Source organism: Micromys minutus (genome assembly GCF_963924665.1).
Source record: "Micromys minutus genome assembly, chromosome: 7".
Taxonomy (NCBI): Eukaryota; Metazoa; Chordata; class Mammalia; order Rodentia; family Muridae; genus Micromys; species Micromys minutus.
The window spans coordinates 47,970,142-48,042,230 of NC_137976.1; the positions used below are offsets into that span (position 1 = coordinate 47,970,142).

The 72,089-nt window shown below is 42.5% G+C and overlaps 1 protein-coding gene across 1 annotated transcript; it reads left to right on the forward strand.

Moving 5' to 3' along the window:
• Nucleotides 1–5,769: 5,769 nt before the first annotated feature.
• On the forward strand, nucleotides 5,770–49,448 carry PLCXD2 (phosphatidylinositol specific phospholipase C X domain containing 2; the record flags this gene model as incomplete). The annotated part of the gene is made up of 4 exons (XM_080919603.1): nucleotides 5,770–5,932; nucleotides 34,391–34,851; nucleotides 42,096–42,337; nucleotides 49,292–49,448. The coding sequence occupies 4 exons, from the start codon at nucleotides 5,770–5,772 to the stop codon at nucleotides 49,446–49,448; spliced, it is 1,023 nt and encodes a 340-aa protein (XP_080775729.1).
• Nucleotides 49,449–72,089: the final 22,641 nt, after the last annotated feature.

The following is a 72,089-nucleotide window of genomic DNA, read 5'->3' on the forward strand; positions in this document are numbered from 1 at the left end:
TGAAGAGCAACCAAAGAGGACACCAGTGCTAACATCAGGTCTACACGTCACTTGGACCTGTATACACAACTGGGCCTATATACACTCAAATCCCTATACACACGCAAAACAAACAAAAAAGAGGAAACATAAAGGTAAAAATAAGGACACATATTCTGGACAGTTTTATGTCAACTTGACACCAACTTGAATTGGGTTTTAGGTAAGCCTGTAGGGGAAGGTCCAGACCTTTATGGGTGGTGCCATCCCTGGATTGGTGGTTCTGGGTTCTATATGAAAGTAGACTGAGCAAGCCATGGGGATTAAGCTATTAAGTAGAACCCTTGATGTGCCCCCCTGCATCTGCTCCTGCCTCCAGGTTCCAGGCATACTTGAGTTACTGTCCTGATTTCCTTCAGTGATGGACTGTGATGAGAAAGGATAAGCCAAATAATTCCTTTCCTTCCCAACTTGCTTTTGGGTTGTAGGGTTTCATCATAGCTATTGAAATCCTAACAAAGACAATACCAAACAAAGTTTTCTTGATCTTTAAAACATTTTGAGAAGTATAACTTCAAAAGCCACCAAAAGTCAGTAGATGTACTGACTCATCTATTTATTTTAGTCAGGAGGTTGAGTCAAGAAAAGTGCCAAAAGTTGAAGGCTACTTAACTACATAATGGGGCCCTTGTCTTAAAAAAGATTTCATTGTTTAAAAACCCACAATCAGTTTTGGGTACAGACAACTGTCTTTCCTAAGTGTTTCCATCTCTTTCCTCCTCACTTTGTTTTTAGACTGGATTCCAATATCGTATCATCTTTTCTCAGTCACCAAATGCTTAGATGACAGGAATGAGCTACCATGTCCATGCACCATGTCTTGCTCTTTTAAACGTTGGTGTTTAAATCTATACTGAGAGAGAGAGAGAGAGAGAGAGAGAGAGACTCATGTACCCCAGTGTATCCTCAGTGTATCCTCAAATTTGTTATATACCTTAAGGCACATGTTGAGGTTATCTGGCATGTTCATAAGGTCATCATGAGGTCATAAGCAAGCTCATCTTTCTTCCTCCTCTGGAGTGCTAGGATCATAGACATGCACCACCATGTTTGATTTATGAATTACTATGATTGGAACTCAAGACCTTGTTTATGCTAAGCAAGCATTCTTCCAACTGAGTTATATGTCAGTCCTATTCAAATTTTCTTATTAAATTCCAGTTTTGCTACAGAATGACCTATTCTGAAGTTCTTTCTGCAGTGTAAGTCAAGGATCCCTGCCTATAAAGAGGGTTTCTGAACAGAACCCCTCAACTCTTTGTTAATACTGTCATTTCATTAACAAAAAACTACAGAAGAAAAAGTGTGTCAAAGGACATTCCACAGCTGAATTTTGTTTGCTTTAGTTTATATCTGGGAATTAAATATATACACATATATTCAAAGGAAGACAAGAAAGGTGAACGGAACTTTTGTCTTATGGGAAGATTTTTGTTGAATCAAACAGCTAGTTGATATTTTGCTAATATCTTGCGGTATCATTATAAGAACAGAATATACTTCAATGTTCCTTAAACACCAGAACACACAAGATAAATATTGTATACTTCCATTTAATGAGCTGTCAAACAACACTCCTCTGTGGAAAGTTAGTAATTTTATGCAGTGAAGCTGTTTTAAATGAATAATAAGAATAGCCAAAAACCTGAGATGTGAATGCCAAAAGGCAGGAGTGTGCATCTGGAGTTACAGCTGTGGAAAGGTAGTGTGGTGGTTTGAATATGCTTGGCCCGGGGGGGTGACACTATTAGGAAGTGTGGCTTTGTTGGAGGAAGTCTGTCACCGTGGGAGTGGGTTTTGCCAGGCTTCTCCTGATTGCCTTCAGAGCAAGATGTAGAACTCTCATCTCAACCCCTCCAGGACCTTGCGTGCCTGGATACTCCTATGCTTTCCACTATTAGGATAATGGACTGAACCTCAGAACCACTAAGCCACCCCCAATTAAATGTTGTCCTTTATAAGAGTTGCCTTGGTCTTGGTGTCTCTTAATAGCATTGAAACCTCTGAGACAGTAATCGGTACCGAAGACTGGGGTATTGCTGTGATACGCCTCACCACGTTTTGTTTGGAGGAATGTGGAATTGGGGTCTTTGGAAAGCAGTAGCATGCTAAGTGAGACCTAATGGCCATTCTTATAGGAATATAGATGAAATTGTTGCTGAGGGTGATTTGAACTGTGGCAGCCTGGCTCAAAAAGTTTCAAAAGAGAAGAATATTAGTATGTGGCCTAGAGACTAGTTTTGTGAAGAATTTTGTGAAGATATTTTGGTGAAGAATCTGAATGCTTTTTGCTCTTGTCTGAAGAGTCTGCATGAGGCTAATGTAATCTAGATTAATTGCATTAATGAAAGAAATCTCCAAACAGCCTAGGATATATTCTGTTGTGTGTTATTAAAGTTCACTGTTATGAGGAACATTTTGATGAAAAGGAGCAAGCTGAGAAAGGAAAAAACATACAAACTGTATGGTTCGAGTATTGAAGGAGCATCAGGAAGTAGGATGGAGCTGAGTGCTGTGTTCAGAGAGATAAACAGATTAGGGGAATGATGACTTTTAGCATGATCCCACCCAGCTAAGCTTATTGTTTATTCATTTACCATTAATCAAGGAATAGTTATGTCATGTTAGGCTGTATTATTACTTGGATATTTTTCCCATTTGGACTTTTAATCTGGAATGAACTACAGTCCAGAACTGGAAAACAAAAGCTTTTGACCCGGAACTTGAGGCATTGTAGTCGTGAAAAGCTTAGGCCCAGGCATGCTGGTACTGATCTTTAATATCAGGAGACAGAGGCAAGGAGATCTCTGAGCTCAGGGACAGCCTGGTACAGAGCAAGTTCCAGGTAAAGAAAATCTTTTGTCCTAGGATGGTGGTACATGCCTTTTCCAGCATTCGGGAGACAGAGAAACATCTCCTAGTTTAAGGTTAATCTACATAGCAAGTTCCAGGACAGCCAAGTTTAAGCAGTGAAGGAGTTGGAAAACAGAAAGCTGGTAATAATGTAAGAGAACAAGCTGTGTGCTATCTGCTGAGGAAAGCTACTAAGAGGAAGTGGAACCAGCCCAGGAGAAAGAAGTTTGTTGAAGTCAACAAAGATAAAAAAAAGGAGTTGGAGACCTGAAGACCGCTTTGACATCAGACATGGAAATGCAGAGGTTGGAGTTTACCCAGCCAGCTTTTGTCTTGCTTTGGGGTTACAGTTAAGTGATTAGTTAAATCTCAGAAGACCTCAAGGTGTTAGAGGTCCCTGCGCTGTGAGATACTTGTCAATGCATGTTGAGGAAAGCTGCTAACAGGGAGAAGAAGAGGCCCAGACAAAAGAATCGCTGCAGTCAACAAAGATGAAAGGAGTTGGAGATCTGGAGAAGGCTTTGACATCAGATATGGAGATGCTGAATTTGGTCCAGCTGGTTTTGGTCTTGCTTTGGTCCAGTATTTCCTCACTATAAGGAATACTAATACTAATGTTTTGGAATACAAATGTATCTCCTTTGAAGTCAAAAGCGTATGGTCTGCTTTTTTTACTTTGATTTTATAGGAGATTACATTTAATTGATTGGATGAATCTCAGAAGAGACTTTGGACTTGGGACTTTTAGCATTGTTGAAACTGCTATAGATTATGGGGACTTTTGAAGTTGAACTAATTGTATTTTTCATTATACTATGGCCAGCTGTGGCCCCTAGATGAATGCGTTTGAACAAGCCTGTGGGGGCCAGGGTATGGAATGTGGTGGCTGGAATATGCTTGACCCAGGGAGCAGCACTATTAGGAGGTGTGGTTCTTTTGGAGTAAGTGTGACCTTGTTAGAGGAAGTGTGTCACTATGGAGGTGGGTTTTGCTAGTCTTCACCTGTTTGCATTTAGAACAACATGTAGAACTCTCAGCTCCTCTAGGACCATCCCTGCCTGGACCCTGCCATACTCCTGCTATGAGGATACTGGACTCAACCTCAGAAACAATAAGCCAGCCCTGATGAAATGCTTTTTTATGAGAGTTGCCTTGGTTTTGGTGTCTTCTCAAACTAATGGAAACCCTAAGACAGGTAGCCTAGGGAATCAGTAATAAAATGGAGGCCATCTGGTGATTAAATGACGGCTGTCCTAGGATTCTGTCTATGAGCCTCAGGTGTTCTGCTTGTCTGAGTTCTGACCTCCGTTTTCTTTTTTTCTAAGTCCCCCCCGCCCCCCCCCCGCGAGTCTCTAGGGTCCTTCTTGCCTTGGAGGTGGCTCAGTGGGCAGAGGTGCTTGCTGTCAAACTTGAAGATCTGAGCCCTGAGATCTGCCTCACGGAAGGAGAGAACCGTGGCAATCTTTCCTCTGAGCTCTACACATGCGTGTTCTCACAGATAAACGCATACAAGAAACATATAAATCTAATACAAAACGTTAACTAATTATATCGGATTATAAAACTCGGTACTATATTTGAATACTATTTGAAGTGGAAACAATTCAGAAAACAGAGAAGTGGTTCTGTGTTCTACAGACCAAGTTAGGGAACCTCTTTTTAAAATGGAGTTTGCAAAGGCTGCCACCATGTGACCTCGTTGCTTGTTTCATCCTTTAGGAAAACGTGTGTATCAGCGACCCTCTTTGCCTTGTGGTAATCCTATAATAAAGAGCACATGAGACAAATAATTCAAAAGCTTTCAAACAGCAGCAACATGAATGTAAAGCACCATCTCCTCCTGTGTGACGTGGGAATAATGACACGGACTACCTGCAGCGGGGCTGTGCAGGAGAACTGTCATTTCGCAATGTTTCAAACACAAACCGGCTTCGACACTGCCATCCAATGAGCTGCAGCGCCCTGTTTCTGCTGCTTCCGTGGTTTGCAGAAAGTGTGGCTGCTTTCTGGGTAATTGTCACCACGGTGAGTGTTAAGCGGAGGAATGGAGGGGAAATATTTGTCAAAGATCTAGGTGAGAAGATCAATCTGAAGACAGCTGGCTACCGAGCACATTCCCCCTTCGCGAGCTTTAGGCCACACGCGTTCTGTCCGCTCGTTACAAGGCTGGAGTGGAGTGGGGAGGAGCTAAGAAGCAGGGCAGGTGTGGGAGAGTGCTGTAGGGGCGGGCCCTCAGGGCGTCGTCCAATCAGAGCGAGCTCTGCCACTGACCAATCACAGCTCGCCTTGTCTGGCAAATCTGCCCGGCAGTGCGGGGCGGGGCCGCCAGAGTCCCGGGGCCGCCGGTTACTCTTCTGAGAGCCCTTCAGGAAAGCACAGGGCAGTGGGCAGAGAAGCCAGGGGGCGGGGGTGCAGGCAGGCCCAGCCTGTGTAGCAGCCCGGGGACACCCACGGAAGCACCCATGAACAAGAGATGGTGCAACCCAGGCGCGCACGTGTGTGCAGCCCTCTGGCACGTCTCTATGCCCTGTGGGCACCTGTCGAGTGAGTAGCTCCGGGTGTGGCTGTTCCTGGGTGCTGTGGGTTTCAGTAAGGTATCTTCGGGCCTGCCTCCCCCTACTCCAGGGGGGAACTAAGAAGTTTAACTGAGCAGGGACTGAGGAGATTAGAGTGGATCTCAGAGGCAAGGTTGAGAGGGTGGGGACTCCGGGCTCAGTGGGCAGGGAAGCACCTATTTGACCCATCTCCCAGCTAGAAAAGAATCTTGAAAAGACTAGCGTGACCCATGTGCTCCGAAATGTTTAGAGAACCCCGAGCGGTGATGACCACAGAGTGAGTGGCACTAGGCTGAGCCTGTCTAATTCGTGGACAACAGGGATGCTTGCATTTAGAAAGGCCAGGAGGAAGCTCAGGATGGGCACCATCTGCTCTCCCAATCCCAGCGGGACAAAGACAGCCTCGGAGGTCTGCAATGCCTACTGGATGGCCTCGCTCCCCCCTCACCTCCACAACGTCCCCCTTTCCAATCTGGCAATCCCAGGTATTCATCTATAACTACTTGTTCGCACTGTTTAATTCTGCCATTTTAGTGTCTGCTAATGGGTTGGGTTGTTTTCTGTTGTGTTGGGAAAACATTGTCAGTGATCATTTTATCTCCAAATTAGAAAAAGAAAAAAAAAAAAAAAACTTAACAGGGGGGTAGCTGCTTTCAAGAGAGCCAAGCAGACTGCATCACTGGCAAAAGGGACGTTTCGGAAGAGTGGAGCCTCTGCGTTGTTGTTTTTATTTTGTTTACACCGAAAAAACCTCAGTCTAAGAATGTTAACCGTCTTGATATTGAGGTCTGGGTATATGAAGCCTCGCTGACATGAATCCTTTAAGGAAAACGGGGAGAGATCAAGGAAAGATAATGGGTAGAAAGTAGCTAACAATCTTAGCTCTCGATCAAAATTAAAAGCTAATAAAATATTTTCTCATTTATCTGACCTTGTTTGAAAACAAAAGTCAGATCAATGTTAGAAAAAAAAAAAAAGAAAAGAAAAAAAAAAAAAGCTCAGATCCGGGCTGAATACAGAGACATAGTTTTGTTGTTGGAAAAACCAGAAATAGAGGATGCAATCTGTCTTCACAGGCAGTCATTAGGTGTGATGAAGTGAAAGTGTTTGGTGTTTGAAGCTTTGTCTATATATACACAGGTGTCTGCCTGGGTGATCCAGAACTCTGCTCCTGCTGCATTCCCCTGCCAAAGGCTTCAAAGGCTGACAGTGCTCTCAGGCAATTAGTGCATCTTTCCACTGAAAGGGTTGCTAAAACATAGTTATCTTGGGAAGGATGTTTAGACCACCCTGAGCTCAGCTTGGTGAGGTGGGTGAAGTCTTGCGATACTGGTACTTAGAAGCAAGCACTTGGGGAATAAGTAAGTGGTGGACCAGTTTTTTCTCTTGCTTGGAGACGCAGCCATGAAAGTTTAGACTATCAGATGAACTCACAAGCATTCTCTGGACCTACCTGCCTTTTCTTCTTCTTCTGCCTTAAAAAAATGACCTCACATTGCCTCCATCTGCCCATCTGCTTTCTATGCATGGGAAAAAGAAGTGATTTTTTTTTCTTGGCTTGTTCACCTCTTGGAGCTCTTCCAGGTTCACTGTCCTCATAGGCCCTAACTGCTGTTGAACAAGGGAAATGATGCAAAATTTTGTTACATCCACAACTCCCTTCTGTTTTACTGGCCCTTAACTACAGTTCCTTGGGAAATGCCAGATGGTCAGGCTTTAGAACAGGTCTTTTCCATGTTTAATTGATGCCTTCGGAGTCATTGCCAAAAGATGCATGGGACACTTCTAACATGAGTCATTTGTCCCCGGGCTCTTTGATGGAACTATTTTGCTTAGTGATATGGCAGGTAGTTCATGTTTGCAAACAGAATGGCATCTTAGGCAGGTCCTAAATGACCCTGTCATTCTCAGCATGTCCGGGTAGGCTGAGCTTCCTCCTTCCTGGTACTTTGGACAGTTCAAACTGTAGCTCGACTGGACTTTGAACTCTGACTTGGGCTCTACAAAGGATCCATGTGTTTGGTTTTGTCCTACAGTATATCTCAAGTACAAGGATTACTAGAGGAAGCAAATTCTTGAAACCCATTGCCATACTAGGAACTCAGTATCAGAGCCACAAGGCACTCGGGTTCATTGACCTTGTTTTGCAAAGCAGAAATATTCCTAATAAGCAGAAAGAGAAAATGGTGGCCCCATCTCCCCAATACATGCCGTGTTTACTATTGCGAAATGTCTTTTCCCCAGGAAAGAGAGAGACGTAGGTAGGTATGTCAGCTCAGAACAGGAAGCACACATTGAGGTACTATCCATTTACACCCTTCCATCCCCCATTGTACTGCAACCTGGCTTTTAATACTTCCCAGAGAAAGGCTTACAGTCAGGTTCAGCCTAACCTTGATGAGAAATTACAATTTATGGATGAGTTCAGGAAGTGGGGTTCATCCTCTGTCCATCCCTCTGCATTAATGTGCACATGTGCTTGGACACACACACACACACACACACACTATTGTTCTAGCCTTTCTTCAAGACACATTTCTACTGTCTACCCTAGCCTGACTTCAACCTTGAGAACCTCCTGCTCATCCTTCCATATTGTAGCCATAGGCCACCATGCCTGGTAGCAAATATTCGTCACTGACCTCCAGCCTGACGTACTCACTGGCACTGGCATACATTACATTCCCATGAAATCAACAGGGGTCTGGGATGTAGCTCTCCTGGTAGAGTACTTGGCTGGCACTTGGGTGTGGTCCTCACTCTGATCCCCAGAAGCACATAAATGTGGCCTATAAGCAAGAAGATTGGGAGTTCAAGGTCACCCTCTGCTGCATAGTGAACTTGAAATCTCTCCCCTCAGAAAAGAAATAAGGAAATTGTCATCCAGAAAATTTACATTGTTTTCTCAAGATTACATATAACGCTGTGTTGCAGAGCTAGTGTTTAAACCCTTACATAATGAAAACACTCACTTACTGCCTCTGTGCCCTTGAGGGGCCTTGAGCAGTACTGAGGAGCCGAGATAGTTCCTGGCTGAGAACCAGGCTTCAGAGCCCTTACTCAGCAGCATGTGAAAGATGTTGTAAAAACTGGGTGGGTTTTGTTGTTGCTGTTGTTCTTTTGTTTGCTTGTGACAGGGTCTCAAACAGCCTTGGCTGTCCTGGGAGTCCTGGTTCTTTTGCCTCTATCACTGAGTGCCCAGGATTGCAGGCCAACTCCAGAGCGCGTAGCCTGAATTCGGTTTCATCTGAGCACTTATATTTCAGTGTACACATTGATACATACAGAGGGAACGCTGTCTCTCGATGGATGTATACATGTTATACATGTGAATGATATCAGGTACATAGATATAGAGATATGATTGGTAAATAGATGGTGGGTAGGTAGATAAATAGAGCGATAGATACATAGACATAGAAGTAGAGGTAGATTTGTTTTGAATTGAAGCCCAATAAGACTGAAATTCAGCATTATGCTTTGAAACCACGTGCTGAGCCAGATCCATGGGGGCGGGGGGGGGGGCGACGCTATGGAAGCAGTGACAAGGGAAAGGTCAGAGAAAGGGTGAGGGAGGGATCATAGATCTCGATGAAGTTAATCGTGTCAGATGTGGGTGCACCTGCTGCGTGTGCCTAGGCGTTGATGGGAGACGACACGTGTGCTCTCCACAGGGCCCTGGTGGATTACTTTACTTCCGGAAGCATTACCACCACCTGTTAAGCTCCACTATCACTTAAACACATTGAAATATCTTGGAGGGGAACCTCAAAGCTGTTCTCATTCCCATGTCTAGGCGTTTGATCTCTAAAAGGTAACAGTTCTTGACCTCGTGTAGGCCGTTAAAGTATTGAATTATTGACATTTTCTGAGAGGGAAAAGTTTCGTGTGTGTGTGTGTGTGTGTGTGTGTGTGTGTGTGTGTGTGTGTGTGTGTGGTTTATACTACTGTTTTTCTTCCTCTTTCTCTCTCTTTTTTAAACCGGGGTCTTACTCTGTAGCCCAGGCTGGCGAGGAATTCACGAAAATCCTTCATACTCTGCCACCCGAGTAGCTGGCTGAGACTACAATGTAAGCCATGATACTTGGCTGTATAATACTGCTTTGAGCAAATTCTTTATGTATGTATATGCTATAGCTCTGCCATTTTCTTCTTTTCCTTTTGTTTTAGTTTTTGGGTATTTTTAAAATGTTCTTTTTTTTCTCTCTTCTATTAAAGGTAAGTTATTTAGTTTATACAGAAGAGCCTTCTTGAGTTTAAGGATCTTAGATCATGCTATTGTTTTTGCCTGTGTGGTGTGGTATTTCTACTTGTGGTTAAGACACTGAGTAAGAGCTGAGCATGGTACGTCATGTTTATAATCCCAGCACCTGGGATGTTGAAACAGGAGGATTACTGTGAGTTCTAAGCAAGTCTGGGCTACATAAGTAAGTTTGAGGCCAGCCTAGGCTACACAATGCTGAGTTCCAAGAACTCCATAATCACTTTCAGATTTAAAAAAAATGATTTGGTTGATTTAGGCTTTAAAAAAAAAAAACTGTTCCTTGTTAAAATACAGAAGTATAGGGAACGTTTGCTGAGTCCTTTTGTTGTTGTTGTTGTTTTGTGGTTTTTGGTTTTTTTTGTTTTTTGTTTTTTTTTTTTAATGTTCCTTTAAAACAAGAAATGAATAATCGGTTCCAACAAGTTTTGTAAAGTGAAACAAGATCCTCTCCTGCCTCCTAATTTTCACTTCACCATCTCCTGAGTGCATTTTAAGAAAGCCCCATGCTTGGATCTATAGAAAATCAATCCCTGCTGTTAAAGAAGCTTATAGCCCGTCAATGTGTAGCAGCTCTGCAGATCTTCCCACCATACAGTTAAGAGCAATCTGTGACACACGCCAAAAAATATAGATAATGCGTCACAGAGGCTTACAGATTAGGAAGAGCAATTCCGGCTTTTTATTCTCAACTTTGTTGAGAAAATGGCACTCAGCCTAGTTTACAAGTGGAGGTGGTGTATCTTCAGCCTCCAATTCCAGCCCTTGAGAGGCTGAGGCACCAAATGAGGTTTCTATGGGTGTGAGGCAAGCCTGGGTTATGGAGTGAATTCTAAGTAAATCTGGGCTACATGACAACCTACAAAGCAGGGGAAGGGAAGAAGGGAAGAAGGAGAGAGAGTTCTAAGTAAGTCTGGGCTGTATGAGAACCTACAAGGGAGTGAGGAAGGGAGAAAGGGGGGAAGAAAGGGGGTAAGGGAGAAAGGGGAGGGAGGGAGGGAGGGAGGGAGGGATGTGGGTGGACCACCCTTTTTCTTACCCTGTCTTGACCCTTCTCAGTCCTTTCATTGTGGCATTTCTCATTTCTCAACATACTGCTTTTAGTCACTTAGTTGCCGAAGGTCTCTCTCTATCTCTTATGACCTAGATCCTGCTGAGTAGCTGGTGGCAGCTCAGACACCAGCCACTGTTACGTGACTAGCACAGAAAACAGCAGAGTAAAAATGCCCACGTCCTACTGCCATCATTTTCTGTGTGTTAAGCTGTTTTTACTTTTAGTGTTCCAGCACAAGGGCTACTCACACTGTAGCTCATGCTAGCCCCCAAGTCACTAAATAGCCACGTCTAATGTCCATTTGAAGTTCTCCTCCTGCCCCAGTCTCCTGAGGCCAGGTCATCCTCCAGTGTGGTCAGAGCTAAACTGAATAGACTGCCTTGGTTCCTCTTAGGTAAAAAGCCACAGGGGGCCATGTGACAACTTCCCAACCCATTCCTTATTGCTATACATTGTACTGCTGAAGTACTATACAGATCTCATCACAGGCACCTTAGGAAATGAGAAGTCTAGGCCAAAGAGATGGGTGCGAGAGTTAGAAAAGAAACAGGCTTTTGGTCCAACATCCTTCCTGACCTTTTTCTCCACTGGCTGCTTGGAGCATCTCATCTTCCCTGCTGCTGTCTCTCCCTGCCCTGGTTTCTCCTTCCAAGTTTCGTCTTTCTCCCACTGCCCTGCCCTGCCCTTGCCTTACCCACCTTCTTCAGGGCCATCCTGTCTTGGGTGACTGGCACTTCTCCAGTTCCCAGGCAGCTCTGTCTTCTCATGTTGTGTGCATTTATTCCCTTTTCCTTCTCCCTACCCTTCTGGCATCCTTTGGTTTCCTATGAAGTTAAACTCATGACCCCTTGGTGATTTCTGTAACTCTCTCCCCTGTGGGCATACACTTTCTCTCACCTGGGTGATGTGGAGACAAAATCACTGGGGGAGAGGGGGACCAGAATAGAGGCCATTGCTCAGATTGGGGAGGCAGACCAAGTGTGCCCCATCTAAAAGGTGGTCATTGGTTCAGGGGTAATTTCAAAGGTGGACACGGTAGACTGTCTAACTGTGTTGGGTTGGATCATACATAGCTCTTGAGTTGGACCTGGAACCAAGCCATTCTTTTGGTGGACTTGAGGAAGAGCAAGAACACAGCAACCAAAACCTGCTAACTCCATAATGATTAAAACTTATCGCAGGGTACCAAGTGATCACTCAAGCTGGAATGCCTTGTTATTGTTGTTGTTTGTTTCTTTGTTTTGTTTCTGCAGTGCTGGAGAATGAACTCAGGGCCTCATTCAGGCTAAATAGGCACTTTACCTCATGTTTTATTTTGAGAATGGGTCTTATTAGATTGCCCAGGCACACTTCAGACTTGCTGTCTTGTTGCTCAGCCTCTTGAGTAGCTAGTGACAGGAAGCTGTGCCACCAGCCCACTCTGGATGGACATGGTGAAGAATAGTGGGTCACAACATTGTCATTCCCACGGACACTTTCTTCTCCTTATTTCCTGCACACCTCACCATCACACAAAAAGAGCAAGAACTCAGGAATCATCTGTTTCTGTTAGAAGTGATATCATGGCTGCGGAGGGGAAGGCCTATAATCTCAGAGGCTGAGACAAAAAGATCTCAAATTCAAGGCTAGTCTGGGCTAGGTAGCAAGACACTGACTCAAAGCACCAAAGGCTGAAAGGATGTAACTCTGGTAGAGCATTTGTCTACCACGCACATGGCCTTCAGTCTCATTCCCAATAGCACCACAAAATATAAGAATAAATGAATAAACAAATAATAAATAAATAAATAAAGCAGGGTTGTGAATTAGTTGAGAGTGTAACTACTCTGTCACACTGCCTGGATTTTCTCCTCCCATGTATTAAAACCCTGGGCTTCATGTGAGAACTAATTCTACAATTCATAATAGTATGCTTAAGCTTTATACAATTATTATTATTGTTATGTGTCTTTTTAAAACCCATCAGACACTTCAAAGCTTGAGCCTAGATGGAACAAGAGGCCTGAGATTCAATCTAAACTCTCAGGTAATTTATAGTCTAGTTAAGGAGCCCACTATCCAATTAAGCCCTGAGAGTCCCTCTGATCAGATTACCATAACTTGACTCGGCACACCCCTAGGAGGGTTAGAGTTAGAGACAGTATAGGAGCCTATGGCTGCCTAGCTGTGAGCACCGAGGAAGTGTAAAATGCAATACTGACAGCTGATCAAGAGAGCTGGACAAACACCTATAGTTATTGACTACGTCTTGTCCACTTACCCCAAATTCAGCTGCGAGACCTTGTGAACTGCAGACTTTCAAAACTTCCGGGAAAGACTCAGCTCTCTGTCACATGACAGGCCATGCTGTTAGTGGTGTTTCTGTTCTCATTCCCCTTAGCAATCACCCTCCTAAATGGGCATTTTGCTTCTTGTTCTGGAATGAAGCATTACAGACTGCTTTTCTGTAAGTGTGTGTGTGTGTGTGTGTATGTGTGTGTGTGTGTGTGTGTGTGTGTGTGTGTGTGTGTTGTGTCAAATAGATACTTCAAACTCCACACATAGGCACTTCCCCCACACTTGCTACTCAATTGCTATGATCTTAGCCTCCCCTTAAAAGGGTCCAAATTCTAAAGTCTCTTATTGCTCACTCTTCTAAACACCCTGCAACCTTTCCCACAGTTTGAGGGTTCTTTCCTGCATGTTTCTCTGCTAGACACCCTTCTGAAGCCAGAGATTTGGTTTCTAACACGTGGTTGACCAGTTCTACAGCAGGTATGACAGATCACCTTCTACCTCTCTCATCTCTCTCTCTCCCTCCCCCCCTCCCTCCCCTGTCACTCTGTTTTACAAAGGTGTGTGCACCTCTAGGACAGAGATTCTCTGTGTGTCCAGACTCCTTGGGGTTGCATATCAGATATTTACATTATGATACTTAAAGGAAGCAAAATTAGTTACGAAGTAGCACTGACATAATTTTGTTGTTGAGGGTCATCACAACATGAGGAACTTTATTAAAGGGTGGCAGAACTGGGAAGGTTGAGCACAGGCCTACTAGAGATAATGTGGATGAAGTTTCCATAACTTTGCTTTTCGGAAAAATCTCAAACCACTCTACAGATGCTGACTAATCCCAATTACAGTTCCAAACCAGGCCCCCAGAGCAGAGATTGTTTATAGACATTATAATAAATGATGTGTTTGTGTGAAAAGAATTTGAATGTGCATCAGGGAACAAATTTAGGTGGTGGTATTAGATCTCTGTGTTTACGCATATGGCTAAGGAGGAGGCCCTCCATGTTCCAGTTGTGACGTTTAAAGTTGCAAGGTTTTAGATTATGTTGCTGAACAACCCTGAGAAGCAAATAGTGTAGGAGGAGTACATTTGCAGATCTCCAAGTGACTCTAAGAGAAAAGGTCTTGGGTTAAAGAGTATTCTCTAAGGCTGACACCTTAGTCCTGTCAACTCTGAGATGGAGTCCCTCCTGTGTGGCAGACAAATGTGTCCACCAGTCTGAAAAATTTCTACAAGAGTAACTATTTGCTATTTCTTGGGTTGTCCCCTGTGTGTGTGTGTGTGTGTGTGTGTGTGTGTGTGTGTGTGTGTATGTGTGTGTACTCTGTATTCTATCACTATTGTTTTCTGAACAGATCACACAATATTAACTTTAAAAATAGAGTCAAATATGGAAATCCAAGGCAGGTGAATTGCTGCAGATTGTTAGACAGGCTTGGCTACAGAGTGAGTTCCAAGGCAGCAAGGATGAAAGAGAGAGAGAAGAAGCCATTTGTACCTCATCAGTGTTTTGGAGTACAGCTATAGTCTGCAGTAATGGATGAACTCAAATATTCAAGACTCTGTCAGACCAAGATGAATATTTTATGGACATGTATTATTTGAAGTCTTATATTCTAAAAGCAATATTCTTGAAGAGCAGCTGAACAGATGGGGGAAATACCCGACAGAAACCGGTGAGAGTGGAAACGTGTTTCAATGTTGAGTTAGATCAAGAGCAAGGAATCCATGTAGAGCCCCCTGGGAATTGATATGCATGCTTATTAATTATGCTTTAGTTGTTGGTGTTTAACCCCTGCTGCCCCTTCTGGTTTTCATTGCCTATGTAGAAAAATACACCCTTGTAAAGATTAGGAATTCAAAAGATGCTTATTTTTGTGCAACGTACTGTATCAGATCAGGTGAAACATTATTTCCCTACTCTTCATGAAATGGTTATCTTAGAAAAAAACTAAAATTAAAAAAGGATGGAGAAGAGTCCACAGCATCTGTAATTCCCAGGAAACCTGTTCCCAGTTCTGACTCAGAAGGAAAGCAAGACAAGAAATTGTCCATGGCAGTGGGCCAGGGGTCAGAAACTGCAAACACTGCTGAGGATTCCTTCTAGGAAACCCTACTCACATGAAGCTAGGATTCTTGGCTCTGCTGCAGAGCGTCAGGCCCGGTCAGTATGAAATAGAGTTGTGGTGCGTTTGTTTGTTTTTACTTTCTTATTTGGGGCGGTCATTGAGAATGTCCATGAAATGAATATATAGCTGAGGCTAGTCAGAAATTCCTGATTTTCTTGCTTCTATATTCCAAGGGCTGTTATTAAAGAAATGAGCCAGGAGTGTGCCAGCAATGCCGAGCTGGAGCTTCTAGATTTTCAAACATAGATTAACAGACAGAGAAATACTCAGGAAAGGAGTGACTGTGTTCTTGATTGCCGGCATCTATAGAAAAGATGCTCAAGGAATGGCACTTGAGCATCTTTGCTATAGGCTCCACATGATTCGGAGGCTCCCGAAGGCACAGCTCAAAGGTCGCTGAGGAGGTTAAATGAGATCATAAAACAGTTCCTGTGGTGGACTGGCTAGGGTTACAACTGACAAGGTAAAGCCATAGGTCAGGGGAGGTTCATGAAGTAACTAAGACGTGTTAATTGTTAGAAAGAAAGTTTAGTTTATAAATTTTATTGGTGAAAAAAAATAGAAAATTGTGTGCTCATATCTGGGTAAGGAGAAAAGCCATATGTGAAACTCATATGTGCTCAGCCTTAAATATCTTTTAGGGTCATTTTAACATTCATATTGGTAACGATCTTTGAATAAAAGGAACGTAGTGGAGGCAACTTGCAGCTAGTATTAATTGTGCTGAAACTCTGGGGTTGGAAGGTTCCTTCTCTTCCTGTATTCCCCTCTCCATCTTTTGTTTTTTTAATTTCTCTACTTCAAGGTGACCTTTGAGTGGAATCATAACAAACTAGAAAAAGGTGTTAGAGAGGGGGAGCAAAGTCATGTGAAAGAGAAACTGAGGTATAGAAGACCATGGGGACCTTGAGGAACCCCAGGCAATCTGGTCTGATCGGAGTAGAGTTCATTTGGATAGAGGAATGGAGATGAGGCTGGAAAAGCAGGCAGAGCAGGATCCTAAAGAGCTTCATATGTCATGCCAAAATTGAATGCTGTGCCAAAGTCAGCCACTGGAAGCTTTGTTCAGGAGTGGGTGAAGGGCGGCCGCTAGCTAAGGAGTTAAAACCTGCTGGGCTTTCAGAGTCAGCCTGAGAATAGAGGCAAATCTAGCATTGTGTTTTAACTACACTGAACCCATGTGCCCATTACCTTCTGTACAGCAGCAGGCTCCCTCCCAGAAACTAGTCATTCAAAGACTGTCAATAAAGATGCGGCCCCTGCCTTCAAAAAGCTAGTTGGAGAAATGCACATTTAATGAACTTGTTACAACATAATATGCATGTAAGATAATAGGGTAGGTTCAGGCTGGATCTGGAAGAGCATATGGCAGGGGCATCCTAACAAGATCTGGGAGCAGAGAGGCCCATTAACACATTGAAATGATTCATTATAAATGTGTCACATTTGACAAAAGGGAAAGAATAGCAGCCAAGGTCATAAAGTACTTAGAGGTCCAATAATCTGTGTCAGGGCTTAGCTTCTCCTTAAGAAGAGTATGAAGAGTATGAAGGGGGTGGAGCTTAGTTGAGGGAGCTCTGGGTAAGCACACACAGTGTTCCAGCAAAAGTGTAAAATAGGGCACTGAGGCACAAAGCTGTCATCTCAGCACATGGGAAAAGGTCATGCTGGTCTCCACAGTGAGAATGGGACCAGCAAAGGCCACATGAGACTCTGTCTCAAAGCAAGCAAGCAAACAACCTAGTGGGGCGAAGAGTGTAAAGGGTTTTAAGCAGGTAAATGAAAATGCCAGCCTTGTGATTTGTAAAGGTCACTGTCTGCAGTACAAAATGTTTGGGGGAGAGTAAGAGCAATAACCAAGGCATATGTCAGGCAGGTCATCCAAGTAGGACGAAGCCTGACCCGGAAGCAGTAAGTGACAGTGCGGACCACAGAAGGTGGGCAGATGCTGGAGGCATTTAGGAGGAAGTGTCAACTGGTCTTAGTGACTAACCAGGGGAAACAGGTGCAAAAGTAGCTTGGATAGGGAGGAGGAGATATTCCCAGAATACCTGTACTGGGGAAGCAGACGGGGGCGGGGGGAGCACAACAGAGATGAGCCACAGTCTCAGTGCCCTTTAGAGGGGCCTTTTAACGTTTAGATTTCAACTAAGTGTTTTGTACAATATTAAGTCTCACAGAGGTGGTCCTTTTGTGTGCCGATCCAGCCTTCTACCTGTTCTTCTTGAGTCCTCTCATTTCTTGTTGAACTGTTTTCCCAGCCATAGTTTGTTGTTGTTGGTTGGTTGGTGGTTGGTTTGGTTTGGATTGGTTTGGTTTGGTTTTTTTCTTTGTTCTTGCAGCACTGGAGGTGTGGGGTGCATCACACAAGCCTTCTGTGAAGTAGAAACTGGACTTGATTTACCACAATCATCAAATACTGCTTTTCCCCCCACATATTGACATCTGAGGTTGCACCAAGGAGTTCCATGAAAGTGGGGAATTTTGTCGCAGAATATTTGACATTTAATGTGACATAACTTTTTTCCTACCCCAAACATTTGCCTGGTTTTCCACACTATTATTTTTCTTTCATGTTAAAATGTTAAGGAAAACGGAATTACCTCAGGGTTGAGAAGGCTACACAGAAAAAGAACAAACACTTCTGTGAGGGGTGACTCCTCAAAAGGTGGTATCCTCTGTTTGAAGACAGAGTGGGGTATGAGTGATCAGAAAAGAGGAGGAATTCCTTTTCAGTTTTGGACATTAAAGACCAGGAAACCCTTCTGAATGAGTATAGACACCCATGAATAAAGAGAGCACGTTACAATGCCTCTCAAGCATGCCATTGAAACCCCTTAAACTTTATTTATAGGATACAGGTGCCAACTTGGAGACTGTGGTAAAGGCCTACCCTGCAGAGGCATGGAGAAGGGAGGGGTCAGTTTGTTCAGTCTTTCTGTTTGCTAGAACAGCTCAAGGAAGGGCTGTGGCTTGTGGAGAAGAGTTTGTAGCCAGCAGAGCTCTTCTTACATGTGTTTCACACAGAAATATCTCCTTTGACAATCACTTAGATCTGGAAAACATCCTGGAAGCCACTCCTTGGAACTTCCTTTCAGCCAGACATTGGTAGACTAGGACCCCGGGCCCTGTTTCTTCTCAGACAATGGGAGGCCTCTTGGCTTCTCTGTACATAAAAGGAATGTGTTGATTAAGGCCCTATACTTCCAGGTTTTGGCTTTACACATTGCTTTGGTGTATTGTGAATAATTATGAATTCAATAGGCAACTGATTAAAAATTAAATGGGCCACATGGCTCTCTTGAATTTTGCTGGCAGTTTGATGGTTATTATTAACACTCTCCCACAGGGCTCATGAAAAATAATCAAGCTTGAGAGTTGAAGCTTATCCCTTTGGATTGGCAATAAGGTATTAAGATGTGCTTTGGTTTGGGAAACTACTTAGCGGTTCCTGGATGCTTTTGCCTTTGTTTGCTAGCTCTGGCCACCCCAAAGATGCTTAGCCTTCATGCATTTGTTAAGAGTCAATCCTGTTCTTTACAAATGCTGCATTTCTCCAAGGACCTAACAGGTGTGTAATATGGGAGTCCCCAGGAGATGTTATTAGAAAACCACTCAGGAAATCTAGTCTCCAGAACTTTTCTTTCTAAATTGTGCAGTGCAGATTTTTATTATAGCTCTTGTTTTAGTCATCCCAACTGGTTTATTTTTATCCTCTTGGTCTTCTGGCACCTTCCTCTTCATTGCCCTACATAACTCAACCCAGAAGGACCAGTTACAATAAATGGAGCTGGGTAACAAGGTAGCTAGAAGGAGCTCTCCCTATAAAAAGCTGGATGAACCTAAGATGTTTGCAAAAGGATCAAGGGCTCCAAGCTTGCTGTCATTTAGCAACTCTGTAAGCATCTGTTCCTTCAGGTAACTTGTGGCCCCCTGTACACATGCACTCAGTACTGTAGAGAATATGAAAAGAAAGGCATGCATTTCTTATGATCTTGTCCAGACTGCCTCATAGTGATGGAGACAGATAGGGAGCTTCTTCCCACACAGTTACCTTAGTTCATCAAGGATGTATGGAGGGAAGAGAGGGCACTTAACAGGGTAGACTGGAGTCACATGGCTCCAGCTAATGGTTTTCAACTAGGTCACATAGAAGTGATTAAGACAAAAAGGGCAAGTCCAATAAAATAACGCCCAGGAATGGTAAGGAGTTCTCAGAGTGAGTCCTTCTCTATTCACTAACCATAAGGCTCATTTCTCACTTATAACTTTGTAAATTGCTATATTTTCAGCTCAGGATGCTGGAATAGTTTAGCATGCGAATTATGTTTTATTCATATCAAAGTTGTAGAGATTAAATGCCGGGTTGTGAGACAAAATACTTTTCTGTACGCACTGTCCTTGCCAGGCATGGAGGGTGTAAGCTTATAAACCAGCAGAGCCATCTAAGATTTACATGAGTTCGAGGTCATTCTAACCATCTCCATAACAAATTCCAGGACAGGCCAGCCTACAGACCCAGTTCCAAAAAATCCAGACATGGAACAAACCTGCTCTGATATATTCTAATCCCAGAATTGCAAAGTAAAGGCAAGAGGTTCCCAAGTTTGAGGTCAGTCTGGGCTATGCTATGCCACCTTCCTTACCTTGGTCTGTTTCCCATCAGAAGTACCTGCCCTAAACACCTCCATTTAAGGGTGCATGGTCATATTTGCTTCTGTATCAATTTTGTGTTTATTCTATTTTTTCAATATTCTAACTGATATAAAACAATTACACATATTGACTGGGGTGTTGTATATTTAGGATACATATTTACATTGTGTCGGTCTTTGAGGGTCTGAAATTTTTCTGTTTCAATTTTATTTCTCTTTGTGTCTATATGTGTATGACTTTTGTCTGGGGCCATACATGCCTCTACTGCCTTGTAGAGGTCAGAGGACCTCTTTGTGGAGTTGGCTCTCCCCTTCCACTTTTATATGGGTCTCAAGGTTCAATTATAGGCTGCCTACCTGCTTAACAAGCCCCTTTCCCCAAGGCTAATCAGTGGCCTATTTTCCATTTTTCTTTACCTAGAAAGAAGTACAGAGATATCTGTCATTCAGGATGGAATTCCTGCTCCTAGTGCCTAGAGGAATAACTTACTTGACCTGGAGTCAAAAGCTTCACCTTTCTGGCCCTTAGTTTCTCTGTCTGTAAAATGGAGCTAATTATAGTCTTTACACCACAAGTGCCAAGTTTAGGAAACACAATCTAGAAGCTTACCCCACTCTGATAGCATAAGATTCCCTGGATCATATATGATATCTGCTAAATCTCATAGAACTCACTGACATCTGTGGGCTCACAGTTATTGTTTATTTCCATCAGAGGAAGGATATGTAGTTTCTAGTTGCTCATTCGCCATTGGGTTGTGGACAGCACTACTTCCTCGGAATAGATACGTGAGAATTTACAAAGCATTGATGGGCACCTGGCCACTAGTGTTCACATGAAACTGACCCCAGTATATAATAACCCTTTACATGATCCTACCTTTAGTCACATTCTTAGAGTTTTCTGTGAGGCCCCAGAGCCTCTAGAAAGCAGGAGTGAAGACAAGACATCTAGTAAAATCAAACTCCTGTGTTCGCTGGCTGGGGAGACAGGGTGTTACTGTATAGCTTTGGCTGACCCAAAACTCTTGATATACCTTGTGCTACCTCAGACTTGCAACAACAATCCCCTGCCTCTACCTCCTGAATGTTGGGACTACAGTTGTGCATCACTAAACCTGGTAGGTTTTTTGGTTTGTTTGTTTGTTTGACATGGGCCTTGAAATTGCATCCTGACAACCCCACCCTGCCCCCACCTCTACGTTCCAAGACCTAAGAGAACAAGCAATACCACATCTAGTTGGATATAGTTAAACCTATATTTTAAATGTCTAAGGGCTTTAAGTTGAAAACAATTAAGACTTGAACAGTTAATAGAACATCATGGTGCATGTTTATAATCTCCACATGCGAGAAGCCGAGACAGAACTGGTACCATAAATTTGAGGCCATCTTGAGCAGCAGGTCAGCTAGGGCTATGTAACTGGAACATGCTTCAAAACAAAACAAAACAAAACAAAAAAACCTAAAATATAAAAAAATTAAATACAGTTAATTAGAATGCTAGCTAGTAAGAAACAAACCTAATATTTTAGATGGCAATTATTAACCATCCTCTCTGATTACCTAATTCTATACCTAATATCATCGTAGATACTATAGCAGATTTTGAGTGAGTGAGCTACTCGGTTCATGTACCTTGTAGGCAATATCCAGCAGTGGGGATGAGGCAAACAAAGTCAGAAGGTGGCCAATGCCTTCTAAATCAGCCAGGTGGGTTGCTTCCTGGTGGGACTGACTGAAGATCAGCTATGGGGAAGATGGCTCCTGAGAGCAGCGATGGGAAATGTAGGGGGAAGGTGGCACCAAAAAGAGCACAGAAGGAAGTAAATGACAATAATTAGAAATGGGGACACAAGGAACTTTCAGTGGGCCAAGAAGGGATGCCACTGGGAACTACAGAAGTGACTGGTTGAGAAAATTTGAGGGAGGGGCTTCTGGTACAAAGAGAGTCCAGCCCAACTAAAGTGTCCAACATCGTGCTCTGTTTTGGGTCCTAGATGGAGTCTGAGACAGTGTAGGGAGGTCTGAAGAGAACCCCGGAAATAATATGCTCATTTTAAACCCAGTCTGCTAAGTGTTCTTTTCTCTGCCCTGACCCCCTGCCAACACCCTGCTTCAGTTGGCCAGTTGCAATTCGTCCTGCAGGAAGCCGCTCGGGACTACTTCTTTTCTATCCCCACCACACGTGCATATGCTGGGACTGGCTCCAGTTTCTTTCTCTACCATACACAGCCATGTCTGGTCATCATCTCCGTAGACACATGGTGTCTGGTTCAAAATAGGCATCAGTAGGAAAAGTGGCAGGGAGGGACGGAGGAGGAGAGAGACGTGAGATTTTGAAATACCGATGGAGAATTTAGGCATGAAGGATGGATGTTTCTCATCTTAAGGAGAAACTAGGACAGGCAGAAAGAAAGTATTGATAGCCAAGATAAAACAAGATGTTTGTATCTGCATTGCAAAGTCTGAAGATGCCCATCACTTCGTATAGAGGGTATGGAAATACCAGCAGAAACAGAAGGATAGCCTACTTAGTATTACTAAGATAAGAGTAACTGGGCTTCCCGTATTGGTTTCTTTGTCTTATGTAAGCCTAGTTAAATCCTTACAAAAACCCAAGGATATAGGTACATTGCTCCCCAATTTCCAGATTGAGAAATTGAGGCACAAAGAAACTAAACAGGTTGCCAATCACCAAGTATGTTGGTCTCTGTGAAAACTAGCTCTTGTTGAATTCTTCTTAGCACATCTTAATCAAAGGCACTCAAGGAGCTGGTGTCCCAGCCAATGCTGCACCAAACCCTCAGTTCTTTTTCTTCATTGTAATAAAGCACATTTTCTCTTCTCTCAAGACTGTCTGATTTCATGCCAGGTCTCTGATGCATGGTACTGTGAGGATGTTTATGTCTGAAGGACCACCCACTGACCTGTTCCGAACAAGTTGCACTTTTTTTTTTCTTTCTAAGACCAGACACCCAAGAGGTTTTTTATTGACTCAGAACAAAAGCAGCACAGTGGTTGAAGTGGTCTGTATGGTAACCACCCAGCAAGGCTTCTGCAGAGGAAATTCCTTCTGCACCAGACAGAAAGGACTCCATGAAGCATTAGCAGGTGCAGCTCTCCAGAAAGCTGGTCTTCAGGGCTGAGGTGTGTGTACTCTAGCTTTCCCTTCTGAGGCAGGTCTACTGCTCCTGTTTAATCCAATCATTTTGTGTAATGGAGATGCTACTTATTGGCTTTTCCCTTCCCTCATGTGTCAGAGCACAGTGGCTTCCCCTTTCATTCACAGAATAGAAAGAAGACCCCTGCTTGTCTTGGAAGAGACCTGAGAAACTCAGTTCATCACATGATTTTTTAAAACAATTTTATTTTCATTTTAATATGGTGAAGACGGTATGTGTGTGTATGAATCTAGGTACACCCCCCCTCCCCAACTTCATCTGAGGTACTGGATCCACAAGAGCGAGAGTGACAGTAGTTGTGAGAGATCCAGTGTTGGGGGAGGAACCAATCTCAGGTCCCCAGAGCAAGAGAAATGCATGCATGCTCTTAGTCACGGAACCAACTCTCCAACCCCATCAAGTGATTCACCCTGCTGACCCTATGAAAAAGTCAGCCCACTAGATGACTAGAAAGATGGTTTGGGGGTTTGGATCCCCCCCAGAGTATTAATACCCCCCACCAAAACTATGAAATGACAGCTCTTGGAATGAAGGGAACCTCTCGAAAGTGTTAAAAATGGAACATAGCACCAATGGAGTCAGGGTGCTGGTCAGTTGTCAACCAGCATGGAGGTGCTCACCATTGACCTGCGGGAGGGAAACAGACTTCTCCAGCAATGTGGCACATTCTCAAATGAACCAAAAAGAAATAAACACAACCTCATTTGGGGGTATACTTTATGGTTTTGCAAATATGGTCAGTTAGAACAGTAACTGACCTGTTTTCTGTGTAAGTATAGTTAGAAATAAGTTATATATCTTAACATATTTATGTGTATGCAAACCACGTGTGTTTAGGGGCCCATAGAAACCAGAGGAGAGCATCAGATCCCTTAGAACTGGAGTTACAAGGATTTGTGGGTTGCTGGATATAGGTGCTGGGAACAGAACCCAGCTCTTCCTCAAGAGCAGTATGAATTCATAACCACAGAGTCACTTCTCCAACCTTAAAATCATGTCTTTGTAATGGTGAATAGATCTAGCAGTTCCTTTAATGAGCAGTCAGAAAGTGGAAGTAACTAACCAGCTCCTAAGGGAGAAGAGTGGCTAAAGATCATTCATCAGCCTTCCAGATATTAGGAACAGGGGGAGGCTGAGCTCCAAGAAAGGTGCTTGTGTCAAAGCTGTGAGCTGTGGAATTCAAAGAAAACCTTTCTTTAACTGAGAGAAGGTTAGAGCGCCCTCATGTGTTCCTACACAAAAGTTTTTTTCAGTTCTTTACATGATTTTCTTTTCCAGTTTTTATTTTATTTTATTTTTATTTAATCTCTTTTTTACACCCAGATTTTATTCCCCTCCCAGTCCACCCTCCGACTGTTCTCCATCCCACACCTTCTCCCCACCCCCATGTCTCCACAAGGATGTCCCTATACCCCACTCTTCACCCCACACTATCCACCCCACGAGACCTCTGAACTCCCTAAGGCCTCCCTCCAGTCTCTTGAGGGTTAGGTGTGTCTTCTGACTGAACCCAGACCGGCAATCCTCTGCTGTGTATGAGTTGGGGGACTCATATCAGATGGTGTGTGCTGCCTGGTTGGTGATCCAGTGTCTGAGAGATCGTGGGGGATCCATGTTAATTGAGACTGCTGGTCCTCTTAAAGGGTGGCCCTCCTCCTCAGCTTTTTCCAGTTTTTCTCTAATTCAGCCACAGGGATCATCAGCTTCTGTCTATTGGTTGGGTGCAAGTATCCATATGTGACTCTTACGGATGCTTGCTGGGTCTTCAGAGGGCAGTCATGTTAGGTCCCTTTTTGTGAGCACTCCCTAGCCTCAGTAACAGTGTCAGGCCTTGGGGCCTCCCTGTGAGCCGGATCCCATTTTGGGCCTGTCACAGGACCTCCTTTTCCTCAGGCTCTGCTCCATTTCCATCCCTGCAGTTCTTTCAGACAGGAATAGTGGGTCAGAGTTTTGACTGTGGGATAGCAACCCTGTCCTTCACTTGATGCCCTGTCTTTCTGCTGGAGGTAGGCTCTACAAGTTCCCTCTCCCCACTATAAGACATTTCATCTAGGGTCCCCCTCCCTTTGAGTCCTGAGTGTCCCTCCCCTCCCAGGTCTCTGGTACAATCTGCCCCCCCACTCCTACCTCCAGAGGTTGCCTGTCTCTATTTTTCTGCTGGCCCTCAGAGCTTCAGTCCTTTTCCCTACCCAGTACCAGATCACGTTCCCCTCTGCCCACCCCTGTCCCTTTTTCCACCCAGGTTCCACCCCTTCCCTGCTTGTGATTGCTTTCTCCTCCCTCCCACATGGGATTGAGGTGTCCTCACCTAGTCCCTTCAGCTTGTTGACCTTTTTGAGTTTTGTGAACTATATGTTGGATATTCTGTACTCCTTTTTGGCTAATATTGACTTATTAGTGAGTACACACAATGCATGTCCTTTTGGTTCTAAGTTACCTCAGAATATTTTCTAGTTCCATCCATCTGCCTGCATCTCTTCATTGATTTTCCTGAGTTGGGGTGAGGAATCTGCATTAGCAGTAGAGGTGAGTCCAAGGGTGTTATCCAAAGTAAGTAAGCAACATCTAGCACCACTTCTCAAGGTCTGAATTTCTGTTCTAGGTAGCCATCTGCAAAAGTTGCAACTCTGAAGCCATGGCAAAGCCAGTCTGAGCCTCAGTTTCTTCATCTATAATAAGCACATGTAACTGCCGCCTTCAGGTTGTGGCAAGGAAGGAATGATAGGAGCAAAATGCCCAAGGCTGCCGAGGGCAGGAAGAACTCTAGAAACAGCCTGTGCTAGGGACAGGTTAGTAACGAAGCCTGAGGTTCAAGCACTGAGGAGGTGAAGCCTTTCTATTCCTGAATAAAAGTCTTCAACAAGAACTGTGGGTAAGAGCAAGAGATGCTTTTAAAAAAATATGTGGTTGAATGTGTGATTTTTCCCAGAGGTAATTTACTCTTTCAAATAGGGAAATGTGAGGTTGGCTATGTGCCTTTCCATAAATAGCAGATTCCAGGGGTTGCATCTACCTGGTCTCTGGTACTAAACCAACCAAAAAGACTAAAGGGATGGCTGTGTATCTCAGAGCTTGCCTCATATTCCAAGACCCTGAGTTTCTTATCAACTGAAAAGGACAAAGGGGGGAAAGGCCTGTTATGAAATAAGATATTTCAAAACTCAATCCAATTTGCTATTGATCAGTTCTTAAAGTTTTTCTTAAGGAATCTCTATTGATTAAAGGGCTAACCATATTAAAATCAGTAATATCACGGGGAAAAGCCTAGGTGGGTGGGTCTAGCCTTTTACTTTACTTTTCAGTCTGTGACATAACTTTCTCAGCAACAGCAGTTGGCAGAATTGCAGTAGATGAAGGTTTTTTTCCCCCAATGAACTTTCAAAGGTTCCCTTCTCGGCCAGTGACCTCCCAGCTTTCCTTTTCATATGTGTGGATGGGAAATATTATTATTTATGATGCAAGGATTCCCAACCTTTAAATGTCAGCACAAATCAGAGCATGGCCATCCCTCTGTATCTTCTTCCTGCCTAACAGAGGATTGAGGGCAGTGGTTCAGTGGCATATAAACTGGGGAGGGGCATCAAAGGAGCACATCAGTAGCTCCACCTCGGCCTGGCTCGCAGGTTCTACATTCTTACTCTGGGTAGCATCGCCACAGGGAGGTATGCTTAGAGACGTGTTTGGTGAGAGCAGGTAGAAAGATTCTCAGAGCTGGGAAACTTTGCCCCTCACCCCAGTGGCTGGTCCATCATTTCTGGTAATGTGTTGCCTTTCAATATGGCAAACGCAGCCCATGAATGAGGCTGAGGCAGTTGTTATTATAGGAAGTTCACCATTAGCTGTATCTGTGGTTGTGGAGCCTCTGGTACTAGATCACAAGAAGCCTGATGCATCTGCACTACCTCGGTATTCTCCAGGGCAGTGAAGCCTCAGACGGACCGTCTCTGTGGTCAGAAATCTGGTTTCAACTGTTATTATTATATCCCCTGCCACACGCTTGGGCAAGTTAACTGAGCAATATATTTTCATAATGCTGCTCAAATGCTGTGTCTGGCAATTGCCTGTAACTCTCCATGTTGTCTTTGTAACTTTATGGTACATATTACTTTTGTTCCTAGAATGGCTCTCCAATCTATATAAGCAGATTATGACGTTCCATCCTGCTAGCCTTGATATAAGTAAGGTTTTATGAGTCTTCAAAGAGACCGTCTTCATTACAGGATCTTTCTTCTTGCACCTTACTGCCTGTGTCTCCCCTTCCTATGGCACCCCATTCTACCTAAGGTAGATCTGCAGCTATCTGAGGACTCCAGTCCAAATGCAGCCAGCTTAGACGTATGGTGCCACAGAGCATCGCTCCTGATAGACAAGAACCTTCAGAGTCAGAGATCCATGTACGCTTGCAGACAAATTAGAGATCAGCCACCCATTCACAGTGTCACTTCCAAAACATTCTTCATTTTGTTAGAAATAGAGGAGTGGAGCTGTTCCAAATATCGTAGATGTGCTGACTAGCCACATCCCCAACTCTGAGCAGGAGGGAGCATATTTTTTACACGTCAGCCTTAATACCTTTGACTTTTGGAGGCATTTGCCAAGAGCCATAGGCCATTAAGCACTCTGAGTGAGACAATGTGTTTGGGGACATGAATCCCATCTTACTTCTTGAAGTTCTGAGGCTCAGATTCACAACCTTGTGCTTTACTACTGAGCCACACTTAGATTTTAGAAAGTAGTTCTTATTAATAGCCCAGACTAGGCTCAAACTCTGAAACTCTTCTTCCCTAGCCTCCCGGAAGCTGCAACCACAGGAGTGTTCCATCCCTCCTGCTGAGATGTCTTTAATTCCCTATGGACATTCTCTTTCAGTCTCTGTCTAAATCAAGCATGAACTCCAACAAGCAGACCATGAGCCCTGAAACTTGGTGTTAGAACATCTGTCTGAGCCTTTCATTTAGGGTCTATCTTCTGTCTTCTATCTCTTCTTTAAGAAATGGGAGCAAATCACTGTGGTCATTCTTTGGCTTAGACCCTACTGGCTTGTCTCTGCACAGTAAACACACTCTGCTGTTTGCACGGAGCATCATCAAGCCCCTCTTGGCCTTTATTGCTACCCAGAAGCCACTGACCGTCAATATGCTGTGGCTAACATAGCTTAACTAAGAAAAGTATGAGCAAGGGCTTTGGTTTTCTGTGTTTTGGGCATTTTTATTATTTCCTTAATTTTGTTGATTTGAAATAGGATAAGATCCCTGAGGCTCAGATCTTATTTTCTCAGGACACATATTTTGTATATTCTACAATAATTTAGAATTTTAAAAAAATCCTTGACATTCAGTGTAATTTTATGCACCACAATCCCCAGGAGAAAATTGGCTATCATCCAAAGAGATTATATTTGAAGCTGAATTTTATATGTAATAAAAACATGTATCATTTAAACTTGACTTTCTCTCTCCCAGCTCCAAATGCTAACCATTTAGAAGCTTGGTAGTTCCTCAACTATAAATATTTGCTGAGATTTCAATTCTTCCAGATATAATTGGCAGATGGAAAGAGATAGATCATGAATAATAATAAGTCTTAGCTTATTTCACTGCCAAGGACCCCCTCAGTCTTCACAACAAACTAATGTGTCACTAATGTCATTCCCATTTCACAGATGTGGAAACTAAGGCCCAGTATTTCTGTCACACACAGCAAGTAAGCAATAGACCTAGGATGATGAACGCAGTCAGCACGCTACTAGATCTTGTGCTCTTAGCCACGTGGGAACTTCTCCATTTCACTCAGCACTATGGCTGTTTTCCAAGTCAGCCTTACATCCGTCACTCCTAAAAATGTCCTAAAATGACACTTTTGGAAATTGCTAGTTTGGGTCCTTTGGGGTTGAACAGACTTAGAAATGAGAGAGTTGTTCCTGGGAAAAATGTTTGGGAATACTTGAAGAAAACTGGAGATAAGAGAGTTGAATAGTCCTCTAGTATTGTTCGAGGGCAGGAGATGGGACAACCTTTTCTCTATAGGGCCACCTGATGGATGACACGTAAGGAAGGGTTTCTGAAGGGAGTAGGGGACATGCTCATGAGGAATAAGGCCACGGCCTCAGTCTACAATAGCATTACTCAGCATTTTACTCACAGTAACCTTCCCACAATGAGTCTTTTTAAACATCACTGCACTGCTCCAAACAACTGCATTTCAGTTGTAAAGATCTGGAGAGATGGCTCAGTGGTTAGGGGCTTATGCTGCTCTTGTAGAGGACCAGAGTTCAAGTCCTAGCACTCATGTTGGGCAGCTCACAACTTATTGTAACTCCAGTTCCAGGGATTCCAGTGGTGCCCTGGTGTTCTGATCTCCCTAAACACTGCCCACTCGTGGCATACATTCACACAAACACACACAAATTAAAGGGAAATCTTTTTTGAAATTAAAAACATTTAATTTTTTAATTAAAAACATGTGCGTCTGCTTGTGTGCCATGTGAATAGCCATGTTTAGATATAGAGTAGGAGTGTTTTGTTTTTGTTTTTGTGGAGGTTTCTGCCCCCTCTAAGAACCAATTTTATTATAGTTGCCACTAGGGACCATCCCCAAGAATGAAGAAATCAAACCAGGGAAGGTGGGACCAGTGAGCCACCTGGAGAGGCTGTTGAGTTTCAGAGTTGAAGGGCCCCAAAGACAGAGTTGTACCTTTGGGGAGGTGGGGACATAAATATGTGAGTTCAGGGGCTCCCCGATGTACGGTCACCATCCCTAGCTCCCTGGTTGTGATCCAGGTGTGATAAAGAAGTTCACCATCCTCTCCTCATATATTTCAGTTTCTTCTTCCTCCAGTCCTGCTTCTGTGGCTACGAGGAATGTCACTGTACTTTGAAATGTCTGTAGCATAATGTTATGTGCCACGGTGGACTCTGTTGTCTGGATTCTTCTTGTGTTACTTACAAGCCAGGTTCCTAGGGAGCTTGCTTTAATTTTTGTTTTTCTAACTGAGGTCAGAAACTGGCTTCCACTTCAGACTGTCAGATCCGGGTAATGACTGCGGTAGTAACTGAGACCTGCTGCGTGCTCACTCGGGCTCTCAAACCCCCAAGAAGCAACAGGAAGAAGCACCCATGTTGGGCAATTTGTGTTCCAGAAAAAGAACAAACTGGTTGTTCCTGGAACTCACAAGGCCATCTTGATTTTTTTTTTCTTTGTCCCTGGCCTCTTACATGATCTTCTCCAGCAATGCTGTTCAAGAGGGAGTAACCATAACTCTGAACCACAACGCTACTGATCTTCCCCCATCCCAGTCTCTTCCCCTGTGACTCAGCTGCCCTGGTGTCTTTGTTCTGAATTCTACCATAACTGAGTGTACAGCAAAAAGGCCCCAATTAATCTGAGGCAACCTATCCGGTCACCCCTTGAAGACACACTAAGGAAAGCCAAGCCTGATAGCTTCTTCTCCACTAACAAACTGAACCTACTTAGTTGGTCAAAGGGGGCTTTGTGGGTCAGTGAGCTGCCACTAGATACTTGAAAGGCTAGTCATCATAGTAGTGCTTCAGATGTTGAAAACATTCTCCAAGCAAGTTAAAGAGTCTGTGCCTACCAGCTGAAGATAAAATGCAAAGTTAAGCTTGCATTTGTGATAGTGAGTGCCAAAACTGTAATTTTAGCAGAATCGGTGTGTGTGTGTGTGTGTGTGTGTGTGTGCGCGCGCGCGTGCAGAAACAGGTTCTCAGCCCTGACATCAAAGAGATCCTGTCTTATTTAATGTCTTATTTAATGTTATTTGGGTATCTGTCTGTGAACATGCATGAGTATGTAGTCCACATGGCCTGAAACCCCTGGCCACCCTCCTGCCTCTACCTCTGCCTCCTGAGCACTGGGCTCACTGTCAGAGTTCTACATTTCCAGTTTCCTGGGGAAGACTCCACCTGATGGTTTGAACATAGTAAATTGCTTATTTCCGAAGCCTACTGTTGACGTCACCCCAGGAAGTATTTGTTAACCCACCACAAAGAACCCTTGAACTTCGATCAATAATTTATCCAGACCCAGGGACTTGAAAAGACTGAATTTAAAGTCTTTTCTCCCTACCATCCAGTTTCCTTTACGTAACCAGTTACCAAAACGTCATATTTACTTGACTGTTATCTTACTGATTCTGTTAACAAAACATTTCTAGGGGGAAAATAAGCAGAAAGGGCAAAGTATTTAAGAATCCTGTTATTGGGGGATGGTTATATTTGAGTTCTGTGGACCTAGTTAGGACAACCCCGTGATTCATTCAACAGCCTTTATCCATGCCCCATCCTGCAGGCTACAGTGGTGCACAGGGCCTTAGGAAAGATGAGGTGGACTGGGAGATTGAAAGGAAAACTCACGGTGAGACTAGTCCTTCTCAAGAACTCAGTGCACTCTCGTTCCCGTGGAGTGGGCTGGGACTGCTGTGTGTCCTGTGCAATCAAAAATGGCCTCATGGCTGTCACGTTTCTGCACAGTTCTCAGACTGAGCAAAGCATTGGAGGTTGTTAGCACATTTCCCAGTGGATCTGAAACTAGGCTCAGTACCAGCAAGCACACTCCAGAGGTTTGTGTCCCCGCCATGCTTGGCTAACAGCTATTCCCTGGCGCCCAGGCAAGAATTAAGTTGAGTGTGCACCTTGCACTCTGTTTCGTCTTGTGTCCCCAACAGCTGGCTCATTAATGCAATTTAGAAGGAAGAGAGAGCTGGCTGTTCACCATTATATGTAAGGTATTTGCAATAAATCTCTCAATAAGGAGGTTTAAACATTCCCTGCTTCTTAGCAGTCAAAAGAAGCAGAACATTAAGCAGAACCCAGTGAGCCTCATTAGCGACCGGATTCAGTGCAGCAGGTCCGAGGAGACTCGTCCCACATTTCTGTTAGTAATAGCTTTGCTCTTACCTGAAATATGCTGGTAATTTTCTCACTTGTGAGATTCAGTTCACCAATAAATATACCAATTCTTAATATTTAACCGACTCTCCTCTGAGCACTGGAAGCGACATAAAAATGAAGCATGGTTTGTCACCAGTCTTTCTTTTGTTCACATGTATTACTTATAGATATATTCCTTTACTTTTATTTATTATATCTAACATTTGGGGGTGACTGTAGGAAACTGTAATGCACTGTATATTTGAGAAGCGTACAAGGAATTTCTGTCTTGTTCAATCCCATTGTGTATTCATTGCACATGGGACTGTGTGACGTTTGGCCATTTTCATATGAGTGTGTATCATGCTTTGAGCTCACCCCAGGCCTCCTTATGCCTCACCCAACCCTCCCACACTGATCTCCCCATCCCCTGACTCATTTGTGCTTCTGTTTCAATGTCGTGTGAGCCTAAGTGGTTTTATGTGTTGAATTAAAATCTAGGAACCACAAACGAGAGAGAATATGCTGTCTGTGTTTTAGAGGTTGGCTTAATTCCCTTAATGTGACTTTCTCCAGTTGGATTTGTTTTCCTGCAGCTGACATAAATTCGTTCTTCTTTATGGCTGAAAGAGTTCCGTCGTGAATATACGGAACATGTCCTCTAACCAGCCCTCCCCTGCTGGATACTAGGCTGGCTCCATGACAGTTGTGTATGGCGCTGCAATGGACACTGGGCAAGTGTTTCTGTGATGTGTTGACTTAGGGACTTTCAGTGAATACCCATAGTAATGTAGTTGGGACAGATGGGTTTTGGTTTTGTTGTTGTTATTGTTGGATTTTTTTGTAGGAAATCCCTTGCTGATTTCCATAGTGTTTGTACCATATATTCCTGTCCTTGATGCATACAGGTTCTATTATGTCTACATACTTACGAGCAATTGCTGTTGCTTTCTTAATAGCTGTCATTCAGATTAGAATGAGAAGGAATTTCACAGTATTTTTAATTTGCATTTCTCTGATGGCTAGTGAGCTCATACACATTTCATGTGTACTGGGCATTTGTAGTCACCTTTGGGAACTATTCGTCCTTTCATTATTCTGGCAGTCTCTGAGCAATAAAGGTCATTCTGATTTCCAGACTTTTCCTCAATTTCTCAGTGTTCTTTTTTTTTTTTTTTTTTTTTTTTTTTTTTCAGATCGTTTATCTCCTTCTTCAGGTTTATTTCAAGAGTGTTTGTTCATTTGCTTGCTTTGAGGCTACTGTAAATAGTATTGTTTCCCTATTTCTTTCCCAGAATGTTTACTATTAGTATTAACATTGTATCCGCCACTCTGCTGGGAAAAAATCACTATCTATGCTGGCCAGTCTTATGTCAACTTGACACATAGACTAGAGTTGTCTGAAAGAAAGAAGCCCTAATTGAAAAAATGCTTCAGTAAGATGTGGCTGTAAGACATTTTCATAATTAATGATTGATAGGGGAGAACCTAGACCATTGTGGGTGGTGCCATCCATGGCTAGTGTGGTAGTCCTGGGTTCTACAAGAAAGCAGACTGTGCAAGCCATGGGGAACAAGCCAGTAAGTATGACCCCTTCATAACCTCTGCATTATCCTCTGCCTCTAGGTTCCTGCCCTGATTAAGTTCCAGACCTGACTACCTTTGTGATAAACTCTTTCCTCCTCAACTTGCTTCTTGGACATGGTGTTTCTTTGCAGCAAAGAATTCCAAACTAAAACACTATCCGTCTAAGAATTTTTTGTGGAACCTTCAGAGTATCTTATGAACAAAATTAAGTCATCTGCAGACAATGTTGTCTTGTCTACTCCCTTTTAATTTTTTCCTGGTTATAGTGTCCCTGCTAAGACTAAAGACAATACATTGGATAGGAACATTTGACACTTACACATTCTTTACTGGGTTCCTTCTAGTCCTAGTCTTCCCAGGCTTTTCCTATGAAGGAATCAGATATGATTTTATTCTTTACTGATATGCCAGCTCCAGCACTCCTGATGTCAGCACAGGTGTCCATATACCCTCTCCCATTTCAGTGGACCGAATGACACAGAAATGTCCTGTGAGGGGACTTAAGCCTTTTCCTGTTTGCATCTGCTATGATAGCCTCCAGCAGCCATCTTTGCTTTTTCCAAAGGTTTGAGTTTATTTCCTTCAGAATAGCTTCCCAGAAATGAAATTACTAGATCAAAGTGCTATGAATATTTTAAAACTCTGATTTCTAAGCATATTTCTAAATAGCTTTCCAAAAAGTTAGTAATTTACCTTACACTGGCAATATGTGAGAATTATAGTATTACCCTAGGCTTAAAGAGCTGCTAATAAGACTACATTACTTTTATTTGTGTTTATTTCTTTCCCAGCAGGCTAGAAAGTTTTTGCAAGAACTTACTTATAATTTGTGCTCTTCTTTCTCATCTCTGTTGTCATATCAGTTGGATTTTCTCATCTCTGGTCCTCTCCCCTTATTACCTTATCCAGGCTCCCATGATTCATTCAGCTACTGGGTAGACGAAAAGTCCCCAGTGGGGCCAGACCAAACCCAAGCTGTCAAACGCCTTGCCCGGATCTCCTTGGTGAAGAAGTTAATGAAGAAATGGTCTGTAACTCAGAACCTGACCTTCCGGGAGCAGCTGGAGGCTGGCATCCGCTACTTTGACCTAAGAGTGTCTTCCAAGCCTGGAGACACTGACCAAGAGATCTACTTCATCCATGGGCTCTTTGGCATCAAGGTTTGGGATGGGTTGATGGAGATTGATGCATTCCTTACTCAGCATCCTCAAGAGATCATCTTCCTGGACTTCAACCACTTCTACGCCATGGATGAGGCCCACCACAAATGCCTGGTTCTGAGGATCCAGGAGGCCTTTGGGAACAAGCTGTGCCCAGCCTGCAGCGTGGAAAGCATGACTCTGAGGAGCCTGTGGGAGAAGAAATACCAGGTAAGAGGAAGGAGTGATGCATTTCTCAGAGCAAGAACTCAACTCTCTGCTTTTCTAGGTTGAGAGCTGTGAAATAACTCAACCCAAGGCATAGGAACTGGACAGGTAGATTGCTTGAAGTACTGAGCATGTGCAGAAGAGTACCTATATTCTCAGATTTAACAGGCCTGGTGGAAATTCGATTAATGCTTGATGTCTTAGTTACTTTTCTATTGCTGTGATAAAACGTCATGAGCAAGGCAACTAATGAAAGAAAGCATTTAATTTCGCTTATGGTTTCAAAGGGTTAGAGTCAATGATGGCAGAGCAAGGAACAGCTGAGGGCTCCCATCTGCATATTCCAGAGAGGGGGGAGGAAGAGAGAGAGAGAGAGAGAAAGGGAATAGAAAAGGAAAGGAGAGGAGGAGGGGAGGAGGGAGAGAGAGAGAAAGAACACTGAGGATATTACAAGTCTTTTGAAACATCAAAACCCACCTTTAGTGAACACCAGTTACAAGGCCACACCTTCTAATCCATCAAACATTTCTAGCATCTTAGACCTAGAATTTCAATATATAAACTTCCATGGGCCACATTCAACTCCCTGGACTTCATAGACCCGTAGACATATCATAATGCAAAATTTATTTGATCCAAATTCAAACATTCCTACAGTCTTTCATAATCTCAAACCTGTTTCAAAGTCTGAAGTCTCATCTGAGATTCAGGGCAGTCTCATAGCTGTAACCTCTACAAAATCAAAAGCAAAGAGCAAATTACATACCTTCAACATGCAATGGCACAGAATATACATTACAATTTTCAATGGAAAGAGAATGTGGTAAAAAAAAAAAAAAAATAGTAGACCAAAGTAAGACTAAAACCCAGCAGAACAAACTCCAGATCCTGCACCTTCATATCCAGTGTCAAAAGTCTTACATGGTTTTGTCCTTATAACTTTGCTGTTGGCAACACACTTCTGCCTCTTGGGCTAGTTCCACTCCTCATATGAAGCTCACTTTGTCAGAAATTCCACAACTCTGGCACCTCTGACTTCTCCAACACAGTCTAGGTTTACAGTCACAGCTTCATGCAAGGGTCTATTGGGGCCTTCATGCAGGGGTTCCCCTGCCTTATACCTCGCTTCAGTGGCTCTCCTTCACTATGGAGGAAGATACCACTGGATTCTTCATGACTCCGAAAATCCAAACAGCGTGAGTGACACTGCCATGTTTGACTACCAACTTGGTACCCTAAAATCATATTTGTAGAAGCTTTGATGTGCTGTTGCCTTTTTTCAAGCAGAAAATTCCTTTTTAGAAATTTTCTCGTAAAAGCTTATCTGGGTGAAGTCTGACCCTGAGGGCACCCATCCCTTTATTCTGTTTAAGATCAAGCCTCTCCTTAATCTTTTCATGTCTTTCAGAACAAGTCTTGGCACCAACATTCAATTTGGTGCCCTTTTTTCCTTCTTAAAATATATAGTCTGCATTTATTGCAAACACTTGCTCGTTTTAACTGTAGATCTGTGCAATTACCATGGGACAGAGTCAATATTAAGCTGTCTTGAAATTTCCTCTGCCAAAGAAATTAGTCTAAAATGCTGTGATTTAGCCTTAGGAAAATTCATAGAACAAGGACCAAAAGCAGCCACATTCCTTGTGAAAATATGGTCTCTAGCCCCGTTGTTGATATTAGTCCCCTCTGAAACTACATGAGCTGAGCCTCTATAGTCTACATTGATCTCAGCATCTACTAGGATTGCCCATTAAGTCCTGTGTATACTGTTCTACATTTCCCCCAGTCTAAAATCTCAAATATTTCCTCTTTCCTCCCCAAACTAGCACAGTCAGGCCTGCCAGAGCAATACCTCACTTCTGGTACCAACTTCTGACTTTGTTATATTTCCATTGCTGTGATAAAACAGCATGACCAAGGCAACTTAGAAAAGAAAGAGTTTGATTTGGCTTAAGGTTTCAAAGTCCATGATGGCAGAGCAAGGCTATAGTGACAAGATTTAGCAGAGAACTCGCATCTTGATCCACAACAGTGAGGCAGAGAGAGAAAACACTGGGAACTGCACACGCCCTTTGAAACCTCAAACCCCATCCTCCGTGACATACTTTCTCTAACACGGCCACACCTCTTAATCCTTTTCAAACATTTCTACCAACTGGGGGACCAAATATTCAAATATATGATCAATAGGAAACGTTCTCATTCAGACTGTCACACTACTAAATATTTAATTTGCTTGCAGTCTATTTGACATCTAAATTAACTTTTAATGGCTTGGCCACTATCTGCCTAAGGCAAAGTTGTAAAATAAGCCAATTGGTCAGTAGAACACTATTCTGTCTTATCTAAGATTTGTTTAATACCCTCTATTCATGCCCCTCCCCCAATAAAGATGACCCCCTAAACCTACACCTCTCAGGAACATGTTTAGTAAAAAGATAGGCCTCAGATCCACTCTATTCTGATGCCATGGTGATACTTTACAATCATAAGGACAGGTGTCCTGGTCCCAGCACAAACAAAACAAGCCAAATGTCCCCAACAGATGACAGTAACTCCAGCTCCATGAGAGAAGTAAACAGGTGGGTCTCTGGCACTTCTAGCTTAACTAAGAAAATGTAAGCTTTGAATTCAGGGATAGACTCTGCCTCAAAGGAATAGGTGAAGAGCAATAGAGGATGCTGATGTTCTCATCTGGCTCACATATACTTAAACTCACAGGCGCGTACATGCATGAGCACATGCACACACAATGAAATAAATAATACAAATTGTAAAAACAAACGTTTAATTCAAGGAGGAGGATCTTTGTGTTGAAAATGAGCTTAGTTATTTGTTTTAAAATATCTATCGAGTACCAAATAGAGATAGTATTTTTTCAACTGTGTAACACATTTCCCCTCTCACACCTAAGTTTAATAATGTTCAGACTCGAAGACCAAATTTAATCTGATACACTTATTTATTTGTTATGGGATCATGCTATGTTGTAGTTCAGGCTTGCCTGGAACTCTTGAAAGGCCTACTCAGTTTAACTGAGACATCAGAATTAGATAAACTGTTTTGATCTTCTCAATAACACTAGGAGATGGACACTTGATATTACTCTCATTTTACAGATGGGAAAATTGAGGGATGGAGATACTGCAGCAACTTGCCAAGGATGCACTGTGAATGAGTGTGTGGGTCAGGGTTCCCTCATTGGCTGGTTTCTCTGTAGTATTTCCATAGGTCTTGATGACTTTCACAACGCCTTTTTTGTGTTGTGAAATAAAAACACTTTGTTTTCATTAGGAGCCTATTCTCAAAGGGCCTAGGACTGTTCACATTGAGAAAGGAAGATGGCATTTGAATGAGGGGCAAGGTTAGTTTAAATATGAGGCCAGGTAACCTTTTATAATTTGGTACACAGATGATATTCTGGATGGTTGGCAGACTGAACAAACTGGCAGGTTCCTGGAGGTCACTGGCCAGCCAGTCTGGCTAAATAGAACTTTAGATTCACCAAGAGACTCTGTCCCAGAAAATAATGGTTCGGGGAACAGAAGAGGATTCAGCAGGAGGAACTTGCTGCCAACCCTAACTACGTGAGTTCAAGTCTCAGGACCAACAGGGTAGAAATAGAGAACTGAACCCAGTTGTTGCCCTCTGGCTTCTACTTAAAAAGAGTGGGAAGCTATAGCCAACAGCAACCTCTAGCTGGCCCTACACATGTACATAGGCATGCATGTGCACCTGCTTGCACATATGAACACACCCTCACTAACAAGTGCACATACCAAACATGACACACACACTCAAACTTAGCCGCATGCTGGCACATTCACATATACAGGCTGATTTGGCAGTGTTATCCACTACAGATAGTCCTATGGTTATGGAGGGAAAAGACTGAAATGATATAATAGAAAAGGAGAAAGTATCCCCAACTTTAATGTCTCCTAACAGCTGGGACAGGAGCGCTCTAGGAGAGCCAGCAGTCATCGGCCCCATGCTGGGGCAGTGTCACACTTGTGATCAGGCCTTAAATATTCATTATGTAATGAGCTGCTGCCAAAGCTCCCCAGCCCTCCCGAGTGTTTTATTACTGGAATTTAATATCAGGAAGTACTCTACCCCCAGTCGCATTTCATTCACTCAACATGTAATTATGTCACAGATCACAGATTATAGATGCATTCTCTAGTAGATAAGGTTTTAAAGGTACAGTAAATTGGAGGATTTAGCCTACAGTTTGTAAGTATTTGAGATGTAAATGAGAAAGTAGGAAATCTGAGACTCGCCAGGCCATGTTGCTGTTATTTATTTATTCCCTTTACTTCCCTATCAGAGCCCCCCTTACCTCCCAGTCCCTCCCTCACACGACCCCTCCCCCATCCCTTCTTCATCTTTGAGAAGGGTGAGGTCCTCTTTGGTTAACAACCCAACCTGACACCTCACTACAGGACTAGGTCTATTCTCTCCGACTGAGGCTTGCCAACACAGCCCAGTTAGAAGGACAAGATCCACAGATAGACATCTTCAGCCCCAGGACTCGGGGGGGGGGGGGGGGGAAGGAGTGGGTGGGTCTCTGAGTTTGAGGTCATCTCTGCAGAAGGAGAGAACCAACTCCTGCAAGTCTATTTTTATGTCCACGTGTATGCCATGGCATGTTCACTCCCACCGACCAGAAGAAGAATTCATAGAAATGATTTACCTAAGGTAGATGGCAATTGTAAGATAGGATGAGCCTGGTGTCCTACATGGTGTGAAGAAAGGGGTTTTATAATCTATGGAGAACTAGAGCACACCATGAGCCGGTACCCCAGAGGCCCCAGTAAAGGAACCACCTGAGGGACTGTTCTAAAAGAAATGAGACAGGAGATCTTTCAGAGTAAAATGGCACAAGGAGACAGGGAGGGAGATGCTGTGAGCAGGCCCAAAGAGAGTCTCTACACGTGCTTTACAAGCCGAGATCCCCCCCTGCAACCTTCCAATCAGACTATCCAAAAAGACCAAGGGGGAAGGACAGAAAGCCCCTCTTGTGTGATTTGTACTAACGACACATTTTCTGAGACAGAGTACAGTTGAGTACTGTCCTTTAGTGTATGGATGCACCACCTGCTAGGCCTATCATAGGGCTGCAGGGCTTCCTGCCCATCCCCCAACCCTGCTGCCCAGGGCAGCGAGCCTTCAGGCTTCACCCTGCCAACCTAACTAGTTTCAGTGGCAGGAGAAAATCTTTGGGTCTCCCCAGCAATCTGCTTACAGTGAGCCTGTGATTAACCTCATTAACACATGTGTTTACTATGGTCACCATTAGTGCTCAGCATTACTCAGAACCATTAAGAATCAGAAGGGTAGACATTACCCCACTGGCAGCCTCTCTGCCTCTGGGCATTCAAAAGGTCTGGCGCCTTTGTCATCATCTGAACACACTGGAAATGAATGAACATATAGAATCCCCCCTCCCGAGTGCCTGAAAGATTACTCAGAGGATTACAGTCCATAGGGTAAACATGAACTAGACATTCCTCTGGGAAGAGCTCACCCATGCCCCTAAGGGGAAAAATACAGCTCTTCCAATAAACCACACAGCAGAGCTTAGAATTGGGGCAATCAGAATAGCAATCTTCTGTCCCCCAGCTGCCTCCCAGAAACTAATTAATGCTGTGGATATAGCTTGCTAATTATTTTCAAAATTACTGCCATCTCCGGTGGCCCCACTGGAGGCCCATGGCCTCTACATGGTCTTCCCTGAAACTAGTGGCCCATTGCTTTCCTCTCCTGGGATGGGTAATTTCATTAGAGCCAGTGCATACAACTGAAAATCTATTCATTCCCAAAGGAGTTCTCACTGTTTATCCAAACTCCAAGAGCTCTGCTTACTCCAGGTGTCAACGTCATGAGCACTGGAAGCATGATTTCCGGACCAGACTGGTTTCAGCCTGGTATGCAGAGACTTCCCAGGGACTGTGTGTGAATGGAATATAATAGGGTTGTCTGGTTGGTTAAAAAAAATCACAACAAAAAACTACATCTTCAGTTTTCCTCCCTTGAATACTTACCAGTCATATATGCTGGCAAAAGAATCTTGTTTCTGTAGGGTTGGCCCTGCCTGTCAATTTTCCTTGGGGAGATAGCCTTGTCACATTCTCTTCAGGGGTGGGGGATAGCCTTGTCACGTTCTCTGCAGATTCCCTTAAGATACCATTCATGCTCCTAACTAAATCCTAGTTAGTGGAGCTTATTAGACCCTATAAAAATAATTCTATGCATTTATCATAAGGCCTCTACATTATTTTCATACAAATATGTCATATGATTAAGTATATGTCCTTTATTTCTTATAATTTTCCTTTATAATCTTGTCTATTTTTTGCATTTATTAAAAACACATCCGTGAGAAGGTGCTCTGAGGGTTTACCATTTGCATGACCAAAAAGGTATTCATCTTTGAGTTAAACAGCAAGTTCTCAGTAACTCTTCGTCTCTTTACTTTTCAAAAGTACTATATAGAGCCAGTGAGGTGGCTTGGTCTGTCAAATATGCCACCAAGACTGATGACCTAAGTCCCATTTGCTTGAAGGTGAGAACTAACTCCCCAAAGTTGTATTCGGACTACTACATGTGTTCTGCAACAATTCATGTACCAGCACATCTCTCTGACATGCACAAAATAAATAAACGCATGTAATAAAAACATTATCTGTGCAAAACACAGCTCTCACCTCAAAAAGAACAAGAAATAGTTTGTTATTGAGCCAAATAGGAAAGGACTGGGAACACAGACTCAGGTTATCTGGAACAACATACCTACTGTCACATGAAATTTGGTTAACCAAGGAACTAAAGAAAGCCATAAGACAAGACTTATCAACATTGGTAGGGAACACAAGATGGCAGGGTATAGAAGAGAAGTCACTACAGGTTTAGGATGCAGTGTGTGAACATGTTTGTTCTTGGAAGCTGGTGATCTGCTCTGAATACATGTTAGGTCAGGCACCAGTGTAAACAATGAACACCTACTGAGAGGAGCAAGACTAGCCCAAGAGAACTTGACTGTAGACCCCAACATTCTTACGTTCTACAACCACGAAGTTCTAATCTGTTGTTTAGCCCCATAAAACCTTGCACAGAGATACAGTTTTTTTCCCCCTTCAGTTTACGTGAATACTTCTGCTGCTTCTGAGTATGGTTGTCCACTTCTCTCTCTCCATTCGAGTACTCAGCTTTTAAATGTCCTTTTTCTGTTCTGAACATTTTAGGTTCTCATTTTCTACCACTGCCCCTTCTACAAGCAATACCCATTCCTGTGGCCAGGGAAGAAGATTCCAGCACCCTGGGCAAACACCACAAGTGTGCAAAAGCTGATTCTCTTCTTGGAGACCACCCTGAGTGAGCGAGCCCCTCGTGGGGCCTTCCATGTCTCCCAGGCCATTCTTACCCCAAGAGTGAAGACCATTGCCCGAGGCCTGGTGGGGGGGCTCAAGAACACACTAGTTCACAGGTAAGATGTGGCTCCTACCCTGAAGGTGGGGTTTATATGACTGATTCATTGGTGGTGATAGCTGGCTGATTGTTTGGTTTAGTTTAGTTGATTGGTTGATTAGTTGGTATCTTGCTTGAGACAGTTCAGGCTGGACTGGATCTCACAATCTTCCTGTCTTTGCTTCCCTAATACTGGAATTATAGGTTTACATTCTTTGTCCCATACCCCAGAAGGAAATAGTTCAGTTAGTAAAGTTCTTGTCTTGCAAGCATGAAGATTTGATTTTTCAGAACCCCTGCAAAAACAATCCTAAACACAGTGAGCCCACGTGATCCCAGAATGCAACACTGAAGCAGAAACAGCTAGATTCCTGAGGCTAACTGTCTGGCCAGCCTCACTTAAATGGCAAACTTTAGGCCAGTAAGAGACTCTAAATCATGGCTCTGAAGAATGAGATCCACGGTTGTCTTATGGCCTCCCACACAAGCACATACACATGTACCTACACAAAATTATATCTACACACATATCAATACACAATGTGCCTATATACAATTATATCTACACCAATATCAATACAAATGTGCCTACACATAATTATATCTGCACACACATCAGTGCACTTGCACACAACGTTTATCTTGATTTTATTCTCATAACAACAGTAAAACTTTGAGAATCACAAATAAACTCACTAAGCATACTATTTTGAAAAGCTGAGGATTCTGGGAGCAGTATAGAAATGGTGATCAAAGAATACATTGATAATTTGCATTATTTCACGAATACTCACTATATTTTGAGACTATGACAAGCACTCTGAGCCAGTGTCACCAAATGTTTTGTTTGTATGACACACACTCACTGCCCACACAGCTGGCTTGGATGCTCACGGTTTAAGAGGCATTAAATACAGGCTGCTGTGCTCCAATCTAGGGACTGCAATATGGTCCTCCATGAATTTGTTCTTTCTTCTTTGGTGACCATGAGTCTTGAGTACCATGCCACGGCCTCAAATTCTTCCTTGGGATAGAATTAGGTCTGATATACAGATAAACAGGGATGATGGAGTCATTTTCTGTGAGATGATATTCTTTGTCCTGGACACCAGTGAATGATGGATAAAGCGTGTCAATAAAGCATCTTACATGTATATGCACATTTGGGTATATATGTAGATTGTGTGTGTATATATGTGTGTATGTGTATTGTATTTGTATATGTATGTGTATAATGCACGTGTGTGTGTATATATGTATATGATATATGTATATATACACTTTTCAGTAGGCTATCTTTTGTAATACAAGTTGAAGAAACCAATGTATTTAGGTTTTCTAAAAGTAATATTTTACAAGAATCTGCGTAGTTCTTGATTTCTGGTGACTGGAATTTGGATAGTGAAAGCTCTGTTCAGTCACATAATCACATGCACAGTCACATGGCCAGACAGTCACATACCCAGTCACAGTCATTTGGTTCTGAGTTCGAGAGCATGATTTCAGATGATAGCCATGTGCCTAGTCAGGAGTTTAAAAGACAAGTGGCAAGCGTTCTCTTCCTTTGTGCTGCTGAGAACTCCTGGTAATGCCAACCATGGATAGAGCCACAGGCTCCTTTCCATGCTGCCCTTCTAAGTCTCCGTGGAATTAACCGTACTCAGCTGTTCTCGGCGGCATTCAGCTGGGCTGGCCATGGAGCCGCTCACCTGCAATCCCCAGCTCGGGGAAGGCTGAGGCAAGGGAACTGAGTTCAGAGCCAGGAGAAGCTATGACTGGGTGAGTTGGTGACACTCTGGGGACAAGGGTATGGTAGAGTGAAACCCTGACTGATTTCAGTCCACCAAACTCAGTCTCCAAGAGTGTTGAAATTATAAGTGTGAGCTACCATGTCTGGCAATAATCGAAGCAAATGAAATCAAAACAAACAAACAAAAAACCTTAATCCAGTATAGTATTTCTTAAAAGAGCGTAGGATTAAACATTTTCTTTTTTATTTTTATGTTCAAGTTCCTATTCCATTTTTCTTATTCTTTTGATAAATTTGTAGCTTAACATCATTTACACATTCAATGAAGTCAAGTGTTCTGTATGTCAAGAAAAACAGAAAGAGTGCCTGGGACACAGAGGCCTCCATAGCCTTTGCCCCGTAAACACAGTCTTTCATCAAGATCTAACATGAGCAGTTCTGTGGACGTGAATGAAGACCAGTCCACTGCAAATCTCTGTGGGCAGCTGAGACTACTTCCCACGAAGGCTGGGCCCTTTATTCTGAATAAAAGGTGCCCTGTTACAAATGGTTATATTTTATTCTTAAATTCAGGCCAGTGCTTTGAAGTAGAGCATCTAAGGCCCTTGTGTGTCCTCATGTAAGACAATGCTCAGGGAAGCTGAGCGATCCAGCATCACAGATCACAGCTAAGATTACAGCTCCTGTAAGTGCCAAGGGCCTGTCAGGACTGCCGGGCCCCTCCTGTGCAGTCCTGGGCACTGCTGTGAGCAGAGAGGATGTCTGAGCTCTGTTTCTCAGTGTTCCCAGACCCGTGACTGAGTTAGCAGTGCTGGTCAGTTCACACTGGTTACAGCCGGTAACCCACATGTCCCTATTCTTCTCAAGCTGGGCTTCCTCAGTCTTGTTGCTGATGAATCCCAGCCTCTCTGGTGGTAACCAAGACAGCGTGAGCTCAAGGCACGGTCTCCCGGCTGGTAGTGAGAATGTGTCCCTTAAATGAGTCACTCTCTTGCCATCCTAGCCCTTTCTGGTCATGGGAGTATTAGGGTGTGATCCTACATTCCTCTGCCTACACATCAGTGGACGAGGAATGTGGCTTTGGTTAGGAGTCTGTTCCAAAGTACCAAAACCACATGACTCTTATTTCACCACTGAGTAATCGTGGGCTCTCCACCCTCAGCACCAGCACCCTGAAAGCTGTGTGCACTGGCTAACCATGCAGGGGTGGTGTGTAGCTCATTCCAAGCACTGATCAACAGCTCAGAGCCATGGAAGACCCAGGGTGTCTTCCTTCTGGTGACCAGTAGGTAAGAAGGTAATGTCCAACATTCAGATGAACTTCGAACACGAGAATCTATTGTTCACTTTGGTTCATCATCCTGGAAGGAAGCCGCAAACACATATAGACGATTCAGACTGGATTTCTGTTGTAGTTTTTTTCAGCCTGGAAGACCCCTACCTGACCCATAGTACTCACAGTGAGTCGGGGTGTAATCGGGAGACTGGAGTTCAGCCTGTAGGCATAGTACTCACAGTGAGTCGGGGTGTAATCGGGAGACTGGAGTTCAGCCTGTAGGCATAGTACTCACAGTGAGTCAGGGTGTAATCGGGAGACTGGAGTTCAGCCTGTAGGCATAGTACTCACAGTGAGTCAGGGTGTAATCGGGAGACTGGAGTTCAGCCTGTAGGCATAGTACTCACAGTGAGTCGGGGTGTAATCGGGAGACTGGAGTTCAGCCTGTAGGCATAGTACTCACAGTGAGTCGGGGTGTAATCGGGAGACTGGAGTTCAGCCTGTAGGCATAGTACTCACAGTGAGTCAGGGTGTAATCGGGAGACTGGAGTTCAGCCTGTAGGCATAGTACTCACAGTGAGTCGGGGTGTAATCGGGAGACTGGAGTTCAGCCTGTAGGCATAGTACTCACAGTGAGTCAGGGTGTAATCGGGAGACTGGAGTTCAGCCTGTAGGGTCCCTATGAATATCACCGAATTATGTTCCCTCTCCTCAAAACCTTGTATTAAAATAATAACCCAACCAGGCATGGGGGTGCATACCTTTAGAATGAGCACTCCAGAGGCTTAGGCAGACAAATCTTTGTGAGTTCAGGGCCACCCAGACTTAAGTACTGAGACCCTCTCTCAAATAGAATAAAACCTTAATCTGAAGGTGAGTAAATTTGGAGAGATTTCATTTTAAAGAGGGAATTAAGTAGAATGGCCATGACAGTGGGTTCTAATCTACTCACACTGAAATCCAAAGAAAATTTAAACCCAAAGACAATAGAAGCTAAGCGTGGCAATATAAGCCTGTAATCCCAGCACTCTTGTAGAAGAGGTGACATTCAAAGTCACTTTAAATATGTGATACAATCTCTAAAAACAAACAAAAAGCAAGAGACTACAGGAATATGTGTGTGCACACAGAGAAAATGACACCTGGGGGATGTGGAGAGGAGCTTGGGGAGGAAGAAATTACCTGCAAACCAAGAATAAGGGCTTCAGAAAAAGTCCAGCCCCGAGGCATCTTAACTTTGAGCTTGCAGCCTCTAGAACAGGGGAAATAACTCCAATTCTTTGAAGTCAACAGTGTATATGTTATTATGACAGAGCAAGTGATTTAACACAGTCCGTTGTACAATGGGGTGTTCCTGCACAAGTTTTTGGGATTTCTGGGATGAGCTTTTCTTCACCACTTAAACTAGAAAGTATAGATTATAGTCTGCAAAGGGTTGCTTCTAGGTGTTAAGTAGCATTTCTTCAGAATGACCAGCAGATGGCGCAGGATCTCCAAACATAGACTGACTAGGGTTCTTTTGAATCTCTAAATGTACCAGGCTCACTACCACTGTGTTCTTCATGTGGACTGCTGTGAAATTTTGGTCTTTGTCTTTGAGACTTCTGTGTTCTTCAGCCCCTCACCTCAACACCTTGTCATGTGGATAAATAAGGAACTTCCTATCCCTACTCCCCCAAGTGTTTCTCTCTCTACTTTTCTTTTTTTTTTTTTTTGGTCAAATACATGACACTGGTCTATGCAGCCATTGCTCTGAACACTTTCCATGTACTGTCTTTCTGACTCATCCATTTTCGCATGGAAGAGCAGCTGAGGGACAAGGAGTTATAGTAAAGTAAGATCTTTAAGTGTCCCAGCTAAAAATGGAAGGACTTTTATCAGTCATAACCAGCTAATACAATTTTTTAAAAAAGCAAATTGATAAATCTGTCTATTTCAGCCCACAGCAGTGTAGTCTCTGTTGAGAGAAGAGCTGAGGTCTTAACATCACTCCTTCTGGAAGACTAAGAAATGAGGATGCATCATGGTAGAGCAAGGGCAGCTTCATGGAGGATAGAAAGGGGGGAGGGGAGACAGTCAGAGAGATCATGAGGACCTGTATGTTAGCTAGAGCAAATCCCACCCAAAGGATTCCGGTAGTGAGCTGTGTTTACCATGATGCAGAATAGCCAGTTGCCATGATTGTTCTTCTCCTCTCTGCTTCCTCAGTCCTATGTCACATTAGGTTGAAAGTGTTATTTACATCAGGAGCTCTGAGCCTCTGTCACACCCGAAGCCTTCTGTTTATAAAATTACCTCAGCCACTGTATTCAAGAGGCAGCTGATTAAATATTAATCTATTAAGGAGCCATGAACAGTATAACAGAGGATAACTAGCTCTGTGGAAAGTGAATCCTGACCCTTACTCTATGCCTTTTGTAAAAATTAACTGCTGCTGGTTTTTAAAAAGTAAGATAAAGGTGAATCCCCTGAAGCTTTCAGAAGGAAATGCAGAAGGATATCTTCGTGAATTGGAAGTGGATGTGTTTCTTAGGCAAGTTCCAGAAACTAAAACAAGCAAACAAACAAACCAAAATGATGGGGGATTGATAGGATGACAGTTGTTAAGAGCCCTTGCTGGAGAGTTGGCAAAGCTGAAGACACAAGTTCAGGTCTCACCCTCCAACTTCAGCTCCCAGGGACCCAACTCCCTCTTCTAGAGTCTGTGAACACCTCTGCACACACATGGGGATACGCCCTCATAAGGACACATCTACACCTCTGCACATACTCCCGAATGCCCTCATGAGGACACATCCACTTAAATAAATCTTTTTAAAGAAAGAAGATAACCAGTTGCACTCCATCAGAATTAAGGAATCCAGGCTCCTCAAGATACTTTGTTAAGGAAAATAAAGACAAGCTGCAGGGTAGAAGAAATGATTGCCAAATATATCTGACAAAAGGCTAGTGTCCGGGATGTAAAAATAATTTCTAAAATCTAATATTTAAAAGAAGAATGAATACTATTAAAACATGGTGTGCAGAACTCTCAGAGAACAAATACAAAAGGATAAAGATCATTGATTAAAAACTCACTGGAAAAGTTGTTAAAGTGATGAGTAGATAGAGAAAGGTACACACGTCCAGTCTGCACTCCCAGCAATCCTCCTGCCTCAACCTTCCATGGGTTAGAATCACAAGCATCAGTCTTCAGACTTGGTTTAGAATGCCTAGCCTTCAAAACACTAGTGGGACCAGTTTTGCGGGAGAATGTTAACGGTCCAGAGCTTTCCTGTTCTGTTAGTGGGACTGTAAAAAGAGGCCCCTCGAGGAACGCTCTGGCAGTTTCTTATAAAACCAAATATAAATAAATGCTATCACAGACCAGTTTGTCCCTTGATTTTCATCCAAGTAAAATAAAAGATGATGCCCATAAAAAGACTCATAGAAGAAAGCCCACACTAGTTCATTTGTAATGGCTGCAAATTAAACACAGACAGTGTATCTGTCAATAGGAAAGTAGAAAGGCCATATTGGATTCATAGATAGAGATGCACTAATAGTTACATGACAAGCAAAAGGTAAAATGCCATGGCAAGAGATGGTGGCAGATCCACTTACTGTAAAACTTTTTTTAATTTGCCATATGTTTTAAACTTTTCATGAGGAACCCTAAGAACCTAACAATAAGAGGGCTATTGGACCTGGCATTATGAGGTCTGGTTAATGTGGCTGTCTGTTTGAGGCTGGAAGCAAATAGCCATTTGCATAAGAGAAGCCTTGGAAAGGTCAGTTCTGGTGGAAGGCTGATCATAGCCAGGGAGATAAAAGGCTTGCGTTTGGGTAGCCGAGGGGTTTATGTACTTCTGATTTTGTAGTAACAGACATGGCTTATTTCCTTTTCTGGAGTTGTCACTCTAACCCTGACCATCTATCTCTTCTCACCCAACCCTTTCTCTCTGTAGGAATCTCCCTGCCATCCTTGATTGGGTGAAGACTCAAAAGCCTGGAGTCATGGGCGTCAACATCATCACATCTGACTTCATAGACCTGATAGACTTTGCCACGACTGTGATTGAGTTGAACGACCTTCTAGAGGATCAAGCTCTGACCAAGTGTTGAATTCATGCTTTGTTTAATTTGATGTTGAGGTTCTTGATCCAAGGTAGGATTCTAGAGGGTTAGAGTAAAGATGGCTCACTCCTAGGCAGTCACAGGAAAGTGAGGAGGAAGAAGAAGGCCCTCTTCCTTTCCTCATGTAGCTGTTTGGACTTAAAAAAAAAAAAAAAAAAACTAAGGGTTTTCATTGCATTTTCCCCAAATGAGACTTTTACAAGCTTAAGTCTAAGAGAAGAATGCATATTTCCTATGGTTAACATCAGGATCTCCCCAGTGGCTTGTGGAGGCCAGTGGAAGATGGAAGCATCCTTTTCAGGTCCCTTGGGATATGCAACATCTTCATTGGCCCAGCTTTCTGTTGTCTTCTGGGATCATTTGAGCCTGTGTGAAGACTAAATCAGGAAGGTATTCCTGGTCAGAAGAATGGCACAGGCAAGCATGGTCCATCCTGAGAGGTCTCTGTCATCAACCTGGAGCTCTAAGGGGTTCCTAGGGAGCCAAGAGCCATGTCTCTCATAAACTGTACAGTTTCACTGCTTTTCTACCAGAGAAAGATATGTTTATCTCAGTGCTTGTGCCACAGGCTAGCGCTGTAGATCTTACTCGGGCTGAAAGTGGGCACCTTTGTTCTTCATATAAACAGTGCACTCTACCCGTGGCATTAGAAATCTGTTTCCTTATTTTAATGTGTTTTGGGCCCAATCTCTAAAGTGAAAGGGACAGTGGTAGGGAGCCTTTTGTGTGAGGGCCCGATATGAACTAAACATGCATGTTTGTTGCATGCTTGCCTGAATTCTTTGATTTAATTCGGTAGCTTTCTCCCAAAATGATTATGAGGCAACTACCTGCGTCATTTGAGCGAAGTCCTCTTTGAAGCAAGGTCTTCAAGCTAGATAACAGAATCGTATCTTATGGTTGTCTGTTGGGGACCTGGTCTGCTGGAGGACATAAGGCTTGTCTATGACACCGTGGAGGCTGACACAGGACATGTGGGAGCATGCAACGGAATTAAAGGACAAAGTTGTAAGTGGATTTGGAGCCAGTCTGTAACTCCTTGCAAACAAGACTACCTCGGGGACATTTAGTATGACTCGAATGTCATCAAGTAAGGGAAAAAAGCAATGCTTGTTTTTCCATTTGGTCTACTTTCTGTGGTTTTTCTGCCAACTGCCTTTGCATGAGGGCTTGGAAACACAAAGGGATTTTTTTGTTTTTTGTTTTTTGGTTTTTTTTTTTGATAAGAGGTGCTTTTTATTGATAAGAGCCCTCTGTTGTTTCATTTGCTTTGTTTGTGTATTTATTGATTTATTTATTCATAGAGTAAGGATCTGCAGTGTTCCTTGCCTGGAGAACACTTACAGATGTTTACTGGACTTTTCCTACCCAGGATGCTGCTGTGGTCATCCACCCATGCACTGCATGGTGCATCTCAGGGGCTGTGAGTGACCGTGTAACTTTGCTGTAGATCCCCTCCCTCCAGTCTTGCTGAGGACAATGTATAGGTGTGAATGTGATCCAGATCTAGGAAGCTACTGCCAAAGGCATGCACAGGACAGATGTCAAAGGGTCATGAAAAACTACTAGGCGCTTCTGCTGGAGCACTGGGAAGAAAAGAAGTAGGAATAATAGCTGAGCATGTATTGTGAGTGTGCTTTGCTGACCTTCAGTCCTTTTTGAGAATCCCCGAGGAGGTGTCAGATTCCACATTCCTAAAGAGGAACATAAACAGGCCATCCTGGGTGGGGATGTACATTTACAGAGATTTTTGGACCTTCTTCCAGTACTTCTTGCACCTCTCCCTTTGATTGCCCAGTTGTGCATGCTGACTACCCTGGGGATATCTTGGGTGAGCCATTGAAAACATACATGCCCCTAATTGCTCATCATCTGTCCTTCCTTTCACTAAAGCAATTTAGCCCTTGACTCCTTCACTTCTGTGGTTCCCAGAGGCCACAGCACAGATGCCTCTGAGAAAACCTAATTTAACTTCTCCTGTCCTTGACTTTGAATCCTACCCAGAGGTGGCTTCTTGAATGATCTTGTCAAATTTGGTAGAGCCTTTTCTGCAGAAGGCTTTCTCATTGCATAGGAGTGCATACCCCCATCATCTCAATTTCCCTTCAGTTATGATGCTGAGCTCTATAGAGACGCTCCCAAAACCTTAGCTTATCCTCCGGATTTTATTTTTGTTTTTGTTGTTGCATTATCTTGGGAGTTCAATTTTAATTACCAATTAGTTACAAGGGACTAGATCACTCCCTTTTGTTAACCCTTTGTTACTTGGCAAAGAGATAAAGAGGCAAGAGGAGAGTCATTTCGGCTTTGTTTTCTGTGAGCCTCAGCTTTGTCCAGGTGCTTGGTGCTACGGAGCCTGGTGTGTCAGCAGGTATCTGTCCCCAGTGGACACCAGTTTCACTCTAAGGCTGCAGACTGTTCAGTGACCTGTTTACTTCATTTCCCCGCTTTGTTCTTAAATCCACAGTTGTATTTCACTTTTGACATTTAAGTTCACCTCAGTGTTTGCATGCTGCACCACTGTGCATAACACAGAAGCACAGGAAACTTCCAAGGCCACGAGTATGGGCCCTTCTCCTATAGTGAGTGTATAAGTCCTTGTACAGGCTTGGCCATACTGCACTAGGGTCCCAGCCCTGCTGAGATTCTGAAAGTCTGAGAGGTAGGGGGAGGAGTATTCATAATTTCTCCCAGGAATTACTCAAATTTACCCCAAGAAAAGACTTTCCATGTTGTAAAGGCAGCAAGCATCCTGTTCCTTGAAGAACAGGCAGAAGGTCAAGTGAGTTGGACAGAGGAAAAATAGAACATGGGCCCCATGGCTCATTCTGCCATAATTAAAAAGGTGAGAATTCTGACCGAATATATCACGTCCTCTAAAATCCAGGGACTCATTCAGATTTTTTTTTTTAAAAATTAAAAAGGCTCTCATAGTTGTTCAGAATCAGCTTCAAGAGCAACTAAAAAGCTGTTTGGTTAACTTAGTTGGGGACATTTCTATTTGGAAATTTAACTGGGTTCTTCATGAACTCTGCATCGTTCCAACACAGCCATATTTCCTCAGTGCCCTAGGTCTCTGTGGGTTAGAAGAGTGTCTCAGGGCGTTAACAATGAGTTTTTCAGAAGTTCCAAGTGTGTTTCGGATGGAGAAAATTTTCTTAGGATTGAACAGAGAGGACGGGATGGATGTGATGGAAGAGATTGGTGTGTGTTTGAGGTTTTGGTCTGAGATCACGGCAGACCTTAGAGGTCATGCAAAAAAAAAAAATGCTTATATTTGCTGCATAAGATTTGATAGTCATTGTTTTCTCTAGTGCTGGGTCCAGAACCTGAATTTTTTAGAACTGTTAATCTAGAGTTTAAAGTTCAAATCCAACATTTTATGTACATGCAAATAAAAGCACAAGATCTGGGCAGTGAAACTGACAGAGACCTTAAGAATCCCAGATTTTTTCATAGCCTCATGTTCACATCTGGAAATTCATGTTTCTGTCCAGGGAGGCAATGAAAAGAAGCATTCTGAGATTAAATGAAGCTTTCTGATGTATCTGGATATTTGCATGTTTTTTGTTTTTTCTCCAAGTGGTTAGAGTTAGAGTTAGGGTCAGGGATCAGGGGTCAGAAGTTAGGGTTAGGTCTCACCAGTAGGAAGCATTTCTAAGGAGACGTGACACAGCCCAGCCACAGCACAAAGTGAAAGGTGGAGAGCCCGAAGAAACCCAGGCTGAAACGTAACTGGTGTTTTCTCTGAGAAGTAAAAGGTCCATAGGCTGGCATCATTACAGAGGTTTTATGATGTCCTTGATTGTCTGGTATGTTTTGGGAAACAGAAAAGGCAAATGAGTGAACCAGAGCCATGAGATCTCCTCCCTTAGCTTAGCAACTGGTTCTGGGCTGAATTGTCATTGGTTCTTTAATAATGATGCAAATCTCAGATGCCTTGTTCATAAAATATGTGAGGTCCTAGGGCTCGGCCTAAATGCCTTGTACTCTTGGGGTGTACTCTTAGCATCATTCTTCCTAATGTGCACACATGCAGAGAATATGTTAGTCATGCAAGAGTGTGGTAGGTACAGGCTGATAGAGTTTGACTATGTGTTATACCATCTGGAATCTATGTGGGGATCGATGAAATCTGAAAATGTATGTGGGGCCCTGAGAGATGGGCTTTCTCTAGAGCAAACAGTAGACACTGAGAGTATCAAACATCAAAGTTGACAGGAAACTCATTTGGTGTAGCATAGAAGAGCACCGATGTCCCTCTAGTCATTAACTGTCTAGTGCATCTTGACTCTTCCACAGCTGCTTCCTTATAGGTGATACATGGTTTTGTTACTCAGTAGTGTCTCCTTGGGACACAGGGAGAGTAAACTCATTGAACAACAAGTGGTGTCAACATAAACTTCCCCTCAATTCCAGACGGTTCTAATTAGCTCCTGCTACACATGCTGACACTAATGGACATTTGTCTGATCGAGCCTAACTCTGAAGCAACCCTACAATGATGCTATTTATTCTTAAAAAAAAAAAAAAAAAAAAGATGTCTTAAACAGTGTAAAAATATTCTAAGATAAAGATTTCCTGCTTTAGGTACCATGCTTTGGCATCAAATCCAGCAAACTTGTTCTTAAAATTTATCAAACCCATTTTCTAAAACAAAATGGTTTGAATAAGACAATTCCCCCTTCTCTTTTGGGGGAATTCAGAAGCACATCGGTTGGGGCAACTACATTAACAATCTCGGGGCATTCTCTGTCACCCTTTCCTGTTCCCTTCAGAGAATGCTACTTTCCCTTCTTGTCACCTAGCATCTCCCACATCTGCCGGTGACCCTGTCACAAGATGTTGACTAAGACCATGCTCTGACCATGATGGTGGTTGTTTTGTAGCCTTCTCAAATGCATTATCCTGTTTCCTGCTCCCACCCAATCGTTAGAACTGTGCTTAATTAGAGTCCTGCAATCGGGACCAATATTTAATCCACATAGCACAGGTTTGCGCTCGCAGTGTTAAGTCCACTAAGAAGCATAGCACTTTGAAACGTCACATAGGCCTTTGGCAGCTCTGTATAGTTGAAATGTCACATCTGTTATCAGTTTATAGCACTAATAATATGTCAATTATAGATCTATAGTAGCAACATGATAACTCTTAGATCATGTTCTAAAAATAATACTACCTTGCTGCTATTAATTATTTATTACCCCAATATGAATAAGTATTAAATGCAGGTTGTGTATGAATGATTTGTATTATGTACATACTAACTGTAATTCTTAGCATCTGTTACAGAAATTACAGAAATTGTCATAGTAAAAATAAGCCTTGGTAGGTTTGCATAATTTGTGTATCTGATAAATGCTATAATGGAGATTATATTTTGTCTTCTATTCATTGATTTACACTGAAATGCATGTGTTTGCTAAACTTAAGAAATAGTAATAATCAATTTTACCAATTTTAAGGTTATGGATAAAATTGTGCATATATGCTTCTTGACACTCTGAGATGTATCTTGTGACCTGATTGTCAACGTCATACACACTTCATTTGCCTTCTTTCCCTCTAGGAAATATTGTTGAACTGTATCTCTCCTTTCTTGAAACCTGGATTAAACCACTTGATTCATCCTAAACTATTGTGAAGCCACAATACCTCATTTTAACTGTGAAAAAAAAAACAGTGTGAATATGTCTGACCATATGATGTGTTTCCTTGTATTTGATTTGAGTCTAACAAGGTTTAAGCCTAGTAATAAATATGAATCTTTAATAGCCGTGCTTCCTTGGTTTGAATGAACATTTGCTTACTGGCCTATGTCTAACTCTGTTTTAAAGAGCTGAAGACTTGGTATCAATAAGACTCATGGAGCCTCTCTGCAGGCCCTGGGTTGGGTAGTGTGGAATGTGCACACTGCCACTTCTCCCATGCTTCTCCAGGCTCCATCCTTACCACTTCAGTTCTTCCTGCTAACGTTAGCCAAGACCTTAGTGACATCCAGAGTCCCACTTGATCACCGTCTCTACCTCACCCTAATTTGAACAATTACTGGATGCAAAAATACTCATAGGTGACTTGGCCATGTACACAATGAATAAATAAGACTAACCTGACCTTCCAACCTCAGTGGAGATTACAATATTGTAATTATTTTTCTTGTAATTATTTTAATGCCATATCTAGTCTATTTTATTTCCTCAAATGCACTCCCCATTTTTTGCCTTATACATTTCCAAAATAATGAGTTGTTATAAAAATCAATTTAGCAGAGAACAAATTAATTTTGAGTAACAGTGCACCTAATGAAGAAACGTGCTGGAGAAATCATTAGGATTTACATTATGCCTATTAAAGCTACCTCTGTGACTAAAGGTATATTATGATTTTTGAAGAGTTGAAACCTTTCCATCTCACAGAGAGTGAGATGTTGCAAACTAGGGATAGTGGCTGTGTGCCTCAAACTTCCCCCAGAATAGCCTGGACAAATTTCAGATCAGGATGTTTTCACAGCTGGCCGATGTTTGAGGGTAGCATCCAGCTTGCAGGAGAACAGAAGTGTTGGCTTCTGTCCATGAGCGTCATGGGATAGAGATGGCTTCGGTGGTTGGGTAGCCTTAACCTAAGGGACCAAACATCTAAAGAGTAGGATGTATCCTGTAGAAAGGTCCTGAATGGTTCATTTTATTGAATAAGGAGACCACTGAAAGCTGTTCTTTGTTTAACCTGAGAACTCAGCTGCTGTGGGACCTGAAGACTTTCCTACTCGATTCTAATTGGGTGTTTACTCAATTTAGACCCGGGAGACCTCATTTTACCCTTCTGTAAAGCATAAGAGGAAGAAGACATTACACTGACATCTGCTAAAGTCACCAGCCTTGTGAATTTACCATACATCAGGGATTAGTTCCCGAGAGCTGAAATGCTGCAAACTGATAATATAATGCCCCCAAATCTTAACTAAATGCATACTTCTTTATGGTAGAGTCTGTAGCTTTCCTTAGATTCTCAAAAGATGATCTATCTTTTTGTGGCTAGAGAGACAGCTCAGTGGTTAAGGGTTAATATCTTCTCTTCCAGAGGATTCAAATTTGCTTTCCAGCATCCATGATGGATAACTCCCAGGCACCTGTAACTCCATCTTTTGGGAACTTGACTTGAGGCTTCCATGGGCGCCAACTGTCACATGCATATACCCACACACAAGCATACACATATGCATACCATTTAAACAATAAAATAAAGAAAGGCTCTATGACTCTAAAAAGTTATAAGCCATTGCATTTCCATAGACATGAAATGAATTATCACTTAAATTCTGCTAAGCAAACAATTTAGACTACTACTCGTAAAGTTTGGTCCTCCCTATTAAAAAAGAATTAAGCCTCATGTCAATTTGTTCAATATATATATACTCTTTTGGATGGTAAAGTGAAAAAAAAAATATCAGGTAAATTGACCAAGTTAAGTCTGAAGAATCTTATGAAATAGTTAGAAGTACTGTAGAGACCTGGTAGCAGGCTCACAGGTAGATACAGTGAGGCGTGGTTGCCTTGCACAGGTCTGGACACGGCCTCTCAGAGGTAAGTGGGTAAATCAGAGCTCCCCACATGAACCCTAATGAGAAAGAATGATCCAGAAGTCATGTAATATGAGAAGTATGGCAAGGGGCTATAAAATGGAAACAGTGTAGATAGCTCTTATGCTTCCAAGTTGTTACATGACTTAGATTTAAGGACTTTTAAAATTATTCTTTTATGCGACTTTTATGTATAGAGGTGTTCTGACTGTATATGTCTGCATACAACATGCATGCATCATGCCAGCAGACACCAGAAGAGGGCAGTAAATCCCCTGGAATGTTAGCTACAGATGGTTGTCAGTGGGCATGCATGTGCTGTGAGTCGAACCCAGGTCCTCTGAAAGGGGCAGTCTCATTCTCTTAACTGCTGAGTCATCTCTCCAGTACAGATTTAAGTTTCAAATTTTCAGAGTTCTAAAATGGTAGATGTAGAAAGGGTGAGAGAACAAAGGCCAGGCTCTGAGTCTCTTCCTGGTGATGTTTCCTACCATTTCCAGCTGCCTCCCTGGCACCATGGGTGTAGGGAATTACCAGGAAAGGGGTTACCATTTCAAAAAAAAAACAAAAAATAGAGACTAGATGAATAAAAGAACTCTCTTGTGGAAGGGTTTAATAAACAGCTCATTATTATAAAGTAAGGTATGCATTATCACCTACCTCTTGCCACAACAAATTATGCCTAACTTAATAACTCAAAACAACACAAATTCTTTATCTTACAGGACTCATATCAAAGATTTAAAATGAGCCATTGAGACCATTCCCTCACTCTCTCCCCATCTCCCCCCTCCCTGTCTGCTCCTCTCCACCTCTACCCCCCTCTCCTCCCTTCCCCCCTCCGTCCCTCCCTTCTTCCTTCCCTCCCTCTCCCTCCCTCTCTCTCTCTCTGTCTCTCTGTCTCTCTCTGTCTTTCTATCTGTCTCCCTCTGTCTCTTTCTCTCTGTCTCTCTCTGTCTCTCTCTGTCTCTCTCTCTCTCTCTCTCTCTCTCTCTCTCTCTCTCTCTCTCTCTGTCTGTCTCTCTCTCTGTCCCCAAGAAGAACCTAGTTCTTTTTCCTTTCAACAACTAGAAGATGTCTATATTCCTTGACTTAGGAACTTTGTTCATCTTCAGCAAGTAACATTGCATTTTTAATATTTGACTCTGTCTCTGACATTACATGGCTTTTGATTTTTAACCTCCTATGAATATATAAGATTCTGATTGGAAAAAAATTACAATAAGCTTCCATCTTAAGTTCCTTCATGTAGGAGCTGCCATTATGGGGATGTGTTTTCTTCAGTGGTGTAGCCACTGATACGTCGTCTATGCTCCTATGAGTAATCCTAAGTAAATTAATTCTCTCACATACACAAAACATAATAAAATGTGCAATGTTCCTTCTTACTATGTAATGCACTGGTTCTCAACTTTCCTAATGCTATGACCCTTTATTACAAGTCCTCATGTGGTGGTGATCTCCAACCATAAAAAATTTCACTGTACTTTATATCTGTAATTTTGCTACTGTTATGAATCACATAAATATTTGATATGCAGCATATCTGACACCCCCCACAAAGAGTTCATGACCCACAGGATGAAAACTGCTGCTATAAGGTAGCACATTCACACTTCTGAGAATCAGGCCTGGACGTCATTAGGGAGATGTTAGTCCATCTGTGTCATGGGAAGATTACTGCTGGCATCTTTAGGAGCAGAGCTGGTTCTAATCCCAGTCCTAGCACCTCCTTCTTGTCATATGGCCAACACTCTGCTGAGCCTTTTCTCTCATCATAAAACTGTAACATACGTCCAACATATAGCACATTTCCAGTACGTACAACCCTATTTCTTCAAAGGACTGTAAGACAGTTCTCAAAAAGAAATCAATAGAAGCAATTTTATTACTAAATTAGAGGGTTAATAAAGGATCCTCCAAATTCCTTTCTGAAGCTGTTAAGACAGAATGGAGTCAAAACTTCCCTTTCTCATGTACATTATTCTCAAGACCTCTTGTCTACAGACCCAGTGACAAAGTAATCTCTACTGGGAAGTCCACAGCTATCAGCCTCTACCTTCTGCCACCACCTCCCTCTCCTGCTCTCTGCTCTCTGGTTCTGCCATCCAGCTCTCTGGTTGGTTTTGAGTAGGCCTGGTGTGTATTGATTGGTCAGGTTTACAGCACAGCCCAACACAGACTCCCTCCTTCACATCTGTCCCCACTCCTGACTATAAGCAAGTAACTTCCTGTGACCAGCAGAGAAGGAGACAAAGGGGTTACCTCCCTTTCTTTCCTGAAGAAGAGTGACTGCTTCTGTCCCAGCCCAAGACTCCCCAGCTGAGTTGGGAAGGAAGCTAGAAAAGACACCGGATAGGAAAGCGGCAAAGGAGGTATGTAACCTATGTAATCGTTGCCCCTTCTCTCAAAATCACAGAACAAATACCTTGGCTCACCTTATAACTAGGACATCTTTGACACTGGCCTGCTGAAGGAGAGGTGGTAAATGTCACTATGTGTCAGGAAAATTCAGTTTCTTCTCCATGAAAATAATCTGGGAATCAAGTTATGTTTTCTACTGTCTTCTCTTTCCTCTGAAAGTTGTTGACTGTTCCTCTACTTGTTTCAAGTTTTGTGGAGATTTATTTTCCTCTTTCATTATAGAATATCCTATCTGTGATTTATTGACAAGTTTCCACTGATGGTGGTTCCAGCTACGTAGCTCTTTGCTCCATAACTTTGGTTTTATATGTTTCTCTCAGCTTCCGAGATGATACCAGAGAGGACAGTGGACATAATTCTGAAGGCTGTTAACTTCAAGTGTCAAGATTTCTCAGGAACCCACAAACAGTTTCCTGCTTTGGAACCTAAGGGGTTAAAAAGTCCCGAAATTTTCTGAAGCAGAATCAAGCCTTATTTACCCAAGCTTATCACCAGAGCAGCCAGGTCAATCATTGACTGACTCAGCACTGTTCCTTACCGTTAAAGGAGGACCACCAAAGTCCTTGCCTGGCAAAGTACTCCTACAGAGCACACACACACACACACACACACACACACACACACACACACACACATGAACTGTTATAGAGAAAGTATTCACAGAAGTCAGCAAGAGCCCATATGCTTTTCTAACCCCTATAAGCCTTTGTTCTTTCCAGAGTGGTAAGCACCCAGGAACCATATCAGCTCAGTGATTCATTAACTCAATCAAGACTCACTCACAGACCCAATGCCTAGTTTCACCTCAAGCACAGGAAGTTGTTGCTTTAGAGAGAGCCTCGGCTGTCACTGGAGACCCAGGAAAGGTAGTAGAAAGATCCAACAAGACATGAGCTTATTCTTGGAGGAGACCAGATTATCTAGAAACAATCAGGAGGGAATAGAAATGTCCTCGATTTTACACATTCTTTAAACTTTATTTTTAACAAATATGATCCACTCTTCTTTAGTCTGAATGTAACCCTACTAGTTGCAGGAGTGGTGTATTGTGACTACTCAGACCTGCTTTATTTCTAGTTCTTACAATTATTACTCAGGTGGGGTTTTGGGGGGGGGCTCTTCTGAACTCCATTTAGGAAACAGACTGGCACATGCACTTTACAAAGTGATGTGTGATACTTATTTGGTCAATCATTTACAGCTGGGAAATGAATACCCCCAGGTGAGGATTGTGACTGGAATTTTTAGTGGCTTGACAGTTAATTAAATGCAGGAATTGAGACCACTGTAAACATTAAACCCCACTTGTGATTTGAGCAATGCCTGAGCTACCTCCCAGGAAAGTCTTGGAAAATAACCAGTGGTGAATTTTGTGATGATGCCCTGCAAAATGTTAACTGTGTCTATATCTGAAACCTCGAGTGTGTCTGTAAATAACACAAGTGACGGGTGGGCAAAGGCTTCAGGAGACTCCCATACACTGGCACATTTTCCTACAGTGCTGTAGGCTGCTTTCCAGCTCTTATGTATTCTTTCTGTGTGACATCCAACTCATACTAGAAGGTCAGAGTTTTCTGTACATTCGATATTAACTAGGAAGAGATTATTGTTGAGACTGACTAGTTTTGAGAAGGCACTGTTGTTCATCTTATATATTAGAACGTTAGAGCCATGAATAATTTTTATGACAATGCTGTTGTGAGACCCAGAATTGGACTGGCTTCTACTTTGTCCCCAATCTTGTTGTTCTCGTGAGTCAAGTCTCATGTCTGTCAGAACACTTGAGAACACACAGTAGCACATTCTGGAGAGCCAAGCCTTCAGGTAAACAATGCTCACCAGCAAAGATTCTGTACAAATCTGTGGTTGGGCACTTCCTGAAGCCAGGTGGGTGCCAGTCTGACCAAACGGCATAGCAGTGGACTTTATATCTCTTAGACAGAATGTAAAGGAAGAAACAGTCAGGAAGCAAAAGCAAGTCTGGCCAGCTGCAGCAGTCACTAGGGTGTTCTTGATCTTAGTGAGCTTAGGTCATTCTGAGGTTCAGACTCAGCCCCTTTCATTTCATGCCCTCAAACCCATGGTCCCTGTTGGAAGTGTAAAACCAGAAAAGGAAATGATGTTACCACATTTCTGGGAAATTTGAATTTTACCATCTCACGAATTCCAGGTAATGTCCCCTCATCTAAATCCAAGGGATTTGGTAGAATGAACAATCTATCCCATTAAAGCTTTAATCTCTGCAACTGCATAGACAAGCATTAGCTTGGAGTCTGTCTTGGTTAGTGTTTCTATTGCTGTGAAGAGACACCAGGAACACAGCAACTCTTACAAAGAACAATATTTAATTGGGGCTGGCTTTTGATTTCAGGGGTTTAGTCCCTTGTCATCATGGTGGTGTGCAGGCAGGCCTGGTGCTAAACAAGGAGCTGAGCAGTCCACATCTGAATCAGCAAGCAGCAGGAAGACATACATACAGACAGACAGACAGACAGAAATTAGACCTGATTTGAACATTTGAAACGTCAAAGCCCATCCTCAGTGACACTCTTCCTCCAACAAGGCCACACCTACTCATAATAATGCCACTCCCTCTGGGCATTCAAACACATGATTCTATGAGGTCCGTTCTTATTTAAACACTAATCCCAAATTCTGTTAACTTCACGGTTCTCTTTAAAATGTCATTAGCTGTCTGGCACAGATTTCAAGGCAGCCACAATGCCCAATATTTACACAATTAAGATAAAGGCATGTTATCATGAAATGTGGTCCGTTGGACACGGTTGAACAAAGGGTTTCTTCCTTTTGAGTCTGCCCATGTACACCTCAAGAGTACAGCAACAAAGTGGGAACTCCTTAATCAGTTGGCCTTGTATGAACATGATTCTTGTGATAGCATTCTAACCTAAAACAGGAAGAAACAAGAAAGGTGAAGAGAAAGAACAATGTCTCAAGAAATTGTCTACCTATATCAAACATTGGATGAATTTAGATTAGATTCCATTTACTAACCCCTTTCATTAGTTCTAATAAAACAAACTTATGTAATGTGTCCACACCATGGGTTCATGAACAGAAGGCAACATTTGAGATAGTTAGGCTCTATTTGATCTGATATTTTGTATCACTGTTCTGGAAAACAAGTCTACACAATAGTAGCTCTTCTGTGTCCATGGCTGCTGGGAAAGGGTAGAGAGTCCTTTTCAAAACCATTTGCTTGGCTCTTACAAACTATATTTCCTTGTTTGTTCCCCATAGGACATTATTGACCCGGTAGAAGTATAGATTCTCCTTTCTAGCAAAGTGCCACAAAACAGCTAATAATGTCCACAGGTTGGACTGTGATGCCTTGAGAAGCGATGACAGAACTCAGTTCTTACCTTTGTCTTAAACACGCTTCCATTTGCTTGTGTGCTATTAGCGTGCTGTGCATACAGTGAAAGGGGCTTTGGCGTGCTAGGCAGTGATTTTCCTTCCTCGGTTCTCTTCAAGACTTTTTAAAAAGTTGATTTCTGTGGTCACACTGGTCTGAGAGAAAGCGCAGCTTTTTCTAGATTTTCTTTCTGGTGTTCAAGTTATTTTATTTCATGTTATAACAGCCGTTCAGGGTTAGAACAACTGTCATTAACAGTTGAGATGAGGCTGTATTCAGGTTTGGTGTTTTTAGGTAAGAAACTGGAGACTCAATCTCACTGAGATCTTATTTCAGTCTCTTGCACAAGCCCTGTGGGGTTTTGTGTGTGTGTGTGTGTGTGTGTGTGTGTGTGTGTGTGTGTTTGTGTGTGTGTGCGTGTGTCTTAAGACATTTCCTTCCAAAATAGAAGGCTTTAATCTTGGAGGAAACTGCAACACAGAGCAGGTCGCCATTGGTAAGGTGCCATGTAAATCACTTCTCTCATATAAGCTCATGCACAAAACTACTGAAAGAGGAAACAAGGCGAAGATAGAAGGGGCACTATTTAAAACATAGGAAGAAGAAAAGGGACAGTCGGAGGGGAGTAAGAAGGTACTGGGGTGAATATGACCAAAATACAGTATAGACATGTGTAAAAATGTCATGATGAAACCCATCATACATATATAACTAATATGTGTTAATACATAGCAATACAAACTCTAATAAAAAATATGAAAATTTTTTTTATATTTATATTTTATTTTAGAATCTAAAACATTCATTGTAAGAACTGTCTTCCTTCACATTCACTCTGTAGTTAAGTGAACGTTTATCTATTGATCATAGTTAAGGGTCAAGAACTAAAACTATTAAGCAGTCCACCTAATCTACCTACAAATCTTGTTATTGTTTATCATCCGATCATATGATATATTATATATATCTTACATTTTCCTTAATTATTATGTGAATTAACATGGAGAAAAAAAGCAAGTATATAAGCAAAGTGAATAAACACTACTGTGTTACCTTTTCTTTTTTAAAGATTTGTTTTTCTTTTTTTGTAGATTTATTTATTTATTTGTTTGTTTGCTTATTTATTTATGTGGGTACACTGTCCCTGTCTTCAGACACACCAGAAGAGGGCATTGGGTCCCATTATAAATGGTTGTGAGCCACCATGTAGTTGCTGGGAATTGAACTCAGAACCTATGGAAGAGCAGTCAATACTCTTAACCACTGAGCCACCTCTCCAGCCCCTGTGTTACCTTTTATAACATCTGAACTAGACAGTCTCCTCTTAGTTAAACAGCCATGGGATTTATCCAAGGCCAGGACTATATTTTATTATAAATTAAGTTTGTTCCTGACAATTTCAGACAGCCATATGATGCATTCTGACTACCCTTCCTCCCTCCCTCTCAGGTTCCTCTCCCAACTCTACCAGTGCCCCCCTCCTCCTATGTTCCTGCCTTTTCCTTCTTGTTTTGTGAGTCACTGAGTTTAACCAGGGCTGTTCGTGTGACCATGGGATTTAGAATTATCCAATAATGGGTTTCCAGTGGATACACAATTATAATCAATGACTCACTACCTCAGAATTCATAAGTAGCCAAGAGTTCATTGGGGAGAGGTAGGTTCTGCTCAGTCTCTCCAACATCTATGACTGCCTACTGACAAGCCCAGGCTTGTGCAGGCCTAGTACAGACAGCACTTGCTGCTGTGAGTTTGTGTTTGCAATGGATGTGTCATGCCCAGGAGAAAGTTTTGCAGCTCTCACTTCTACCTTCTGGCTTTTACATCCTTCCTGCCCCCTCTTCAACAATACTCTTGAGTTTGGAGAGAAAAGGAGAATCAAAGTTCTGGTTAAGGCTGGGCACTAGATGGTTTGGTATTCTCAGCACTTTGAATAGCCAGGAGTCTCTCAGTTCACTGACAGTTACTGCAAAGAAGCTTCTCGGATTAAGGATAAGGGCAGGATAAATTCTTCTGAAGTTATAAATTCAAGTGACCAGAAAGCAATTTGTCACCATATCCATTTAGCTAAACAACTGTAGTAAGTTCTTCCCTGGGGCCTTTGTGTCAGGCATGAATTCTGTTCAATGGAGAAGGCATCAAATTTCATCAGAGATGGTTTATTTGACCCCCGCATAGGTCAATGTTTGTTAATAAAAATTTTACATAAAGAGAATATGTAGTATCTGGTAAGCTGGCTTAGATATTAAGAGAACTTACTGCTCTTGTAGAGGACTCATGGTGACTCACAATTAACCATAACTCTAGTTCCAGGTGATACTATATCTTCTTCCGGCCTCTTTGGGGTCTGCCCACACATGATACACAAAACTTGACACAAACAAACACAACTATACATAAATAAAGTAATGAGGGAAGGGAGAATGGAGAGGAGATGGAGGGAAACTCCTATGCCTTGGATTTGTAGTTCTGGAGTGTGTCGTGCACTGGGGAGACCAACATCACCCATCTTTATAGAGAAGGGGCCCATTCAGCTGGGAGACCACATTTAAGTGAACCATATTTGAGTTCACTTCAAGCTGCAATCTAGGCAGTGATGCTGAGATTTGTCTCCTATGTGTCACTAATAAGTGCTTCAGAAAGCAGACAGCCATGACTATTATTTTCCCTTAATAAATAAACAGTAGCTCTACAGGTGACATGACTTGCCTGAGGTTAAAGAAACATGGCTGTGAGTCAGATAGAACTTTGTGAATTTTGGAGGAGGAAGTGGATAACTTGAGAAACAAAAAGGCAAGTATGGGACTGACCCTGACATCCACTGAGAAACAGAACAATGGTCATAGGCCAAGGAAGACTCTGCTCTGTATCCCACAATGACTGCTTTCTACCTGCCCCTCCCTGAGCCAAGCCAGCTGCCTCGCCCAGTGTTACTCAGCCAGCTTATTGCTGACTTACGCCTGAGCTCCTGTTCCTTCTTGTAAGCTCCATGAAAGGTTGTTTGTAATGAAGTGAAGCACATCAAGGAAATAAGAGTGCATCAGAGATCTTCCCCGAGGGTCCAAGCTGAAAGGACGGTTGACTTTAGAGAGGTTCTGATTTCTCTCTTGTAATCTGCAGAAATGAAGGGCATCCTGATGATTGGCAGGGCTGCGTCATCCATTCCAAGCAGTGCATTTCTTTTCCTTTAGGTTATATCATCCTGCGTTCTATTTCTCTGCTTTAAAAGGAAAGATGAATGACTGCTCATTATGACACTGTGAATTAGTGTCTTTTCCTGTTGCTATGGGAAAAAAATGCCTTGACAGACTCAACTTACATGGGGGCAAGGTTGTTTGGAGAAGTTTTCAGTAGTCAATCAGGTAGGATTGGCAAGATGGCAGGAGCTCCCACTGCATCCATAGTCAAGGAGGGTCATATTGTATCCCTAGTCAGAAATGGTCACACTGTATCCATAGTCAGGGAGGGTCACACTGTATCCCTAGTCAGAAATGGTCACACTGTATCCATAGTCAGGGAGGGTCGCACTGTAGTTAGAAAGGGTCACACTGTATCCATAGTTAGAAAGGGTCACATTGGATCCATAGTCAGAAAGGGTCACACTGTAACCATAGTCAGAAGGGCTCACACTGTATCCATAGTCAGAAAGGGTCACACTGTAACCATAGTCAGAAGGGGTCACACTGTATCCATAGTCAGAAAGGGTCACACTGTAACCATAGTCAGAAGGGGTCACACTGTATCCATAGTCAGAAAGGGTCACATTGTATCCATAGTCAGAAGGGGTCACATTGTATCCATAGTCAGAAGGGGTCATATTGTAGCCATAGTCAGAAGCATTGGGTCACTTGTCTCCATAGTCAGGAAGCAGCAAAAGATGAATTGTAATACTCAGGTCTTTTCTTAGAGTTACTGTTGCTATGATGAAACACCATGATCAAAAGCAACATGATGAGGAAGTAATTATTAGGCTTATGCTGCCATGTCTTTGTTCACCATTGAATGAAATCAAGACAGGAACTCAAGCAGGGCAGGAACCTGGAGGCAGACGCTGATGCAGAAGCCACAGAGGGGTGCAGCTTATGGATGGCACTACCCACAATGGGCCATAATCTCCCCCCTCAATCACCAGTTAAGAAAATATTTCACAGGTTTGACTACAGCCTGGAGTAATGGAGGCATTGTCTCAGTCAAGGTCCTGCATCTTAGATGACTATAGCTCGTGTCAACTTCACATCAAAATAGCCAGCACAGATCTTTCTCCTTTTTTAAGACCCCCACCCCAGGAAATGGTGTCACCCACAATGAAGTTGTGTCTTCACCTCAATTAGCCTTATGTAGATAATCTCTAACAGGCATGTCAAAAGGCTCATTCTGTTAAGTTGATGATATTAATTACTAATCAATATTAGCCACCACACACTGTATGAAAGAAAGCAGCCCAGGGAAGGCCTGTTCAAAGGAAGCCACTAATTGCATTGAACACCAAGGCCTGCCTATAAAGATCCCAATAAAGAAAATATGGCATTAGCGTGGACCCATTTTGATTTATATCATTCTAAAAGACTGAACAAGGAAGTAAGAACAATATTATTCATAAATAATCAGAAGAATTAACCCATGTCACTGCCTATTTTTATCCCATTTGAAGAGGTGCCTTGTACATTATTGCATAGTATGTATATATTATAATTTTCTGAGGGAACAATCAATTTTATGAATTCAATGAGAAGAGTTTGATTTTCCAGGTAGGATCATCAAGTGGTTTCTATAGTAACAACAAAAGTAGTACTAAGTCTTCCTACATCTAAGCTTTCACTCTATTCCTAACATCTAATTTACTCCTTGGATAATTTATCACTAAAGGTATTGGGAATCCAATAAATAACGTTTAGTTGATACTATCTGTAGCCATATTTGATACAGTCATGTTTAAGAATTGATAAATTAAACAATTGCTCACCAAAAGCATCTTTAATGGTCTCTGTTCATTGCTGACTTGGCAGAATTTACTGTCAGTCATCTGGGATATGGACCTCTAAGCAAGTCTTGTGGGGATTATCTTAATAGCTTTAATGAGGCAGAAAGACTTACCCACTGTGAGCGGGTATTCCCTGTATAGAAAATCCTGGATAGTGAGTTCTAAGACAACCAGAACTGTATAGTGAGATGCTGTCTCCAAACAACAATATGAATTCTATCTTCTTACCCTTTTATATAACTTCCCATAATTTCCACTCAGCCGCTGATAACCAAGGAAGCCAGAGTCTGTCTGTTATCTGAGGACAAGTACCCACCCATCCAATGGTTAAGGCAAGAGCAGGTTATCTAGTAGAGGTTTCCCAGAAGAAGCAGAGCTCTTCTTTATATTCCCGTTCTTGCTGCACACTGGACCAAAGGGGTGGGAGGTAGCATCTTAACCAGCATTTTCATATCATACATTTCAAATTCTTGGGCACTCCAAATGTCTTGCTATAGCTGAGGTTAAATTAAAGTAGAGTGTGTGTGTGTGTGTGTGTGTGTGTGTGTGTGTGTGTGTTTTGCATGGAAAGAATCCTAATATGACAGAGAAAGTAGATAATTTTACAATAAGAAAAATTTCACCGGGACTATTTCTGGATTTATATAAAACCCAAACCCTCTTTTAATTTCTGGAATTACTTAGTATCTATTTAGAAAACTGGCCTTAAAGGCTTCTATTGATAGTATACTCCAGGCTTTAAAATTGCTACAGCATCTTTCGATCATTTTTAGAAACGACACACTACAAGAACCTTTGGCACTTGACCAGTTCTTCAGCGATGTCTAAATAAATCTCAGGGTTGGTTAACTATGTGAACCGCAGATGTCTTCAGTAACTTCTAGCATGGTAAATTATATATCCCATCACTATCTCTGTGATTTAGATGATATCATCAACAAAATTAAATAATGAAATTTGAGGACGTTTATCCATGGATAAAGTGATTTTAGCAACATTCGTTAGATTATGTGCATAGTCTGTGCATATTTTTTTAAACTCTATTTTGAAGATATATACTCTAACCAAGTCTGGTTTTGCTTAATCTTTGGCTGTTTCCCCTAAAGAGATTAGCTGAGGTCACCACATTTCCTCTTTCTACCCCTATCTGCAGAATCTCCAACTGTGGTTCCTCTAGTCCTCCGTGGCATTTGTATAAACAACTATCAAACTCCCTCACTTTCCCCCAGGCCAAGGTCATAACTGCATGCTGGAATAAAGCGTTTCCTTTGTTATAGCACAGATCCAATAAGAAGGCAGAGTACCTAATGCATGCTGGATGCTGTGCCAAGCGCTGTGGATTCAGGATGAGTATTTGCATTGCCAGCTGTTCTCGGAAAGGAGAGCTGAGACTCATTGAGCAGATGAATAAAGGAAACCAATATCAGCATCATGCAAAGCTGTAAAGACATCAGGAAATGACCAGCTGAGATCTATGCAGTAATTCAAGTAAAATAAGATTAGTACTCAAGTTCTTCCATTTTAAGAATTCTTATTTGAAAAGAAAAAAATGCTGCCTCCTTTTTGGAAATTGCCTAATTTTCCTAAAGGTATCAGAGTAAAGACTGTGGTAACCCCGAGCAAAGAGGCTTCTTTGCTCTCTAGAGAGGGAAGGAGAGAAGAAATTTCAAAGAGATAGTTTTAAATAAAAAGCCAGGGAAACAAAAAATAGAACTTTCTCTGAATCCAAGTATGTGGCTGATGCTCATCTCTTGAATGAAAATATTAATCTAGACGCATTCTCTCCCTGTTCAAGCTTCTCACATTTTCCCAGCCCGAGGGACCTTCTCCTGGTACATGGTCTTGTTATAAATCTGACCTCTACTCAATTGTGCTTGGATTTCATTTATTGTGGAGCAACTTTCAACAGAAGGCAAACAAATAGAACTGGAGAAACGATGATGAGGCCTCCTAATGTCAGCACTTGGTACACAGAAAATCTGAGACCAGAGGCTGGTCCACCCAGAACAGAGCCCAGTGGTTCAAGTTAACTGGCAAGTTCAACGTTAAACACACATTAAACAGTGTGTCAGTCAGGAGGGTAAATTTCATAGCTTTGAACCTAGACTATAGGAGACTCTAATAGTGACTTAGATAAATATTTAAGGTCTGATTAAAACATTTTATTCCCCTAAATGGGATTTATGTCTCCTAAAAGTGGAACCAAAAGCTTGTTGAATTGTCCCTCCATGTTAGAAACAGATTGTAAGTCAAACTTTTAATAGAGCAATTTGCATTTGAGTTTTAGTCTTTCATCCAGTTTGAAACAAAGAATACATGCAAAAGTTAATCAGGCTAGACTTAGCTATATAAGTGTTTAAAACTCCTTTTCAAATACTATAAACACTGGGAAAAAATATGTGCCACAAAAATAACAGTCAAAACTGACTGCTTCGAAGAAGTGGTAAGTAATCCATCCCACTGGAGTCAGCAACCGGGTGGAGTGTTGGGCCTTGGATGAATTGGAAATTCACAAGTAAGAAAAATACATGGCTTGGTTTCCATGCAGGTGCCAAACAACCAGAGCAGGGGCTGTCCAACAGTCTGCCTGTGGATCCTGTCCCCTAACTGGGCTGCCTGTGGATCCTGTCCCCTAACTGGGCTGCCTTGGCTGGCAGACAAGAGAATCAGGGAGGATCCTCCTAGTCTTGCAGTGACTTGATATGCCAGGGTGGGTTGATATCCAGAGTGGCCTCTCCCTTCTCAGAGGAGGAGGGCAGGAGGAGTGGGGCCTGTGTGAGGGAGGTCTAGGAGGAGAAGGTATGTGATTGGGAAGTAAAGTGGAAGAGTAAATAAAGGGAAAAAAAAGAAGTGCATGACCTATAATCATGAATACATAAACACCCAGGCATATTAATGATGAAATAACTTGTAGTAATAAGACAGTAACCCCCATTTATTAAACTGGAGAAAATTAAATACCTGAAGGTATTGATGACCATGTGACATTATTGCTGAAGGAAGTGTTAGTTTCTGTGACTTGGTAATTAAGGACACTTTGGCTGGAGAGATAGGGCATCAGGTGAAAGTACTTGCTGAGAAAACTTGATGACCCCAGAGGAAGCAAGAAGGTGGCAAGTGTGTAGAATCCCAGCCCTCAGACAGCAAGACAGGAAGTGGGAAACAGGAGAATCACCCAGAAGCTCCTGGGCCTGGTGGACCTGGAATACACACAGATGTAAAAACAGTTATTCTCTGACCTCTACTCCAGTGGTGTGGCAAACGTGTGCTTGCATTTGCACTCGCGGGCACACACACAGAGTAAATTAAAGTAAAATAATGAAATAACACATTGAAACCGATTAAGATGTCTTCATATTGGTAAGTTTTGATTTAGAAAGAGATAACACACCTCCAAGAATTACCCCCAGTAATCTACTTTCACCCACTAAGCTCTGTCTCCTAAAATTTCCACAACTTTCCAGAAGAGTACTCTCAGCTGGGAACCAAGCATCCAAAACATATGAAGACATTTCATATTCCATTCACAAGAACTTCAGTCTCTGAGGCAAAAAGCTCCAGCCAGAGATTAAAGTAGAAGGTAGACATTTTGTTTCAACAAAGGCACCCCTAGTTGCACTTTATGCACAATATTCTGAACCAAACTTTAAGCCTTCTGAACAGTAAATTGATAACATCCGTGATTTTAATACTATGTATTTATGTTCACCGATATTAAAAACAATGTAACAGGTCTGGAGAGATGTCTCACTAGTTAGAGCACAGATTGCTCACAGCTCCTTTGTAGCTCCAGCTCTAGGGATGTCCGATGCCCTCTTCTGGTCTTTTTATGCAACTGCAAGCACTAGGATGCACATACAGACAGACATATACTCATAAAAATAGATCTGTTTTAAAGGGTTATTAAAGAAAGTTTCTTCACTTAGGCATTTTTTAGAACAATTGTACTAAAGGTGCCGGATCCAAGAATAGGTAGGTAGTTAACGCACCAAAAATCATGAAACTAATACTCAAATGCCTAAAATTTGAGAGTTACTTAATGTATAATCTCTTCTAAATATGTTTATATTTTGGGTTAGAACCAAAATTAGGGCAGAGGAGCTCAGGGATGGCGATGGCCTCCTTCCTCAGCAGTGATCTAGTTTGAAGTTCTGGGACTAGTCATTTAGGTCTCCTCTGGCTACGCTTTTGCTGTGCCCAGGGATCCTCCTGTAACGAAGATGGCATTGTGCTGCCAGTCAAGCTGTTTGTTCTCCTTTCCTGCAAACCCCA